The sequence below is a fragment of the Cariama cristata genome, unplaced genomic scaffold, assembly GCF_000690535.1.
Source record: "Cariama cristata isolate BGI_N322 unplaced genomic scaffold, ASM69053v1 scaffold18664, whole genome shotgun sequence".
Lineage (NCBI taxonomy): Eukaryota > Metazoa > Chordata > Aves > Cariamiformes > Cariamidae > Cariama > Cariama cristata.
The window spans coordinates 1-59,553 of record NW_009614893.1 but is presented as its reverse complement, the minus strand read 5'-3'; the positions used below and the strand labels follow the sequence as shown (position 1 = coordinate 59,553).

Here is a 59,553-nt window from a genome sequence, read left to right as displayed (position 1 = left end):
GCCTTCCGGTGTATCAGCCACTCCTCCCGCCTTTGTATCATCAGCAAAAACTTGCTAAGGGTACACTCCATCCCTTGAGCCAGGTCATTGATTAATAAGTTAAACAAGACCTGACCCCTGGGAAACACCACCACAGGTCTCCAACCAGACCCTGCACCACTGACCACGACCCTCTGAGCTCTGCCATCCAGCCAGTTCTCGATCCACCTCACTGTCCACTCATCCAGTCCACACCTTCTGAGCTTATCCTGTCAGGTTGTCATGGGAGACGGTGTCAAAAGCTTCAGCCTTCCTGAAGTCACGGTAGACAACACCCACTGCTCTCCCCTCATCTACCCAGCCAGTCATGCCATTGTAGAAGGCCATCAGATTGGTCAAGCATGACTTCCCCTTGCTGAATCCATATTGACTACTACTGATCATCTTGTCCTCCACACACTTAAGAGACAACATCCAGAATGAGTTGCTCCACCACTTTTCCAGGGATGGAGGCAAGGCTAACTGGCCTGTAGTTCCCTGGATCCTCCTTCTTGCCCTTTTTTAAGGCTGGAGTGACAATGGCTTTCCTCCAGTCCTCAGGCACCTCTCCTGTTCTCCATGACCTTTCAAAGATGATGGAGAGCCGTTCAGCACCTGCCAGCTTCCTCAGCACCAGTGGGTGCATCCCATCAGGGCCCATGGATTTGGGGGGGTCCAGTTTGCTTAAATGATCTCTAACCGAACCCTCCTTGACCAAGCGGAAGTCTCTCTCTCTCCAGGTTCCTTCTCTTATTTCCAGGGTCTGGGAACTAATGGATTATCTCACCAGGTTATATTGCAGCAGACACATCATTTCTGCCATCCTATCTACAAAAGCTCTCTTTGCTAGAGGAAAAATTCTGGAGGGAACGACAGAGACATCAGCAGGTAGGTATGGTATTGGTTACACGAACTCTTCTCCCCAGTAGAGTTCCATTTTTCCTATGCACATATGTTACCAGACTCTATGTCTTTGTCCCTCTCCAACAGAAACCAGTAAAGGCCTGTTTCACATCCATTTCTTATAAGGATGAAAAACACAAATGCACAGCTCTTCTAGCACTCTGCAAGGCAGAGAAAGAATGAGAGAAAGTAGAAAGGAAAAGAGGGAAAGAAAAAGAGGGTAAGTTACCAAGTAAGAATACTGCTGTCAGAAGCTCATGCCTGGTTTTAAATATTAATTAGTCAGCTTGAGATGAAAATAAATGGAAAAGATGGTATGCTTTCTCACTGTCAAGCAGAACCTTCCAACAGACAGAAAAAGGGCGACACATGCTTCAGTTTTCCTTAAGTGCTCTACCAATGCATTTTTGCATTTTTTTTTCCAAGTCAGTAATGATGAGAATGAAAATGGAAATCGAACACTTCACCAAGACACCCAATTCTTCCTCCCTGCCATTCAAAGGGAAACTCAGAATTGAGATCTTTGCCATTATCAGTACTCATTATACCTGTACACTCTGTTTACGCAGAAGCTTTTTCTTTTAGAGCTATGAAATGTGACTCTTCACTGAATTCCTTGAACTTTAACCAGAAAACTTCTAGTACAGAAATGTTCACATTCGGTTTAAAGAAAAAAGCTACTGGTTAAGAAAAATACTACCCAAAGAAAAATGCAGCTCCAGGAACAGATGAAACATGAGCAGAGAGCAGTAGATTTCTTTCTGTTTTCGAAACTAGCATTTCAGCATTGTCAGAAGACAATCTAAAGATTTTGAGGGAAAAGTGTTTTATTGCACAGCCTAAGCACACGGAATTGAAACTGAAACTTGAAAAATTCAAACTGAAAAGTCTCGATAGCTAAGTGGTAGGTTCTGCAATACATGCATATTAACAGTATTTTTGAGACAAACCACCACATCACTTGTTTATGTTTTCTGTTTGTTACCATTACCAGCTTGGAATTCAAATCCACCGATCTAGAGGGTGGATATGACCTTCCAGTTGGAGAAGGACCGACTACTTTTAAAAATAAAAAAGAAAAGAATTCTAAAAATCCACAGAGCAAAACATATTTTAATGACACATTCTGGAAATCTTACGTTAAACATAATTTCAAAGTGTTGGCTCTAATGAGAAAGATACGTAGGCATGGAGACCTTTAAAGGAAAAAAACCAAAGAAACAAAAAAATCACATTCTTTCAAAGAAATGGATGCCAAGGGGCTCTGTTTCCTCTGTTTCTCTGCCAAGCTCCCTGGGAACCACCCTATCCCACCTTTATTTCCTGGACTTTCTACAACTCTCCAGCTTACCTCATTCCAGGTACCACCTTCCATTTCCTCATCACCCGCCTTCTCCAAACACAGACTCATCCCTGACTTTATCCCACCCCTCATGCAGGGGTCCCCTCCCCCCTCTCTCATGTGCACCAATGTTCTTCACTTCACCCTTGAATATTCCCAACTCCTTCACCAACTGGGCAATGCTTTCCACCTCTGAAATCCCTTTCTGGTTCCAAGTCTCCAGTTTCTTGTTCAGTACTAATCTCTTTATTGTTCTGCTCTGAGCCCTTGACTCCGTTATTCCCCCCAAACAGACACACTCCATATTCACCCTGCTCTACCTGCTTCTGAAGCTGAGCCTTAATTCATTAACTAAGGAAAGTGCTTATCCACTACATAAGCTATTAAAGGCCAATTTGGAAATCAAGTGCATCAGCAAAACCTTACACACTATACTAAACTCAGAGCAATTCTGCTTAAAGGTGGACTAGACACAAAATTGTACGACTCTCAAAACCAGATAGTTTAGGACACCTGTGTAATGTATTAAATTAAGTTCTTTGTAAAGACATGGTAAGTTTTCTGCTGAATGAACACAAGATCAAAATTGCTACTACATCCCAACCAAGAAACACTGTTTTCCCAAGGTCCTGCCTCTTGCTAGCATTTATGCAACCCACCTGGGTACACCTGCTGCAATTTTCTGTTCAGAAACAGCAGCACCTCTGCAGAGGAGACACTGTCCTGCTAGCAGAGCTGTAGTGCTCACATCTTCTCTTCCCTCCCTCACCTTACCCCCTCATCAAACACACACTTACAAGCCAATCTGTAAAGTAGCCATAAGGGCTATCATGGAGCCCCGATTAGGCAACCGGCCTGTGGAAGCTCAGGTCTGCGCTATTGGAATTGTTGCTGCCAGTGCCACAGCAGCATCCTCTGCCTTTGCTCGATCCCTCCTCTTCAGACCATCGGTTCTGCTCCATCTCTCGGTTCCCAGCCACATAGCTTACTCCTCACAGCTCCTCCTCAAGCTGCCCAAGCTCCGTAGGTGGGCCTGAGCAGAAGTGTGTGCTCACTAGCCACACGTCTCTCCATTCCCATCCATCGGCTACCACCCGAGTACATACCCTTCCTGCTCCTGAAGTGACTAAAAGTGGTGAACAAAAGCTATGACCTCAGAGCCACATGTTAGAACCGGGAAAATTAAGGGGGAGAACCACTTGGATAAAAAAATCAGAGAAACAGTAATGCAAACAGAACCAACTCGCAGTCCTGCGCTCCAATCACAGGATGCCGCTGCCCCTGATCTCCTTCCAGAATTTACTGCTGAGCTAAACTTGTAGGGCCTTCGTTATAATTAGTTTCACAACAGAAATTTTAGCCTCATTTCATTCCATATACTGTTACAATAGACAAGAAGTCCTAGTGATAGCTGTAAGATTTGAGATATCAGTGATCTTGGTCACGCCAGGTCCTCATATCGAAAGGCACAAGTAGTCCTGAGATCTCCAAAACAAAAAAGACTGTCAAAGCAGTCTCTGAACAATTTTTCAGAATATGAAACCTTCCCCTTGCTACTGCTCACAAGAGTGAGGTGAGGAAGACTCTGGCAGTATTTTTATACTACATGCAGAACAGGCATATTGATGCTTAAATGCATTCACTCTACCAGAACTCCCAGTCTTCAAACACTGCCAGACCTGACACCCACACCGGGAATTACCAGTTACAAGCTAATTAGATCCAAGCCTTTTGTTCAGCTGCAAAGACATTTTGCACTTCCAAGCCACCAAATCACCACAGCTGCTGTTCAGATTTATGCTGTTCAGATCTAACGGACAAGTTTCTGGTTGTGATTGGTTTGGGAAGAATACTCAGTGGATCAAAGCTGCCTGCTACTTCTTGTAGGCATTTAAAGTCAAGAGTTTTCTGTTTGTATAATCACATCTGTGACAGTTAATTGCACAAAACTTACCTCTTTGGGCAAAGATGTTAATTTGTTTCTATCCGCATTCAAATTGTTCAGCTTCTGTAGTTTTCCAATGCTCTTCGGCAATGACTGTGCCAACAAAAACAAAATAATATGCAAGAAGAATTTGTAAATTCACAGAGTCAGAATAAAACTTCTCTCACTTTAAAAATGAATTAATAGACTGATGCATTTTCAGTGGAGTGTAGTTAACCCTCCTTACTACCAGGCTTTCCAAAGGAGACCCAAGGTTTTATCTTGCAAAAGAAATGTCCAGGAATGTCGTCTTCCAATACAAATTCACTCGTGAGTTATCTCTGCACTAAGATGATAGATGCACAACAGCTGTGTACAGAAGCATGTATGCAGAATGTCCATATTATCTAACTTTAGTCTTCCTAAACAGCTAATTGAGAGGCAAGCTTCTAACTTAGGTGCTATGAACTGACCTCTGGAGAGGCATCTTTCCAACAGGTGTAAGCTCCAAACTCAACCAAGCACCAACCTAACTTAGGAAATGCTCAAACCTAGATTTTTATAAATCTTTCTACTGTGTCAGAGTCATGTGAAGGCAGTTTCAAAATAATGGAAGGAAACACCTAACGGAAAGAAGTCTGAGATTTTATTTTAGTTGACCACATATCTTATCTAATACCTGGCTGGAGTAGATCAGCAGAGCAAGGAACAGTACAACAGCACCTCTGCAGTGCTCGAGGCTTCTATTCAGTTCCAGCAAGTCTGATCCAGATAACAAACAGCAAAAACTGGCAATAATGCAACAGCACAAACTCCGCATGAAAAACACAACAAGGCAAGTGATACCTGCATTCCACATGCTCTGATTCCCTTACTGGTCATGAAAGATTCAAGAGTGAATATGTAATTGCTTAAGCCTTTGGAAGGGTGGATTGTTACTACACACACCTTGATCTTCAGCATTCATTTAACAGCTAAGAAATAAGATGCATTTAAAGGAAGCTTGCTACTTAGTAGTAGCAAGGGTGAGTAACCTTACGAGCTAAGCGATTCAGCACTTAGCAGCAGGTCTTATTACGGCCAGCCATTTGAGCAGCCACCATCACGCTTACCTGCAGTTGGTTTTCTGTTAGAACTAGTTCAGTAAGGCTTTCGCAGTCTCCAATTGAATCTGTTAGTTGAATAAGTTTGTTCTGATCAACCTTCAAAATGGAGAGCCTCCTCAATTTTCCTGGACAGAAAGAACAACACATACGTTTAGTTTAGTATCTTCCAATACCCGATTTAATTACAGAAAATTTTACTGCTGCAAAACTTTTAGAAATCCTCTAACACAATGAATTTTTTTTTCAGGTAAAAAAAAAAAAAGAATTTAAGCATTGCTTCACTTGGTGCTTGCACTATTTTTGCAAGTTTATAACATCACTAAATTAATATTCAATATAAACATTCATATCCAATATCTAAGCATATTAAATTGTATTAAAGTTGCAATCTGAATGGTACCTCATGTAAATGTCAAGGACGTGTCTACCCAAAGGTCTATAAACAGGAGAAAATCATCTATTTTTTCCTCAATTATACAATGTTTATCAATAAAGAAGTGTTCAGAAGATGCCTACCCATGCCTACACCCATGCCTACTCAGCCACAGTAAGAAAGGCTTGCACTGAAGCGACAGCCCAAACCCAAACAGGATCAAGGTCTCTTTGTCCTAATATAGAACCCAATTAGTCAGACATGAAACCTAGGTTTATTCTTCAGACTAGAAATCAAACTTCTGTGAAGGTCTTCTCCCCAGGAAGGACAAAATACTATTTCAGAGCAGAAAGCTCACCTTGATCTGCTCCTTTGTACCAGAATGGTCTTTGGTGCAAAGCAGAGCTGATCCAGGCAGAGCCCGAGACAGAGAATTCAGGAGACATCACCAGCTGCTGACACCTCCCTACATGGTCCAAAATAGCTGTAACAGGCTGGCACATCAAATTTGCTGCTGATGCTAAATCATGAAGAGACGGCTGATACACAGAAAGATAGCCACCTAAACAGAAACTCGAGGTTCAGCAAGAATTGCAGAGCTCTGCACCTAGGCAGAATAAATCTGTGCACTGGCACAGGCTGGGAAGTCATGGGCTCTACAGGAGCCCTGCTGGAAAGGTCCTGGGGGCTATGGTGGGCACCAGGCTGAATACGAACTAGCAGTGAGCTCTCACCAGAAATCTTCACCCCCTGACTCCCCAGTTCAAGTGAGGTGCCAATGGAGGTCCAGCACAAAGCTATCAAGATGACCAGGGCACATGTGAGCTGAGGTTGAGGGAGCTGGCTTTGTTGACTCCCACCAAGAGGCAGCCAAGGATGTACCTAGGAACAGCCCACAACTACTTGAAGGGCAGTTACAGAGATGACAGAGCCAAAGTCTTTTCTGCAGTGGCAGGTGAGACAGCAATGGCCACAAATTGAAGCGTGGGGTGTCCCAGCTGGACTTTTGGAGAAGGTTCCTCACTGGGAGGCTGCGCAGCACTGACACAGGCTGCTGGGAGTGCTGGAGCCACCATCGCCAGGGCTTTAGAGACTTGGTGAGACACGGCCACAGCTGACCTGACCCACTGGTGCTGGTGACAGTCCTGTTTCAAGGGCTCTACAGGTCCACCAACCCAACCAACAATTTGGCAATCAGCTGAGCTCCTACCCGTAGCTCCCACAGAGACCAGCGAGGTTCACTTCAAGCACAATACCAGACTTTCTCTATTTTGCATAGTAAGTTCCAATAGTACACAAAAAGAGTAAGTCCTGTAGCCCTGCTCAATTTTCCAAATACAAGTAAGCTATTCTGTTCACAAAAGCAGCAATTTTATTTTTGCCTTTGTAACAAAATTACATTCACAAAAAGTTACAAAATGCACATGCAAACTAGGCCTGGCCTGAAATGGCCCAGTTCTTTGCAATCGCCTTATCCAGCAAAGGATCTCTATTTAACAGGATTCTCGAGAAGCAGCAGCTCCTCTTGTTCACAAGCTGGTGTTACAGACCAGCTCCCCTCCGGCAGGCTGCATGGGCTGTAGCCTTTCGGAAGGTACAGTTCGATTTCTGATGTACAACTATGCCGGCCAGCTCAGGTCATCAGAGAGGACTGCTACAACTCTCTACCAACCACACACTAGCCAACCGTAGGACCCACAGCAGTCACCCCAGTCCCCCAGGTTGAACTTTTAGAAAAACATTTCTTTTTTCTTAGGCTTGTATAGCATATGGAGGGAGGGAGAAGGTCTGTCCATTCTTTTGCACATTCCTGGTTAAAGCACATTCACCAGTCTTTCCCCTACACCTTTATTTTTGAGAAAGAAAAAAAAAATAATCCTGGCAAGAAGAAAGCATGCTTTCACAACACAAAACTCTCCAGACAAACAGCTGACGAGTAGTAGAGAAACAATGCCCCACTGACTACTCATCATAACTACTGCAGGGATGAAAACATTTACCTTAAAAAAGGCAATGATAATGCTTCAGAAAACACTCCTCAGTTATTAAACCTGTTTTCAGGGATCAGACACCAAAATGTTGTTGTTTGGATCCTCAATGGTGAGAAGTCATGGCCTGAAGCTGGACCAGCCTTCCACTGGGTTCAGTGTAGGATTAATCACATTGCTCAGCTGAAGATAGTCACACATCCCCACTAAAAAGGACGTATTTTTTGTAGTGATACTGTCAGTTAGTCTTATCAAGTGACTTACAGGCATGTTCCAAGCTGGAATTTTACAATGTTAGAGTTATGGTGGTGATGTAGAGACAGCAGGAACAGAGAGGATACATTAACTTTTATTTTGTTCAGACAGGTATCAAGTGAGACCAAAAAAGGATTACAAGGTAGTCATTATGCAGACAATTAAAATGCAAAATTAATAGAGCTATGCACTTCATACTAAGCAAAAAAAAAAAAAAAAAAAAAAGCTGAGACAAGCTCATCTCTTGCACAGAAAGACTTCAAAAGACTTGAAAACAAATGACTTCCAATTTCTGGTGGATTAAATGGTTCTGTGTGATAGCATTCACCATGTACTTACCAATGCCATCAGGTAAGACCTGAAGTAAATTCTGAGAAACAAGCAAGTCTGTTAAAGAAGTCAGACCACTAATTTCTTCAGGAAGGCATTCCAATTTATTTTCAGAAACATCCAGACAAAGCAGGTTTTTCAGGTTTCCTACTTCCTGCAATACAAGACAAAAAATTTAAGTCATGCCCAAACACGTAACAAAGCAATTTGAAAAATGTACTATCGCAATGAAACTCCAGAAAGAAAAACAATTCTCCATATGACCTCTAAACTGGTCATTCTTTGTATGACCTTTAAATGCAGAAAAAAAGTAAATAATTACATTTTACATACAATAAACTACAAAGTGATTCAGTCACAGTTTGTTATTCTAACTATTAAGACTGGCTTCAGTAGTCAGACAAGGTATGCTGAGCACACCCAAGCAAGCACCAGACAAAACTTGAGTTTTCCTCAAGTAAAGACTGCAAAGTTGTTTTTTCAGAACTACAGATTATCAACCTCAATGTAATTAAAGTTTGCCCCTCCCAATACCCTAGGCAAATTAGGATTAGTCTCTCCTGGCTGATACAGCAACATGCCATGACATCTAGGGATTTCGTATCTTTACATCTCCCAACTGCAACAAACGCAGAAATAGGAACTGGGAGTGTTGCTCTAGCAAGCATATTTGAATTGCCAAGTTATACTGCCATCATCTACAATTATTAATGATCACTTAATTTTTTTTACAATGGTAATCTGCCAATTATCTCAAAAGTCTGACAGAGAAATACCTTCGTCCCTATTAACCATCAGAGCACCCTCCCATTCCCCATGTATACAGACACCCCTACACACGCTGCAGATTAGTTCTCATTTTAGTCATCCAAATCATCTTTCAGAGAATAGAATGGCCGGAGCAGAAGTGTCCTTTACTTTTGACATACATGAAATTTTCCTACAGTGACAGCATTGACCCTAACTCATCAGAACAGTCTTTTTATTTTGGAAACATTTGCCTCTCAAGAGGATCTTTCATTAAACACACACCCCCTCTCCCTTTATCCTATAAGTTCATCTTTTGGACATTAGACAAAATACACAATAATGACCAGCTTCAATAGAAACAGCTGCTGAAGTCACACTTGACCTTTTATGAATGATTATCAGTATTTAACTACATCTGCTGAAAAAATTATTAGGCCAAGCCAACAAAAGGCAACAAAGCCCACTAAACTGTAACTAATTTCCAAGTTACACTGCTGACAATGAGATCAATACAGCAAATAACAGCAAACTGCACGAGGAACAGGAGAAAACAGGTTTCGATGGGGCTCTAAATGAAAAAGAGGGAAGAGAAACCATCCCACATGTTATCACAGTTCTTATGAAAGGGAATTTAAGAGTGCTGTAAGCCTTAAATGCTAAGGCCCCTCATCCCATGACTGATGTCAGATGGGGGATTTGCCTGCATAAATCAAAATTTCTATTTACGGCAACAGTTGTATTATTGTACTTCTCCCAAACACTGTATTTGAATGGAAGAAGATGATTGCAAAAAAAAAAAAAACCACACACGATGATTCATCCTCAAAATGTCAAAATTGCAATTTAGATAGATACGAAAGGTGAGGGTTAGCCCAGCCAACTAGTGGCTCCCTGATCATTGTGTCAGGACTGTAAACAGAGGATGCGTCATCCTATAAATTGAACAACGTGCCTATTAGGAAACAATTCCTTTGTCAAAATGTTTAAAAGAACATGTCTGACAACATATGATATCACATACAATCCCTTGCAGAGGAACTTGCTAAGAGAAAACCCTTACACATCCAAAACCAAACCCAGGAAAAGTGAACTGAGAAAACTATTTGATTTTAAATGACCTCCCTTTAGGTATGAATGAAAAAGTTTTCTTTTAAAGCATCTTCAAAATAGTATCAGTAGAGCTCATCTTTACCTGAGGTATTTCAGCTAACTGGTTTCCATCCAACCAGAGGTCTTTAAGATTGAAAAGTGCACCAATTGTTTCTGGCTATAACACAGAAAGTAATAATGTTAAGTAGCATAAGAGCTTCAAGTAAAAAACCGAATGGCCACCCCGTAATTACGGTCTGAGTAAACCAATCCTTACTCCAAGCACTATTTAGAGGTACCAGGGTTAAATGCAGCAAGGGTGACTGTAAGCATTTGGGAACTCCATCATATAAATTAATTGTTATAGCTTAACAAGCTACCACACTTTCCCTGACATGTACTAACAAACTGCATGCACACTGTTAATCTACTGCAAATCCAACATTTAATTGAGTCAGCTTAAGGGAGATGACAGATATCTTTTGGTAGATCTATCTGCCACAATGTCAGACACTGCAACCCTCAGTAGTTTGCCTCAGCCCTTTCCCAAAGATTCCTACTCCCACTCTGGAAAGAGCTGAGCCCAGCTCCCTACAGAAGCCCATGTGTTCATGGTAACCGCAAGGGCAGACAAAAGTTTATGCCCTTCCACTCCTTTTTCTTTCCATAGAAAAAGTCTGTGCAATGCTCTCATTCTCTAGAGATCAGCTGCAATTTTGGGGGTAAAGTAATATTGTACTGAACAAGACTAAGTAGATATGGAAAGCACTGACTCATTGCCAAAATTCATCTGTATGTATGAAAAGACTCTCCTTCCACATATTTTTCTTTCTTCAATTTTGGACATCCCATGACCTATTTAATCTAAATAATGTGTAAAACAAGACCAACATGCACTTTCAGTGCTATGTTCTCTTACCAAGAGATAAAGTTCATTGTTTCCTAAATCAAGTTCTTCTAGTCGCTGCAGCTGGGCAAGTGATCTGTGAGATGAGATAAGTCAAAACAAAACCACATCAGACTAAACCAACAGAAACTCCATGTATAATGAGCTCACTTTTCTGAAACTCATATTTCAAATTACAATGTATTATAGACAGACAGTTATTTTACTAGGCATAGGCTATTTGCAGTAATACCTTACTGAAAAAATAATTTGGTTTGTCAGTATAACTTGTATGCCCTTGAAACTTAAAACTTCAGTATAGGCAATCACATCATTATTCTTTTTTTAACCATCAGTCCCTCGGTTTGGACAACACCACAGTTTAGTATAGTTGGTTAGATTTATTTTTAGGGGGAATTTACAGTTACGCAACTGGATAAAAATTCCCCATAGTGATCACATGCAACAGTGTGACTCAAGACTCAATAAATCCATCATTTATGTTCTCAATATGATCTATCCATTCGTGAAGTATTTCAGGTTGGATTTGAGGATTCAAACAGAGGGGGGCCTAAAAGGATGTAAAAGAAGTTCTCCGGACATGAGTACACACAGGCGGTCATCCTTCTATATCAAAAGCAATCTTTGCAGAGCTCTTGTTTACCCTCCCCAAAGCCACGGTAGCACAAAAGCCAGTAAGACTCGTCAGCTACATTACTGACAGTCAGAATTTTCCAGGAGCAATAAAATTGTCAACATTTGGGATAGCTTCATTCTGACACCGCATGGCAAAACCTAGCTAGCAATTCATATCTTCTGACCACTGACATTTAAAGTGCCTTGTGGCTCACGGCTATAAACAGCCACAACAGAGGTACTGGTTAGATTGACAGGAAAAAAGGACCCCAAAGCGACTGGGGAAGAGATCGTGATTAAAATAGGTTAAATCTATTACAGTATCTATTAGATTATCTAAACAAGCAGAACAGGAGTCACCAAAACTCTTGCAAGAAGCAGTCAAGTAGTGAAGGAAGGAAACTCCTTCACGAGAGAAAGAAGAGGCTTCTTCCAAGCAGCCAAAAAGCATCTCCAAAATATAAGACACCCCATTAATCTTACAAAAGACCACCAATTCCTTTCCCACAATACAGATAGTATTAATCTAGATTTCTTTTTTTCCCCAAAATCATGGTAGGTGGAGTCAGACTTCAGACATCAGTCGGCCTAGTTGGTCACCAGGGCTTTCAACTCCAGGTTTTGGAAGTTTTTGGTTACTTAGCCCTGAACATGAACGCTTATTTAAATGCTATGAAGGTCTAGAGTGGAAACCTCTGAGATCCTATTACCCTGCTTTCACAGTTACGAAATTTTCAGCATGAGAACAACCCAAACCGCTGCTCCCGCTGCTGATGCACTAGTTCAAAGCGTGCAGGAAGAAACGTTTGGTGCTGCTGCATTTTATACAGAATATTTGTATAGAGTAAAACCAATCGACACAGACTGCAGGTTCCTGCTACTGACCAAGTACAACTAGAAGTAAGGGACGTAACTAGGTGTAGCCAAAACAAAACTGTATCTCATACACGTTGTCAGTCAGCACTGAATATTTTTTCTAGCTGTCATTCAGTTTCATATGTTAGCAGATTTTACAAATAAGAACATTTTATGTCAATATAATCAAATATATGAAATGTCACGTCACTTACTCAGGTAAATATGTCAGCAAATTTTCTCTAAGTTCCAGTGAAGCCAGGTTATAAAGACTAAAAAAAAATAATAAAGAAATAAACAAAAACCCACCACATTTTAATGCAATCTTACTTTTTATATTCCATACTTTCAGAAGAAGTGTGTTTACACAGTTTAAAACAAAACTGCTGTGAACCAATTTTTGTGTTATTTTAATTCAACCAGACCATCATGTGAAAGGCAGCATACAAAGACTGGAAGCTTTTGCTTGTTTCTCTGTGATATTTCAACACATTAAAGCTAGAAAGTAAGCAGACAAAACACAAATTTCCATTTGTTAAAAGGTCAGCAGTTGCAAGTTACTGAACAGAGCATATTCATACCAATTGTATTTACTTACTCGCTTCCAGAATCTGGCATGGGCTACCGCATTTACAGAGCATCAGGTAAACCCATCGCTGTTCTAACCACGGCATGCTCATTACTGTAAGGGACATTGTGCTTCTAAGCGGCTCACATACTCCATATCCCAGGCTTTTACTAACATCACCATAGCAACATTCAGATTTTTCAGGGGTTTATTTATGACTAAATGGAACACAAGGAGTCAGACATTATCCCAACACTATAATCTGCTCTAATCCTCCAGCGACACAGAGAAAAAATAAGATATAAAAAAAATAATCAGATATGGCGACTGCAAACAAGAGAGTATGTTCTGTCCTGGTGTGCAGGGAAGGGGGACAGTGCGCTAGGCTTTAAATAAAATCTAGATTAAAAAAGGAATTCCACTAAATTTGAAACACGTTAAATCTAAACCCAAAATGGTTTTGTTTGTACACCTTAGCAAAAAAAAACAACAACCAACCAAGCCCGTGTAGTCAGACCACATAAAATTGAAATATTTGTTTTCACTTCAAACAATACCAACATACTGAATTACAGGATCATTAGTTAGTCCCAGTAAAAAAGCAGCTGATAACCTGAACAAAACTAAAGAAAAACGTTCATATTGTGACTCCAATACAGCTATCTAAGCAGGGAAAGCAACACAACTGATGTAATGAGTTATTAAATGGGAAAGAAGATTTTTTTATGGATTGACTTTGGATGGTGTCTGAAAAACACATCCTTATTTCAAGCACCTATTTCGTCATGCATTCACAAAACAGTGAATGAAATCTCACAGGAGCTTTGACTATGGTCTCAGCAGTCCTCCCCAGCTTTTAAAATAAGCACTTTTTACCCAACGGGTTCTGTATTCCTCCAGAAGAAATACAGTTAAAACACACCATACAGGTGAAGATATTTTAGTAGAAGCCTATTACAAATTCAACTAAAAGATAAGCGAGAATAACTCAGCTACTGCCACTCCAAATCATTCGACAGAAACAGGGTAATAAGGAAGCCATCATTCCAGTAACACAAGAGAAAACTCTGACATAAAAATTTTCATACTGTAAAACACAAGTCAAGATGGGACACGGTACCCAACAACCTCACAGAAACCAAACCAGGGGAAGGGGAGAGGGAAGTGCTGACGGAGAACTGTTTCTCTCCGAGGAACGTGGGTCTGTTCTTACTCACTTTGCCACCCACAGACTGCCATTACATTTTTGTTTACAGGTTTTCTAGAAACCTATTCCAACCTTCCTTTGAATTTCACACTTTCTCTTCAAGCTCTTATTAGGTGAGGCCTGTGATTCACTTTTATCAAGAGAATACAAAAAGGATGCGCACACCACCAAACTGCCTTCTAATCCTGTGTTTACAGATCACCCCGCATCCACTTGTCTCCCTCCTCATCACATTGAAGTGTCAAGGTGTAAAATGGTGCAATCTCTTAATTTCTCTTCTTGTATCAGGTTAAGCAGAAATCTTTGTCAGCAAAACCATGTTCAACAGCAAGAACTTAGAAACCATCATCTTAATCAGCCTCACCGTATCATTAAACTGGGGCAGGCCAGTGAACCAGCTCAGGAAACTGATCCTGCTTAAAAATAACCTGGCAAAGAGAGTAACAGATCCCTAATCCAAGAGAGAATAAATCCCCTTAAACACCTGGGCCAGTACAACTGCCAAGGAGGCGGAGGGAAGGCATCTGCACTGCCCAAGCCAGCAGTGCCAGGGCTGTAGCTGTGCCCTCGGACACCCAGCAACAGCCCTCTTTGCACCCAGCCACGTACCATGTGTTTCGGAGACTGACTGTGGCCCATCGCAGTCCCAGCCTAGGTTCCGTTCTTACAGGAGTCAGCTATGTATGGGATTAATGTTTTCATCTCTAATGACACAGCTTTCTGGAGGAGAAATGCTTTGTTTACAGCTATTCTCACCCATAGCATGTTCACAAATGTAACTCTACCCTGGAACAAAACAAGGACACTGCCCACCACCCCTTTAATCTATCCTTTCTGCTTCTTTACTTCTTCCAAGGTCTGGAGTCCAAACCCAAAGTACGTGGACCCCAATAGGCAAAAGGAAGCTTCCCACCAAGTCATGTAAAATAGAGACTACGGCTATGAAGCTCATACCAGCAAAGCCGCCCCGTTAGACTGAAGTATTATGTTTAAGTTGGGTTCATCTAAAAGAGAGGCCAGAAAATGAGAGGAAATTTTTGACTTATTACTCTTAAATTTCAACTAATTACAGAAGCAGCTCCCAGCAAATTTATGTGCTGCGATTTAAAATGGGAAAATGTGACAGTTATCATATAAAATAGTATCACATAAAAGGTGTGCTGATGTACCAAAGTACCAATCTCCAACACATTACAGAGCAGAAGTATAGCTCTTCCTTAAATTTACCAACAGGTTCTTAACACATTCTATGTTCACTAACATTTTTCTGGTTTTAAGGTATGTTAACAAATGGTATTTTTAGTCGTTTACAAGAAAAATCCTACAGTTCTTGCTATTTTTCAAATATGTTTTCTGATTTAATAACACATTCTCTCCAGAAAGTGTAATTCTTCCTCTTCTCAACTACAAATAGAGCTTTTTCACAATGTACTAAATGAAATAATTTCTTCTTTCCTCTCTGCCCTTAATTATATGGGTGCACTGTTAGGCAAGAGTCTTTCTGAAGTCTCTGAAAGGAACTATAAGAAGCCACACTTTAATGATTTCAGAGTCTTTCCCTTTTTTTTTCTAATCTTCACCTAGGAGAGAAACCCTGCCATGGGCGGGTTATCAATCCATAAAACGCAAAGGCAACAGCAATCTAGTCTATTCAGACAGGAGAGAACAGTTCCATCAGCGGCTGTTCACCAAGTGCATTTAGAAGTACAAATGCACCGCACAGCACTGCAGGCTGCTCTCCAACACATACAAAAAAGTCCCTGCTCCCCGCAAAAAACCCCAACAGAAAACGTACAAGCAAAATGTCATCTACATTCTAAAGGACAAAGAAAAAAAACAAGAAAAAAAAATGCAAAAAACCTCTAAGTACTTTTCCAAGACTACTATGTTAAGAAGTTATTTCACACAAGCTTGTAAAAAGCATTCATATTGTAAGAACTCTCACCGCCAAAGATACCACACACACCTCCAACAGTGAGCGTGTGTGTGAAATTCCTGAGCGCAAGGCAACAGTCAAACCAGGTGGAAGATGCAGTAACTGAAATAATTACAAAGTTTTCCATCTCAGCATTCCAGATGATTTCTGCTGTAAGGGTGGAACCAAGTTGAATTTAAAGGTACAATATGGCTAAAAATGTCATTTTCAGTACAAACCAGATACACTTTAGGTACAGCACTGAATCAGTAACTGGATAATGGTATTCATCATGTGAGCTAGAAGAATGAAAAGAAGAATGTGAATCAATAATTGAGAACAAAACTAATAGCAACAAAGTAGTCCATAAATGCTGAAAGTGCCTTTCCTGAGCATTCCTGTAGGGATTTGAGACAGAAACTCACAATCCAACACCGTCTACAGCTAAGGAACACATCAAATACTCCTTCGTGTCAACTGCAGTGGTGTCCTCCAAAACAAACACAAGGTTAGAACCAGCCACCAAGATCGGAACCAAAGCATCATCATCGTCTTCTTCCAAAGCAAGTCAGTTTTTCTTTGGATTAATTACAGAGAGATTATCAGTAGCAACACGCCCTACAAAACAGCCATTTTACAAGCAAATGACTCTCCGGACAACAGCAATTCACCGCAATAGGTAAAACAACATCAACTGCAGTTAAAAAAGAAAGAGAGAGACAATGAGGTACGTTCCCTAGTTACCTTGGATGAAATTCCATTTTCAGCGTACCACATACGTCAAATACACTCTGTCTTGTAATGTTATAAAATACAAAGCTGAGATGAGTTATTCTACTGCTTTAACTCTATCAGGGACAGCTGCATCATTCTCCTATTCAAGTGGACAGAAAGTCAGCCTTAAGAGTGACAACAGACAACACTATATATCCCATTTTTATCCCAGTCCCTCCATCGGGACTGGGAGCACCCAAGCCCTTGGGGTACACCAGCAAAGGCTTCTGAAGAAAGCACTGGGAAGCACAGTAAGGCATACGCTATTTTCTTGTGAAAATGAAGTTAAAAATGCAAAGGTAGAAAGAGAAATGTGGAAAAAGCTAGGAGAAAATGAAGATAGATTATAAAAGGACTAACACAAAAGCTAAAGGTGCTTAGTCAATAAAAACTGGACAATAGTCTTCTCTTATTTGAGTAATAAAAGTCACATATTTTGACCTTATGTCAAAAGCACCACACAGCTGAGCATGCAAGACAAGAAGTCAGGTTTTGGGAAATAAGGAGGCTAGGTTGAAAGAGATGAAGATATAAAGCACCTGCAAAAATGCATGGTCCCATCTGCACCCTTTCCAGCAAGTTTCAGCTAATGGTTAGGGGAATGTAAAATCCCAAACGTAGTTTTGCCTCACATTTGTAAGACTGCAAAGAGAAGGGAAAGACAGGACAACAGGCATGGTCCCCATCTTTATACAGAACAAGGGAAGGTCCTACACAATAAGGATGGCTAAGGTGAAAACACAGTACAGATTCTGAATTTGGTCTGGTATTACATTCTCTACGCAGCAGTAGCGATGGCGACAGAACACAGTCCAAGGATGCAGCACACATATTTCCACCAGTTCCAAAGGACTTCAGCTCACTGGGCCAGCATCTGAAGATTACTGTTACTTTGGTAACGCCTGTCCCTTTATCTCTACGCGGCATGTTCACTTTGAAAATTCATCATGGCACTAGACTGGGAAGGAAAGGAGTTTAAACTAGGCAATTCATTTTCTTCTTTGTGCAGAAAAGGAACGTGTTGGTTTTTCAGCCTATCAAGGGTCTTCCAAGAGATGAGAAGGTAACTCTGGTACTCCGACAATAGCATATAAAATGCATGAAACTAGCCATATTTAAATATATTACAGCCCATCCCCACTGCCCAAATAAAACTACCAATAGCATGTATGACCCTGCCTCAGGACACACTAGTTAGGTGACCAGTCACTCATCTGACAGGATCCTATTAAGCTACTCTCCTCCCACAAGGCTTCTAGCTGCAGACAGACAATGCATTGAGAACCTGACATTTAGCAGCTTTTTTTCCCTTAAGGACATGACAGGGTTGATCAGTCACTAGCCAGCTCTCAAAATGCCACTTACTCAGCCCATAAACATTTGAATGTACAGCATGCACCTTTGGGATAGGCTCCTGTTCCAAGCCACTCCCAAAAGAAGCCTCTTTCACCCTCTCTTCCTTGACTGTATCATTGACTGCAGAAGGAGCCTGAAAAGACCAGTCTCCAAAGTCCAGCTCCTACACCAACCATACCCCGGGCTGCATCCCAAGCAGTGTGACCAGCAGGTCGAGGGACGGGATTCTGCCCCTCTGCTCCGCTCTGGTGAGACCCTCCCCTGCAGTCCTGCCTTCAGCTCTGGGGTCCTCAGCACAAGAAGGACATGGACCTGTTGGAGCGAGTCCAGAGGAGGCCACGAAGATGATCCGAGGGCTGGAGCACCTCTGCTGTGAGGACAGGCTGAGAGAGTTGGGGTTGTTCAGCCTGGAGAAGAGAAGGCTCCGGGCAGACCTTAGAGCAGCCTTCCAGTACCCAAAGGGGCCGATAAGAAAGCTGGGGAGGGACTTTTTACAAGGGCATGGAGTGATAGGACAAGGGGTAATGGCTTTAAACTGGAAGAGGGAAGATTCAGATGAGATATCAGGAAGAAATTCTTCCCGGTGAGGGTGGTGAGGCAGTGGCAGATGTTGCCCAGAGAAGCTGTGGCTGCCCCATCCCTGGAAGTGTTCCAAGGCCAGGTTGAATGGGGCTTTGAGCAACCAGATCTAACGAAAGATGTCTCTGCCGACAACAGGAAGGCTGAATTAGATGATCTTTGAAGGTCCCTTCCAACCCAAAGCACTCTATGATTCTATGAAATTAGGTGCTTAAACTTGGGCAGTTTCAAGACCTTCTGCAGCACGCACCCCTTTCCAGAGTTAACAACCACTTCAGTTCTTGCCTGAGTCCGCCTTGCTTCACCCATACACAGTTACTATACCTGCTAGCACCTCACCCTTCCCCAGGGCCTGAAGAACCAGCTCCATGCGGGATTTTGGTGTGATGATATTTCCAACACAACAAAAGCAGTATTAGCCTTATAGGGAAGATTATGCTTCCTGAATTTCCTACGGTTCTGTTAACATATAACCATGTAGTCCGTGGTCTATATGCTCCCAGTATGCATTTTGCCCTCCTTTCTAAAACGTTCAACACTATGTGCTTATTTTGCTTCCAACTACTGCTTAATGCTGGCATATAATTAGACAAAGTTACAATGAAAGAACCTTAAAATTCATATCCACTTCACAGTAACTTACAAATAGTACAGAATTGCAGCTAGTTTGCTTTTTTCAAGAAGATTAGTTCTTCAAAAAGACTAGTTTAAGCTTAAAGCTTGCTTCCCCCTCACCCCACCCCCCCAAATGTCAGCTTTAACCAGTCTCCTGCCCCTTTGCTTGGTTACCCTTCAGTTACGCAAACCTGTTTTACAGTGTGAATGATAAAGAGCAGCACTAATGAATTTTTGTAAGATTAATCCGATAGAATTTAGGATTCAATAGGAGAGTGCAATTTTTGCAAATTCTTAGCTACTGAATCCCAGAAATCCTTACGTGAGTCAGAAATTACAGGAAGTATTAATTTCCTAAATGAGGGCACTTAGCCATTTCAAAGCAAACTATCTTGACACACACGAAGTCCTACGGTTCTACCTCAGAATATAAGGGATGCTGTAAAAACAACTGCAAAGCAAGGTAATTAGACTTAGTTTCGACGAAATTGTTATGTCTCACCAGTATTGCTAAAGGCCATTCTTCCAGAAGTCATCTTCGAGAGCATTCCCCCTCCTCCTTTTTGGAGGCAAAGCAACTTCAAGCAATTTACATCCAAGTTAAACGTTATTCTTTCCTCTCAGGTTCAGGTGTATAGTGTGCAAGGGAAAGGCACATGAGGCGTTCCTCAACAGTCCACTTCTGAAGTTTGACAAACAGGACAGTATTCTAGTAAGCACAATTCTAGTAAGAAAATCTGAAAGTAAGGATTATGTTCCTAACACTTGCCATTTTCTACAGAGCTGAGAGAAGTGCACACAAATTATGGGGGGAAAATACTCCTTCCTTGGAAGACTGATTTTAAACAGGCACAAAAGAAAGTAAAGTTGATAATTTTGTCATCCTAGACTTAAACGGTAAAGACATCGAAAGCCAGAGGAAGAGCATTTGCATAGTCAAGTTACTCAAACTGAATTGTCAATACCATTAACTGGCTTGTAAAAAGCTACAGATTTTCCACAAGTGAAAACAGAAGGATAAAAAACATTAGTATCTTATTAGTCACTAACTGGAGGAAAGACTAAACAGCCAGTCAGTAGTACAAGACACATCCAAATTCTAAAAACAGAGGAAAGTTCTACAGTTTATGGCCAAGGAATTCCCTAAAGAGGTAACAGAGGTAGTCTAAGCTGCTAAATGAGACTAGTTTTCTACATAAGCTTGGTTTTCAAGTTGCTGAGATCAGTTCTACTCTCTCTCCCTCACACACAGGAACAAGCACGGTCCAAAAAAGGGACAGGAACACTGAACTCCCTATGACCTTCAAAAAGGATCATTAAGAAGAAGACAGAGATTCGCAATTACGGTTCAGCCTGTTCACTTTTGAATGTCTTAAATGAACATTCTCCAATTTGCTTATCAAGATTACTGAAACAGGTTGGGGAGGCTAAGCCACTTCATTATTACAACAATATTTCATTTTCAAAATACCTTCCATTCCACTCACGCAACATCAATCTTCAACAACTTAGATAAAAAATGGAATTACTTTATTTCAAAAAAATATTGCTAAATATATGTTAAATATTTCTTCCTTGTGTAACATACAAGATCCAAGATCTCTTACTTAAAGGCCAGATGGCATTGCATTCACTATTACATTGTTAAACAGCATTCCTGAAATAAACTTTCAAGTTCCTTAACATTCAGTTTTGCCATTTAGCAAACAGCTGTGATTAACACTGAACGCTCTACCTACTCAAACTCTGTAAATATTACTTGTCATGCTAAATTCAGATAAGCCAGAGTGAGAGCTTTTAATACTATTTATATCAGCCGAGCCAGACCACCTACAGTCTTCCTTCTACGTATTTGCAAGATAAGCCTCCCCATCACTTTTGTTGTATCATGTAAGACCATATTTTAATCAGACATTATTATGCTAAACCTTAAAACAGATTTACATTGTCTTGTTCCACACAATGTTAAGAACACTTTCCATTCTGTGTGATGCTACCAGATGTGTAATCTACACTTGAGGCATCCTAGCATACTCTAAGAAAAACACAGTCAAGGACTGGCCCAGGAATCCATTATCAGAATAAGCATGCCATTCCGATCTGCTTCTGGATCACCTGCATCGAGTGCATTGTTCTTGCCTTTGAAGACCTTTTATTCTCCAGCTACCCCTATTCAGATCAACATTACAGATTCTGAGTTCAGAAGTTGCTGGAAACTTCAAAACCCCTAGAATTAAACACACATATATAAAAAAACCACCACGCTCAGCGACTTTGTTTCTTTAACATGAAATCTCTGGATATTTGTGGTACCACGCCTCTTGAAAAGCATGCCTATAATAAATCCTTCTATAAAACAATGCTCCTAAGTGCAGTAACATTTGCTCTATTCTTTTCATTATGTTCACTGTCATAATGAAATGCCTATTTCAGCATTCTACCTGCTAGCTGCCAACATTAAGAGGAAAATTTCTCCGCTTACCTGGTAATTCCCTTTCAGTAGTAAGGTCCACAGATCCATTCAGCCTGCTTGCAGCTTGGGGGTAAACCAGACTCATCAGTCATCGGTATCAGAAGAGTATCCTCCCCATCTAAAGAAATTCACCCTCCACAAATCAAAAGTTTCTAAAGCTAAAATAAAGCTATTCTGCTTTCTTGCACCACAGGCTGTGCAGTTCTTGGAAAAAAAGGGTAGGGAGGGAGGCTGTGAATGATGGGAATTCTACAAATCATGATATTATTATGATTTTTTGTTGAATCCTTAGGATTTGGAGATCATGTCCAAGTAGGAGACCATCTGTACATTTTAGAGTGGGGAAAAAAAGAAAAGTAAAGATTGCGTATGGCAGAGGAAAATCTTCTTTTACTTGCCATGTTAAGAGTTCAGGCAGGGAACTTACAAAACACTCTACCTGCCAGTCAGTACTAATCTCATAATTTAAACAGTAGCATCCAAAAAAAAAAAAAAAAAGCGCAAAGTAATCTTTATCTTTTCCAGGCATAGACAAAACTGCTGAAAAAAATAGTGGAAGCTAAAAACTGGATATGAGTTAGACGTTTGGTGTGCTGATGGGCAGCAGGCCTTAAATTATAATTTAAAGCACAGTAGCGAAGCTGTGCACTTTGGTTCAGCTGTTAAAGAAACTTGTTGATTTTGTTGTCCCCACAGAGTTTAACTGTCTTTCAAATAATAAGCATTTCATGCCGAAAGGACTGGTTTTTTGGCTAGGGCCAATTCCTTGTGAAGCACCCATCTGAGAGTCCACTGCTAGAGTAAACATCACAGCCGCACATAAAAGGCTTTCCAAAGAAGGTACCTGGCCTTTGTTCAAGCCTAAGAACCACAAATAAACATATAAAGCTGACACAATCTCTCTTTTCTTTCTAGATATTAAGCCATGAGAGCGCTATATGGATCTTTAAGTTCACAAATCTTTGCTGGTAAAAAGCCCACATCCCAGTGGGCTGGGGCAGCACAGGGCTTGGGGGGGGGAACTAACCCTGGAGCCAACACTACGGAATGAACACACACGGACAGGCAGACATCAGATCATTCATGCTACTGTGAGGTATGCCCTAGGAAGCCTTACAAACACCTTGATTTACCCAAATACCCTTTCATTCAAAGACTCTGATTTTTGAATTTCAGGAAAAAGTCACGCCCCCTGTTTTGAGTGTTACACGAATAAGGAAGTATTGAAGAAAAATCCTGGAAGCAAGTGGAAAGTCCTAAATGCTACCCACGCTAGGAGGAACAGGTTACGCTTGCTCGTTGGGCAGCTCTACAGACACACACGGTCCTGCAGAAGAGGCGAGGAAATTAGACTTTCTCTCTTTAGAGTGAGTAAGGCTGTAAAAGACGCTCCCACTCACAGCTGAAATTGTACAACCTGTTTCTCCAAATGGTTCAACTAGCCAACAGGACAACTCCTGCTCCAAGCTGCACCCACCTAATTATTAGCTAAAATCTCTCACATGAATTAGCATTCCCTGTTTTACTCCCAATAGCAATGACACTATGAGTTAAGAGAACACAAATCACGGTGAAACAAAAAAATAGCCCTGGTAATATTAAGGCATCTAGTTTGTTATCAACTCCTAAGGCAGTGTGTCACACATCTTTCCAATATGCCCCAAAACAACACATGAGCTGAAAAGAGGAATGCTTCATCTAACAAAGGCAAACTTTCAGCACCTATACAGGCACTGGATAAGCAGACTGATTTGGTCACACAGAAGAAGAAAAGTTGATGTACATTGAGCATGGCTATGCACAAGCTGGAAGAAAGACAAAAAGTTGAAGGGAGGTCTTGCTTATGTTCTTCAAATATCCAGTTAGGACCCTCAAAAATACTCCTTTTGGCAACACAAAGGAAAAGAAAAATATAAAAGGTGTATGCAGAAAAATTCTTAATGGCACAGTAAAAATATTAACAGCAACTCTACGTATCAATGGCTTGAACAAGTTCAGACACTGGCCTGGGACAGTAAAGCTGAGCATTGGCATTCATCTTACACCTAGACCATATGAAAAATGGACTGAATATCTGAATTCATGAGGAAGACACACTTCCACTAATGGTTCACCACAAGGCAATTCAAGACTATTATCTGCCATTAGGAAGAACTTCCTAACTAATCTTCAAAGTATTGCTGTTTGGAAAATACTTGCCATTACTTTTGTTGCTTTCCCCATTTAAGACAGTAGGGCAAATTTGCAGTTCCACAAGATTGTAAGTAGGTAGCTTAAAAAAAAAAAAGAGAGAGAAAAAAAGACCGAAACACTAAGTACATACTGATCACTGTACTACCTGAAGATGAATTAGAGATTTCACTGGTTGTATTGGGCATAAGACCATAAGAATTTAGGACACATTTCCCTGTTTCCACATACTCTAGTGGCCAGAAGACCGGCATCAAGCGCAGAGATTTCAAGTTTTCCCCAAAACAAGCCCAACTGCAGTAGAATAATCACCAGTATACATTTGTTTGCTTACTATTTCACATATCTCATACAAAGCACATAGGTCCAGTCTATTCCATCAAATAACACCATGGATTATTATCCAAAGCACAGAGAAACTCCAGTAAGGCATCTGCAAACACATCCAAACCCCTTTTAAAGCCTTACTTAGTCTCTTAAGCCAGAAAGACAAGATTAGTACTACTTACTTTCTAATTAGTACCATTTTTTGGGTCCCAGAAAGTGCAGATGGAAAAGAACAGAGAAGGAAAAGAAGAGCACAAGCAGGTAACCTTTAGAGAAGCCACAGAGCATTTCACTGTTTTTACCAAACACAAGGCGGTGAGCTGCACCATCAAATTCACTAGCAATAAATGATGACAATTTTGTGAACTAAAAAAGGAAAGCTGCACTTGTTGGTGGCCAGACTCAAAAAAAATTACTTATAGATCTAATGCTAAAAATTTGATAAAATTCACTCTCAGAGGTTAAGTGACCCATAAGGACCTCAGGTTGAAGTTCTAATTGGCTACAAACAAGACCTCTCAATAATTTCCAACTGGAACCAGACAGGATCCCTTTCTCTCTGTCGCCAAGACATTCCCCAACAGACTTCAGGAACAGGTACATTTTGGATGGACATCCCATGAGTTTCCCCTCATGTTACATTAGTATTCTTCTGAGTTGGAAAGCATGCATCTTTAGCCCAAGCTTACCGTCCACTTCCCAACTGCCATATTCCCACCTATCGTGAACACCTGATGAGCCAAAGACAACAGCCCCACACATTTGTGTCTGCTTCTTTAAGCATAAATCTAAGAGCAGAAATTTCTACTAATGAGATTAAAGTGTTTTTCTAAAAATATAATATTCATATTCTAGATAGCTAACCTGGGAGTACTTCCCAGAACAACGCATGCCTGTCAGACTTGAACAAAAGTCCAGCCCTCCAAGAGAACTCACCAAGCCCACCAGGACAAGCATATGGTTCTTTCCTAGAGCAAGTGAAGACCCCTGGATTTTAGCTTCAATATCTGGAATCAGATACAGACTTTGAGGGAGGACAGGTCATCCTGCTCTGTTCTGCAACAGCTCACCTAAGGCTGAAATCGCATCACAGCACTTCCTTGGACTGCTTAGGATCAATAGTAGGCAAATTTTTACCTTTATTCTTGCACAGCTGCACACATTGACATCTCTACAAAATGTTAGGTATCCCCATTTTAACCGAAGTTGTTTCATTTGCTCTAAAACAGAGGCTGTCACCACTCACACTCCCAAACGACAGGCAAAAGACAAGCAAGAAGGCAGAGCCACCGCAACCAGTGACCTCCCAGGGAAGCCAGCAACCTTTCTCTAGCTACTGTCTGCAAAGCAGCAGTCCACCTCATGCTTTGGGAATCGTTTCAGCTTGTCATGTTTCTTGTATTCATTTTCAGAATCAGGCAGGATCCCAAATTTTTGGCCTTGGTTTTCAGTAACCGCAAAGTCTGAACAAGCCTGTTCTGAGCTGTCAGTGCTGTGAGAAACTGTATGAAAAGTTTTGTGAACTTTTACAGAAAAGGAAGAATGCCACAAAAGCCCCGGCCCATGCAATTTTGGGGTAAGATTTTGCCACAGCAATTGGGCGCACATTAGCTGTACCTGTTAGTGCTTGTGGAAGGTTTCAAAAGACATTTTCCGCTTCTGTTGCCGCTGGAGCAGTGCCAGCTGACAGCTTCTGTACCCATGGGAAGTGGCTAAAGCAATGCCGGTCTGAACTTGACTACATTGCAGGAGCTCTTAAAAATAAGATCCCTTCTGGAGGACTCCTCTGTTTACAAACACTTGAGTTTTACTGTTAGGGACCATGCTGACACCCCAAAGAATCCATGTTAGAAATATTCAACTCTGTGAAAGGATGTTCAAGATTTATAGGCCTCTACTGATACTCATGACTCAACACCAGAGTTACCGTATCTTTCTGAAGAAAGATGGAAGTGATTCAGTACACGGCAACTTACTTAGAACAACAGTATGGGAAAGGTAACCACAAAGGCAGGTGCAGATTAACAATCCAAAAAAAAAAAGGAGGGGGGGGGAGTTGGGGCAAGGAAAAAAAAGATCAAGAACAATCAGGGGCTGCAAGAAATTTCCAGTTCTCTAAAATGGTATGTTTCCCAGCAAAGGTAACAAACTGTAACTTTTCTGAGTTAAAGCACAGATATCTTAAGTTGTGTGAAGACTATTCCTGAAGCTGGAATAGCAAGTTAGACTCTTCAGCCTGGAAAAAAGCACCTGGGGATACGGTAGAAAACTACAAAGACATCAACAGCAGACCAAGCACATAGGGATCAGCTGCTCACTACCTCTCCCAATACCAGGGATCACAAGGAAGGTAGGTAGAGCCAGGCTCAAAAAAACCCGACAATAAACCCATGCAATGGGTACTAAACGCGTGCAGCTATTCCCCAGGGGAGAATACTAAAGACGTCTACATGAGCTCAAGGAGAAACTGGACCAGTACAGGGAAGAGAGATTCATTATAGGCTACCAGTTAGACAAACCAAAATCCAAAGCTCAGGAAATCCTCTGAACCAGAAACAGTGAGGGGATGGAAAGAGGAACAGTCAAACACACACTTTTCTTCTTAATCCTCACAAGGCATCTACTTACTGCAACTGCAGTAGGAAGCCGGGCCTGATGAGCCTTTGATCTGAACCAGCACAGGCATTCTCACATATTCAGGTGAGGAGAAATGGAATTACCTCTTCTCCTTCAAACTGGAGGAGATACCCTTCTCTCCACTAAGAGGAGAGACACCTCCTCTCTGCAAGCATGGATGTTCATTTCAGTCGAAATGAGACAGATAAACAACGTTCACTTTACTTTCCACATGTCTCCGCTTTGGAAGTCTGTCCTTGCAACTCTGCTCTATTTTCCAGAGTTAATAAACATATCTTAAAAGCTTATCAAATTTCATCTTAAGAGCTGTTCCGTGAGTTTTCATCTCCACAACTCCCACTGGAGGTTTATTTTTTTTTCACAACCAGACTGCTCTTATAGTTAGGAACCTTCTAATTTCCATCCTGATCACAGCCAGTTTTGACCTAACCGTTCTTGTGCCAACAATTGTCTGGTTTTGGGCTAAGCTGCAAGCCATCTCACATGTTCACCTGTCTGCTACAATGAAAGAAAGCAAAAGGTCAGATCTGCATCACAAAACACCTATTTAATTTTTTACCTAAAATTCCCAGTTACTCCAAATCTGGGAGAACAGAGTCAAAACATGCACACATATGCTTAAGATTCTGCATTAGTCTGCTAATGCCAAGTGAAAACACAAAGGGTTTTTTCTTAAACAGACCCCTCAGACTGGAAAGAATATAAAAAAAATAAGTGCAGACCTGTAAATAACTTCATATTACATACAATCATGCAAGTCATTTATACAATAGGCATAACAATAAAGAGAATATAAATTAAGATAGTAATAAAGTACAAAAAACTTACTTCCCAATGTTTTCAGGTAGTGCTTGCAGAGAGATGTCATTTACTGAAAGACACGTTAGATTCTGTAATTCAGGAAAACTTTCGGGCAACCTATGGAGATATTAATTCAAATCAAGGACTGCCAGCAGAAGTATTCACATTCATGTAATACATACTGGAAAAGAGAACATGTAGTGGAAAACAAGAGTCTATTTAGCAAATACACACAGAGGAAGGCATGTGCAGACTCCAGCATGACTCTCAGAAAATTCTAACGATCACAGTAAGACAAAAAAAAAAAAAACAAAACCCAAAAAAACCCACAAAAACAACAACAACAAAAAAACCAAACCCAAAACATGACTTAGAGACTTAAAATTTTCTTCTGTGTCAAAGAACAGGTAACATCCCTGTCTCCTAGGCCCTCTCTTCCCTGCCCCTAATTTGCAACTTTAAAAAGCTATAGGGCTTGAGAACATTTTAAGCATTTTAAGAAATCTAAAAAAAAAATCAAACATATTAAAAAAAAACCAAAAACCAACAAAACCCCAAAAACTATTATTTTCCTGTATCACCTAGATGGTAAAATCATTAAACAAATTATTTTATTTCAGGCTTCTGTTGCATACATGCTTACAGCATGGCCATTCCATATTAGCGACTAGGCTGCTCTTCAATTGCTGCTTTTTGAAGAAACAGCCTATTCATTATGAAGACAACGTTCCCCTGTTACAGCATTTCACGTGTACTGGGTCACAACACAACAGCATGTAATCCCTCCCTTCTTACACTATAAAATGCAGCCATATGGAAAACACTCCCAAAATTCCCAAAGCCTTTGGGTCCATCACCCAGCCAGTCTTCCGCAAGGCTTCGCTTCCCCTTCCCTCATACGGGTGGATTCCTGTACCAGGTTGCACCAAGCAGCTCAGTTGGTAGTTGCACCGGAGACAGGGTGGGATAAAATAGGCAATGAGGTAGAGGAGGAGAAGCCCCTGGTTCAGCCACCTGACTTCTGCTCAGCATGCAATCTAAGTTCAAGCTGTAGCTTTTGGTTTGGTTCCTGCTCTCCCCATCTCCCAGCTCAAGGCACGTGGTATGACCTGCAGGCAAGTAGCCAAAAGGAGACTCACACCTACAGAAAAATATGACTGTGCACGATGGGGAAAGGGAAAAAGTCAAATTACAATGGGGAGAAGGGGGAGCTTTTCGTGTGCTCAACTCTACACTGCTCTGTCATTTTCTGGACCTTATTAACGGAACATGCTCAATATCTCTAAAATGTGCACTGCACTGTTAACTAATCATTACCATTTAGGCTCTAACAGGTTTAAAACTGGAGTTAAATGGTCTGATTATATTTTGGTAAGCCCTGAAGTGGACAGGTAATTGGACTAGATGATTGTTGTAGGTCCCTTCCAACTAGAACTATTCTATCCTATCTAGAGCATATAGTGGACTTCCAGGTTACGCTACAATAAATGTGCCTGCTTTTTATTAATATAAACCTGAAATAATCTGAAAACACCTGGAAAAATGGTCTGCCAGCCACTTTTAATGCTGCAGGTTCATCAATGATTAAGTTTGACAATGAGGCAACATACTGTATATTAGCGGTTGGACACTGATTGGGAAGATCTCCGACTGGCTTTTAAGCTTAGAGGAAATAAGGACAAGAATCAATGGCTGAAAAAAGTTCCAAGCTATCACACAGAAAAGGATATCACTACTAGACTTTCCCACTCTGCCTGAGCAAACCAGTGTCAAAACCTACATGCTGTTACACAGGCAAAACTGAAATTCTGGATCTCATCACAGAAAATACCTGGCAATCGTGTGCAAACAGCTTCTAGTATCTGCGTTTTCTAATTTAGTAAACTGCTTGGAGTGATGTTTTCCAGGACACACATACACTTTGGAGTCATGTTATCAAGAATTTTTAAAATTCCCTTAAACTGTCAACAAAGAGTTATGAGATCTACTTCAATCCGCCTTTCAACTCTTTTGTTAACTTCACTCAGCTGTAGCTGTGCGTTACAACTACTACATCTAACTACTACATGTTACTTGGGCCCCAGACCTTATTCAGCACACTACTACAGATAATTTTGATTTCAACACCACGAGATGCAGCTCTGAGCTTTCTGTACTGGACACTGATGCCTGGGAAAAAGCTGTTCGGTGACCCTCACCACTTGCGTATCTAAACATCAGTTCAGCCTCAGTTTGCTCTACTGGATTTTTGTGGTATTATTATCCTCGCTGTATAAATGGGCTACAGAGGCACATGGATTAAGATCACAAGTGTCCCTTTAATGCTCAGAGATTTGACTTTCCAGAGAACTTAGGACGCACTATGGGCAATATGCAAAGAGCACTTCTGAAGAATCTCAGCTGCACACGTGGGAGAAGCTGTCTTGCAAAACCACTGGGGCGGCTTAAGATATTACAGACACTCTCCTGTTTGTCAGCACTCCTGCACCCCAGCCAGCCAGCTAATCGTGTAAGTATTCCCAGCCCATCTCCATGTAAAGCAAAGCAGGTCGGTGAGCGCCCACCATGAATACTCTGGCTTATGTGACTTGCACAGCATCACAAAGGAGCTCTGTAGTACAGGCTGGTTTAGGAAACAGTTCTCCAAATAGTATTCAAAGCCCTTAACTAGCCGATCATCTCTTCCTTGCTATCTCCAGCCTCATTTCACTAGATAAATTCCAAATTCTTCAGCAAACGGAACAGAGAAATGTAAACAAAACTCCTCTTCTATACTAAAAGTGCGCGTAATCCCCAAAGCCCAGCTCACCAGAACGCAGACTGGGAGCAGCCGTAGCAGCCACTGACATACGCAGTGCATTTTTGCTACGTGTTACTGCATGTCACTGTGTCCCAATTGATGGGAGGGTGATGAAACGCTAGTCCAAGCTTTAATCATTAGTAAAAGCCATTATCTGCAGCAGCTGACCTAAAGTCTATTCCAAATCGTCAGGCACCTGGGTTTGTGCCAATGCATTTGTGCTAACCACTGCCTTATCTCTCCCAAGTATGAGGAGGGTTTTCCTATGCATTTAAGAAGAGGAATGAAAATTACTTAAGAGACAATCAGATTTACATTTTTCCTGGTTGGCTAACAAATTTCATCCCCTCCCAGGAAAGATGCACATCGCTTTTTAAATTTGAACTTTTGCCGCAGTCCCTGCCGGAGACAGACACTGTTGGCAAGATTTCATAGAGATCCTAGATCACAATTTTTAAGGGCTTATTTAAAATTGTTATTGTTACAGCAAGATTGTAATTCTGGAATGGCAAGTACTATGAAGAAGGTGGAAGTTACCTAGTCAGTGGATTCCCACTGAAATCTGCTACCTGTAGTGCTCTGCAGAATGAGATGCTTTCTGGTATTTCAGGAATATCTGCAGAAGAAAAAAAAAAAAAAAGGGAAAAAAAAAATTGTCAACAACTGTACTGCATCTACGCTGAAATTATTGCCTCATTACATTCAGTAACTTGCTACTGCAAGGAGTTATCTTGGTATCTTTCAAGACATTTCAACACGCAAGACTGCATCACATCCAAATACATGGCTATCGTGGCACATCCATCTTGTGCTTTTTCACATCCCATTTCCCCCTCCTGCTCCACACTCGTCTTCTTGATCCTAGATCACTCACCTGTCCTTGGACTGATCTTTATCAGCCTCTGCCCATCAAAACCAGATTCTCTGTGTGCTAGAACTGTCCTAAAGAAACAATTAAAATCTGAAGCTTTTGTAATTTGATCAATACACACCTACAGTCTGTGCTGGCAGAAAGTACATGGGGAGGGAAAATAAGAGAAGGAGGAAGAGAATGTGCAAGTCTCTCCACCTATAACATACACCCATGGGAGCAGAACCAGCCTTCCTCACACTAAAGCCAGGTGATTTGAAAACATTATTCAGATTGACAGGTCCCAACTAAGTGCTAGTACACCATTTCAGATTGCCAAAAAGTAATTTGAGATATTGGTATGTGAAAACAGTTTTTGTTTTCAAGTATCTTCAACATAACACATTTACCTAGTGAAGTTAAGCATGCTGTCTTAAAAATAAAATTGTCTTCTCGCCCTCTTACATCAAGTTGTATGTGCGTGAACAAGCTGTGGGTCCTCTGTGTACAGCCTTGTTTACTGTCATTGCAATCCAGCAAAAATGGAACAAACATGTTTGGTTTCCTTGTTCAACAACTTAGATTTTTATGACTCTGTTTGAAAAGAATTCAAAAAGAAAAAAGGCAAATCTTATAAAAATCAGACTTCTGTTTCCACATTTTTTCCAAGCTGATGGTTTTACGCATTCCATGATTGAATGCTGCCTGTACAAGACTGAATTTTTACTACAGGATTATTGACGACAGAGGCCCCACATGCACTCAAATTACTTCTACCTTGCATTACAGCAACGACAAACACTGACATTGAGCTCAGCTAACCAGCAGCAAGTAAAAAAATGTGTCATCCAACATCTCATTGTCATACCATCCTTCCCTGGATAACTAGCTGGAAAAGTCCTGAAAGAGACATCACTATTTCAAATCTTCTGAGGACTCAAAATAACTCATTTCTTTGCAACCAAGCCAGTGTCCACAACTTTTATACATGCATATATGTACACACACAACCCTTTCATATACAGATACACACTTTTCTTTCTGAATCATTCTCCCAGATAATTAAAAAAAACCCAAAAAGCAAAAAAACAAACCCCACCACACCAGTAAAAATCAAAGCTCAAGTAGAAGTAACTAGCCTAATTGGTTGGGGGGGTGAGGGGTGGGGGAATATATATATATATACACACACACACAAAAATGAAACATATAAAGCAGAAGAAAAACTTAAATCCTGATAGCAATGTTTCTGAAACTAATCATGCTACTGATTTCCTCCACCAATGTGTGGTTTCATGGCCATACTGCAAATAATTTCTCTTCTACTTCTGTACTATGGAGTGTGAAAACCAGAAGATATGCCCTCTCAGTAAAACTATTTTGATAAGCTTTTTCTGTTACAAGTCTTAGGTATCATCTGTAAAAGCCAACAAGTATCTGAGTTAAGTAAAAATGACTCCAATAAAAGATACTACCTGAAATAAGACAGAATAGGCACTGCTTATAGTTCGGACGCATTTGCAAACAACTAAATCTGGTTTGAAAATGAAATGTGCTTTCCCAGCCTAGGTATTTCAGATTATGAAGTCACTACATGAGCAAAAATCTTCAGTAACAAATGGTAACAGACACGAGTAAAGGAAGGGAAATCCCATTTCTATGGGGTTTTTGCACGTAAAGTGCATTTCCCTCTCCCCATTGATACTTTCACTATTCATTTTTCTCCCCCACCTAACTGAACATAGGACAGACAAAAATTCAGTGCCACTCTCTCAACTGAGGATCATTACACATTTAGTAAGTGCAACAAGGTTGAAATATAACTAGTTTTAATTGCAAGGCATCTTAAAAAGATTTCTCAGGCAAAACACAACCAAGTTATGAGAAGACACTTTTATCACTACAGGTGAAGACTACTGTAACATTGCATTGAATGAATCAACTTCGAAGAGAAAAGGCAAGGAGCATTTCAGCATACGACAAAAAAACTGCAGTGTTAATTACAGTAGAGAAGATGATGGTCTGTAATAGAAGCGCTGACATAATCAACTGAAATGCAACAGAGGATGTTAAAATTATAAAGAAGTCCTTTTGTCTCTTGATGGATTAAGCATCTTCCACCACTACTGTTGACTCCTCAATTTCATTACAGACATGACCATGTACATCTCGGCCCATAGCAGCAGCAGGAAGGTTGAACGCTTTTCTTGCCGCTGCTGGATAACCAGCTCAAATCCTACTTAAATATCTAGGATTCTTCTAATGCTACACACTGACGAATGCTCTACATTTACAGGGTGCCCCAGATGTTCTGGAACACAGATTGTGCAGCATTGCTAATAATAAAGCCATAAACCAAGCATAAGCCCTGTGACGTCTGACAATGCAAATACACTGCCAGCAAAAAGAAGTCGTGCCAGCTGAAGTGGATGAAAATCACGCTTGGCAGTCATGTATGTAAGAGGGCATATTTCCCCCTCCTCCGCTTCAAAATACCTCTTCAGATGTTTATTGTTCTAGTTTGCACAAGAATTTGCTAACGATCTAGCAAGCCCGGTACAAGTGACTTAAGAGGTAAGTTTGACACAAGGGAATTCTGTACTGTCTGAATGAGAAAATTACGTCTAAAAATCCTTTTGTTCGGTGCCAATCTTTTTAAAGATTTTTACAACAGCTACATCTCTCAATCCCCATTCCCCCATTTTCCTTCTTCTGATGGCTGGGAGGGCAGGGGGAGAAGACAATCTTCTTTTTAAACTGATAAAATCTTTTCTATGGTACAGTTTTATAGCATTTTATACTGAATTTCAAGAACTGATAATATTTCTTTTTCATATCCAACGGCTACACGGCCAGCACCCTTTATGCATTCTGCAATAGTGAATACAATTTCCAATACCTACTGAATATCAAGACAGCAAAGCCCAGGAAGATCCTAGGCTGTGACAGGGACACCAGACCAGAGCTACTCAAACAGTGAACTCTAGCTCAAAGTAAAAAGTATTTTCAGAATTTTACAGAAGTCTCAGACATGAGAGATGCACCCCATTCCTGAAGGAGAGTTTACAACATCCAAGAGCCTTTCAGGGCCCAACTACCATGAAGGCGACATGGAGCACTGGAGTTGGCACACCGCACACAGCCCAGCAAAAGTCAACTGAAAAGCCCTGATCTAGATGGTCACAGCGGAAGGTCCACACCAGGTATATACAACACAGGCAAACACCTTAACTGCTCAGTGATTAGTAATTCATAAATGTTTTCAGTGGTTGATTAGTTTACACCAAATGTATACCCAGGAAGCCCATTCCAGACTCAAGGACTATAAATCCATGCAGCTTTGTCCCTCAGGAGAGGGACAACCAGGAGTGAACCAGATCTCATCCATCCAACTCAACACACAGAAGACTTTTTCCCCCCACCTCTTCTCACATACATAATATACACTATCCGCTACAGTATATCAACATACGCACAAAAGGTCCATTGAAGCATTAAGCACTGCAGTGCTCCAGTGAATCAGGAGCCTAAAGGTTCTCTTCACACTTCCACGGAGGTTCCTCTGTGCCACCCACCACCTCACAAGGCTCTCTGAGGAGCCTGCCCTTGGGAAAGCTCTCCAGCCTTGCTCTCCACCTACTCCACCTTCCAAACACTCAGTCAAACACCTTGCAAGAAGGAATTTGTGCCGCAAATATTGGTTTGTCTTTGCGAAGGGGCTCTCCCACTGGAGAGCCCACTCGAGTAGGCCATGGTCTCGCAGACGCTGCCACCACCACATCCCTCCACCCTCCCCAAAGCAGCCAACTGCAGCTCCCAGAAGTTCTGTCTCTGCAGGGGGAAGGGATGCAGGAATGTTGCTCATCCTCTCCCTCCATTTCCACATGAAGATCATGACACATACAATGATCTGCCAGGTTTCTTTTTTTCTAAAAAACAGAAGGTTTTGCTACTAGCCCCTGAAGGCTGAAGTCATCAATTACCTATTTAGGTAAAGCACTACAATTTCTGGGGCACAATGTGACAGGAGTCACGCGCCTCTTGCCAAGTCTATTGAGATAAAGCAGCTCTTGTACAGGTTGTAATATTTTCCTCTTCACAGTGTGAGGCTGAGGATATACAAAATACAAGAGAGAGGGCTCTTTTAAGACCTGTCTTTGCAGCTTTAAGGAAAATTCACAAACAGGTTCAGGCTGGGGTTTCTCAACTAAATCCCTTACTGTATAATTAACCAGAAACTGAAGCGAGGTAAGCATCTCATTCCTCCTCGTTGCTTCCGGATACAGGAGCAGAGAAAAAAGATACTCACAAAACTGCATTTCATGGATACATAGCTATTACACACGTTACTTGAAATAAAACTGTGCAGGAACATAAAAACAAGCTGGGTTTTGAATGCATAACATGTGGACAATTAACAGCTTGTCCTCCTCAGCTGCAGGACGATGGAGTAATAGAGAATCAGGAGTCGTAAACTGAAATTTTTGGCGTAGGGCGGTGGCAGGAAGCTGAACGATCAGATCACAAGGAAACAATAGTTCCTGGTGAATTAAGTGGAAGAGTCCGAGTTCAACACAAGGAATTTAGGTCTTCTACCTTTTCAATGATATATGCCAATGAAGAGTTAACCAAGGCTAGGAGACATTTTTGTAAGGATTTCCATCTTGGACCTCAAGGCTAGCAGGAATTAAATACTTTTAGTCTGAGAAGCCAGAAAAAAACCAAACGTAAAAAATAGTATTCTACCTATGAAGCCGTGGATTGCAGAAAGTGTATTAAGTATCTTAACAGAAAAGTTACAGATTTATTGGATTAATTTTTCAGTAACTTCATAGTCATGACATCTAACCTTCTTAACAAAAGAGAAACCAAACCCCAAGCAACTCTGTGGATACAAGAACTAACAACGCCTGTTTGCAGATTGCCATTTTATGATCTCTAATCTAGGTTATCCAGGGAATGAAGTATTTCTTTTATGTCACTCCCATACGGATTGCCTGATGTTTAACACTTTAGCTGATACTTCAGCGGGCCAAAGGTTTCTGTCTCCAACTTGTCCTCCTGCTTTTAAAAAAAAAAAAAAACAACAACAAAAAACCCCCAAAAAACTCACTAAAAGAAAACAAAAAACCAAACAAAACCACTCCCCCAAAAAACATAAACAAAGAACACCTTCAAAATCCATTGCCTTCTCTTGAATTTGGATGAAGCCAGATACTGCCACTGGATGTGCACGTAAGTACATTAGCAAAATTTCCTTAGAAGAAATAGTTAAATCTGGCAGAATATACCATGATGAAAAAATCCACTTTTCTGTAATCCATTTTAAAACAACATCTTCTAAATTTCTCTACTTAGATTATTCCATCACAATATTTCACTTATCTTCTCTTTCCCAACCACAGTCAGCACTTGCTGCTTCTTCCTTCCCCTCCCTGATGTGCCCTGCTCAGCCATGAGGTCCAGGCTTTTCTCTCTCACCTTACTTCTCCCGCTGCATACAAAGTTCTCCTCCTCCTCCAACTTATCAACATCAAATTCATTTTAGTAACACAGATTCACCAATTCCAACTTTTACATCACTTCTTCAAAATGAGCAAGAATTTCAACCTCTGTGGGATTCTGCAGGGCTCCAGAATCTAAAAGCAATCTGCAGCATGTGTTTTTTTCTTCCCCAGTACACTGCTTTGTACATCGATCCCTGAACTTCATGTGTAAGACATGAAGATGACAATGTTTTTTAAGCATAGGTTTTAAACGAACCCTAAGGGAGGGATGGGAGATAATATAAAGAAAATATGTCACTAGAAATTAGATGTGTCAGAAAAACAAACAAAAAAATATACCCCAACCACCCAACACAGCTGCTAGCAAACAACCATTTAAAGGAGTGAAAAATTCTGTTATCTCCAAGTCTGCAACAAGGGAGCTTTGCTTTCATTAGCACAAAAAAAAACCAACACGCCCTCCCCCCCCCCCCCCCAAAAAAAAAAAACAACACCCTAAAACTAAAAACCAGTCACTGGCCTGACTCAGGCTAAAGCTTAAGATCATCTCTTAAGTGGTGATCTACCACCAGACAAACCACAGTAGTCTCTGGTGGGACGTCCCACAGCTTTCAGGTGTTCACAACCAGGTCGCAGTGAGAGCATTCACAGGATGCTTTCCTGCACCAGGTAAGAGGTGTCCACGCAGGAGTAGAAGAGCAATTCTTATTTGTCCATAAGTGCTCACCTGGACACAAATCAGTTCAGAAGGCAACCAACCAACCTCCAGCAGTTGCATATGTTAACAAAAAAGATGCATTTGCCAACTATGCTGCCTCACAGCACAGCTTGCTGGCTTCTTTTATTTTTTCCCTCATCCACTGAGGAAAAAAGTGTCAATTCACATTTATTTCTCAGCATTCTGGGTTTTGCACTTTACCACCAGACTTGTACCAGCACATTTGTGTCAGGGCAGCCGGTGGCAGGCAGAGAAGAGGAGGACCTCAGAGAGCAGGTCTCTGCTCAGCTGCTCTGTGGAAGTGAAGCAGAGGTGGACAGCAAGAGCTAAGGTGGGAGCACAGGGCAAAAGGCAGCAGCTGTCAGATGAGAGAGCAGAGCTCGTGTGGGGCCGCAGGACAGGATCAGAAGACTTAGAGCACTTCTGTGCAGTTCGCTTATGTCCTCACTGTAAAACAGCCGGGTCACCAGCCCAGGCTGAACTGAAACTGTCTTCAGCTCTGGGGCCCCCAACACAAGAAGGACACGGACCTGTTGGAGCGAGTCCAGAGGAGGCCACAGAGATGATCCGAGGGCTGGAGCACCTCTGCTGTGAGGACAGGCTGAGAGAGTTGGGGTTGTTCAGCCTGGAGAAGAGAAGGCTCTGGGCAGACCTTAGAGCAGCCTTCCAGTACCTAAAGGGGCCGACAAGAAAGCTGGGGAGGGACTTTTTACAAGGGCATGGAGTGACAGGACAAGGGGCAATGGCTTTAAACTGGAAGAGGGAAGATTCAGATGAGCTATGAGGAAGAAATTCTTCCTGGTGAGGGTGGTGAGGCAGTGGCAGAGGTTGCCCAGAGAAGCTGTGGCTGCCCCATCCCTGGGAGTGTTCAAGGCCAGGTTGGATGGGGCTGTGAGCAACCTGGTCTGGTGGGAGGTGTCCCTGCCCACGGCAGGGGGGTTGGAGCTGGATGGGCTTTAAGGTCCTTTCTAACCCAAACCTTTTAATGATTCTATGAAACAAGTGTTCAAGCTTTTCCTCTGTCAGTATTTCTAGTTTGAAAACACTGTTTATCCTGCTTTCTGTGGGGGAGAGGAAAAGGAGAACACTTACCCACTTTGCGGGCAGAAGGGAGTAATCCTACAGTTCGGATGACAGGTATGTCTGGAGGAGCAGATCGCTCAATTAAAAAGGGAAAGCATTGGTGTGCATGCACTGATACAAACAAGTGAGCTGAAGACCCCCAGAGTGAAGCAAAGACCACACACCACTTGTCACTGGCACGGACTGATGTTCTGCAGGTCAGCTGCCGCGTGCTCTCCCGGCCTTCTAAGGAAGCTTTATATGACTTGTTGAATAAAATGTACCTATCACGCAATACACAATGAATGCAGTGTCCTGAGGATGACTAAGATCTCTAAAGAGACTTTTAACTAGGTTGTAAAGCAGCTAAAGAGAATAAACACTTCAAACAAAGCAGTAATATCAAACTGCCTGCAACTGAAAGTAGAATAGTTAAATACTCCTGCTGTTGATTTCCGGAAGTACCCTGGTAACTGAAGACAAAACAAAATAAAAGTTTCTAAATCTGCAACCATAATCCATTTTGGAAGCAAGGAAAAGGCAAAAATAAGGGTCATGGAGCTTTTGGGACACTGGCCTACAGCTGCCAAAGACTGACCTCCAAAATCTTGGACCCTGCTCAGACAGTCAGCCTTGCACAGCAGCAGCTCTCTCCCTACTCTGAGGAGTAAGTTCTGAGGAACCACCTCTGCTGTTAGGGTAATCCCGAAGTAGCATATTTATCTTTTGCGAAATCTGTAATTATTTTTGCATAAATGATAGCATATTTGCTGTAACATGGCAACTGTGTTGTCAGAGGATTTTGGAATGAGAACATCCTGATGTCATGAGACTTGTGTCCAGAACAACTTTACTACCAATACAGTCATAAGCTCAGTTTAACCAGAAACTACAGAAACGGGTAGCAAATAATATATCTTGTAGCCAGAATCCACCTCTACGATAGTACACATTAAACAAAGAATATTATTCTTATTGGATACCAAAGTAAAGAACCACGTTACGATTTTGGTACCAAGCATCACGCAGAGTCAAACACGGCTTAACAAGATCTGCCCACACACAGATTTCCTCAGTAGACACCACAGCAAAATCGCTCCTCAGTTCACAAAGTAATGGATCTCTCACAGAGAGACGGTAACATGCAGGCCGACACAGAAGTACAAGAGTCTCGTCTCCTACATAAATAAGCAAGAGGGTTAGTCTTCATCCAAGAATGGGGTGGACAGGGGGGATAGTTGGTATGGGTAGGAAAGCCACCCCAGTATCTAATACCCAGAAGCCACTGTCCAGTGGTGCAAGTTCATTGTGATTTTCTTCTTATCCTAAAAGAACAGAATGAAACGAGCTGCTGACAATCTGTCAAAGGTTGGAAAAGGTATAGGACATTGAACAAAACAAAAAAAATCCAGACTTCCACACCACATTTGTTAAGAGTGGGGGGGGGCTGTACCAATGTTTTTAAAATAAAAATACTACAATTAAATTAACACCTTCAGTGTATTTTAAGGAGCATGCAATATCATGACAAAAACGTATCAGTAGAATCTGGAGGATTTAATACTTGTCAAAGGCAAACAAAAAACCCTCCTCTCAGATAAGAGGGATCCTAGACAGGAATGCTCCACATCTGCAAGAACACAGCATACATACATAGCATACATATGTAACATACATAATCCCAAATATCAGCATGCGTTAAATTAAGTACAGAAACTTTATGCATTACCCCTCCTGTCTGGAAGAAGCTACAGAACAAGAAAAGTCATCAACATTTTAGTGAATCTGGGATGGCAGGGCCCTAAGCTCTAAGACTTTAGCCTCCAGGGGTTGCACAGAAGACAAATGGAGGAAACTGGAGGAAACCTCTGTGGGGTGAGCAGCGCAGGCAGCGGCCTGCCTCAATTCCCAGGAATCTCGAACGAGCTGCACGGACTCTGGGAGAGAGGGAAGCGTACAGAAGTGCCAGCCAAGGCACAAGGAAAAAAATGTAGAAATTTGAGTGCGTCTTTCTTCCTTTGGAGATTGCACTTCTTTTCTGAAGCGTGGGGCCTTTTAAGAGTTGTCCCAGAGAGTGCTCCAAGTGCTGTGGGAAAACAAATGGCACATGTGTGCTTCTGATTGTGCCTAGAGCAGAATCTCTCCTCTACCATGTACAGCAAAGACTTGCGCTGAACCTCAACGCAAAGCACAGGAGCCCTACCCAAACTTCAAGGGCAACAAGCAAGGACACTTCAGTGACCCAGTGTCCTTGCAGAATTCACCAGTCATGTGCAAATCCCAAGATTTACCCAAGCTGGGGGAGTCTGAAGGAACCAGCGGTAGTTTCAGACAGACAGCAGTTGAGTACCTGTCTCAGAAGATACTATAGGGAACACTCCAAGGCTCAGACGCACTTTGCCAGCAACTCAAAAGCTCAGGCATCCACTGTTGAAATCTCACGAGTCTGTTTTCTTTAGCCTCAGAACTAGTACATCAGCTTTTTGAACGACCTAAGACCAAGGGGTAGAGATAAACTGCATTGCCAAATAACCTTCAAAGGTTATTTCATCAGGTTCACCATCACTACGCTGTTTTCTTAGCATAGCTTCCCTGCCCTCTGATATTCCCATCCTTGATTCATCCATTCAACCTTTGCTCAAATAACCGCCTCAGTCAGACTAGAAAAGCACGGTGGGGATTCTTCCCAGGAAATCTGCATGAATACATGGGCTTGCAGAGGAATAAGAAATATCATCAACATGCAAATAAGCCAGGAAAAGTTTAAGATTATATGTCTCCTAGCCTTCCTCAAATCCTTCTCCTTCTACACCACCAAGGCTCTCACCTTACCCTCCCCAGACTTCTCCCACATACACCCAAGATCACAGGAGCATCAAGTTTACATCTGCTGAAGATTTTTGCGTTTTACTTAGAAGGATTTTCGTAGTTCTAGATTCACTTATTAACCAAAAACTGCTTAAAGGATTAATAATGCAGCACATTTTTAACATATACTAGCATGTCTCGGGCATTTTAAAACACCTGGGAATTTAAGAAAGCCACACTTAATAGTTTCCCTGTCCACTTTTCCTGAGTGCCTATGAACTAGGGCTACTCACGCAGCATGTAACACCACTTTGCACGGGCATCCAGAGCTACCTCCGAAGAACTGGGAAGGAGCCCACCTCCAGATGCAAAACTTCATCACTGTACAAAACGCGGCTGGCCGCCACAGCCTGGAAACGCATCCACGTCCAGCCGCACGATATACCCACCACCTCATGGAGCTTTAAAGATCATACGCTGACCAAAGGATTAGAAAGTATGAGAAAGCAAGACATGTTACCATTTTATTACCAGGGAAATAGAAGTACTTTGTTTATTCAAAACCCTTTCCTACTCCTCCTCCTGTGAGGAGAGGTTAAAATATAAAGGGCTACTCCTGTACACAGAACATTAAATGAATTTATATTTGCGTTTTTAAGGTCTTGAGGAAACAGAAAGGCCAGAACTGAAAGCAATCAGTGCACTGAACCAGACAGCTAAAACAACAAAAACCACAGAACAATGAACTCTTATTTCCCAAGTTTAGATGTCACCATTACACTTTCCTATTCATGCAGCATACTGCGTTTTGAAAAGCTAGACTGTTTTTCTCTGCCTGAAAGGAATACAAAGAGTTCCTATTTTTTTTTCTAACTACTTTGGTAGTTAGGAAAACAAAAACTGATGGAGTGCAAACCACTGAACAGGAGAAACCTTTGGCAGGTTGAGAATCTGACATATTGGAAGGTGGGTTCAAAATACAAAGCTAAGAAATGAAAATACTGTACATCTCCAAAATCTTATGTGAGAATTCCCCCTGCAGCATCCCAGATGGTGTGTGTTTTTTGCCTTTTAATTTGAAGAGCTGTGAGACAACCATAACACAACCAAACAGTGGAAAGTAACATCAGTCATCTTCTGCCATGGCCCCCCCTGCATCACCTCGCACGGCGCGTTTTTCATTTGAAGAGTTAAATCATGCGATAACTGCGACATGATTAAGCAGAGGGAAGCAGTATCAGTCACCTTCTGCAATGAACCACAGAGAAGAGAAAGTAATGCAATAAAATGGGCTATTAACACTGAACATTGGATATATGGAAGCAACTGCTCCTTGCCACCTGCGTTAGTCCAACCCATCACTAGAGAAAACACTTCCCTGTGCACTAACTTCTAATGACACACATGCATCTACCCAACCATAAATGTTCACACCATCTGTTCTCGTCACAGTTGAGCTCTCAAGCCAACTTCCAAGTCAGGCTGACCAGAGTTCACATGGCTCTGATCCACCAGCTCTTTTGCAGCTCGTTATTCATTTGCAAAGAGAATTACTAAGCCAACAGAGTGGTTCCTTTCGGATAAGGTCTGCCACAGACAGGACCCAACTCAGTACCCAAAATATTTTGTCAATTAATGCTCATGTATTTCTAAAATGTTTTAACTAATGTGTTTCTTCTGTCTCTCAGATGTTTGGGGTTTTCTTCTGGTTTTCTCCTCTTACAAGCTTTTGCAAATGTGCATAAAATTATATGGTTCACAGAAATTTTTCAGCAACTGCCTGGAGACTCATTATGCTTCATCAATTATATTACCATATAAATATGGCACTAAAAGCACCAAACAAATAAAGGAAAGATGCAAATTTCAGATAGTTACAGGAAGGTGAAGTGGCCACTGAATATTCTTTAGTGGCAAAGGGTCAATGTGAAGTTAAATCATCAAGAAAAAAAAGGCTCCCCGTTATGCTATTTCTTCTCTTGAATATTCAGTTACATCCTTCACTTATTTACAAGGTTATGCAACCTTGCTGTCTCCCACCCCATCCATCACACCTCAGAGAGCATTTTGTGCATATCCACTGCATATAAAGAGGCAAAAATAGCTGACAGTTGCCCTAATTCAGTAACATGGATTCGTTGTTTCTAGATCACTGGGTCGTAAGGTTGCTTAAAGGTGACCCACCAGCCCCTGAACTTCTTTCCTGCAGAACTGGTAAGTTCACCAGGTCATCAAAAAAAAAAAAAAAAAAAAGGTTTTCACTCTCTCACAGTTCAGGACAGTATAAGCAGCAAACATTACAAATGAATGATAAACCCACGGGGTTTCCAAAAACACATTTTACAAGACAGTTTCTCCTAGCATCCTTTTCTGATTTTCTCTCTGCAGATGCCAGAGTCATTCTTCTTCCAGAAGTACAACTAGAAATACCAGCACTCTGCCTCTTGCTAATCACAGGTAAAGGGAAGAGCAGAGATAAAGAATTGGACTTCTAACCCATAGGCAGCCTTTTTTGGACAGAAAGGAGCTTTTTTTCTTTCAACCTCTTTTTTTTTCCCCTTCTTAAATGCTAGGCATTTCAGAGAGCTTCGGGAAAGAAATCAACATTGCGACAGATACGTGTATAAAAATAGGATGTAAAGCATCCTTTAAACTGGAAAATAAAGCAGGCTTTCAGAAAGGCAGAACTACAAGTCAAGCATTTTATTACTGTATTTCCACCACCTGCTCTCCTGTGCTCTTTCCCGCCTCCCCACCTAGAACTACAGACAAGTCCATGAATTAGGCAGGAAAGTGTTCTGCAGGACATAGATAGCAACTACAGAACCAGAATAACCCTACTAACCCAGTTTTATAGACCATGTCATCGGGCAGTATAGATCAAGCAGATTAACATTCGGAGCTTACCATTTCGAGACAAATCAAGTTCCACCAGCTGCATGAAATTCGCTATTTCTGGAGGGAGCCGCTGGATTTCATTATCACTAAGTCCAAGCTTCCGTAACTTCACAAGTTGGAAGAAAGGCTGAAAGAAAGAAAAAATTTCATGTCAGAAAATATTCATATAACTCAAATAAAAGCATGGTAAATGATAAGCAATAACTGAAAGCAGCTTTCAAAATTTGAGCTAATTAAAGTTATTGCTTAAAATCCGATATGCAGACCTCTTTCATACTTGCATCAGAATGGGCATTTTGCTTTAATTTTCACATGCGAACAGAATATAATCTGTGTTCTACCTAAAATGAAAATTTATTTTAAGAATAAAAAAAAAAACATTCGTAAAGCTTGCTATTAAAGATCACAGCAGACAGAGACTAGTGAAATCCAGAGTGCCTGCTTCAAAATCATTAACGGGGTGAGGTTACCCCGCAGCATAATTAAAAGCATCCTAATTACACACCGGGGCTCATTAGGAAGTTAATGCAGAGGGACACTTCTAAAGGACGATCCAGAAAACCCACAGAGAGGGGCTGCCAAGGTCTTCTTCACCGGCAAGCACCATAACCATCTAGGTTACCGAGCCAGCCTCCCATGGGAAGACTTTCTTTCCAGCCTCATGCACCTCCTGCTCCGTGGCCCAGTTTCAGAAGGACTAATGAAAGTTGGGCAGCATACGCACAATTCCAGGTCTTCCCAGTTTGAGTAGGAACCCAAGCCAGCCCTGTCTCTACGCTGAGGTTGTGGACACGCAATGCAGGCAGGACACTAACTTTCCTGGACTCCCAGCTCTGGGCTCAGAGGGTCTGGCAGACCCCAAGGCAAAACAACCGTCAAAGGAGACAGGCCAACCTACAAGTCAGGTCAACCCCAGGCCCTGGGAGCAGTTGGCGACGAGAAGACAAAATGGCCATTAAAACCCTACCGAGACGTAGGCATCCCTAGGAAAGTTGGAGAGCTCTTATCACACCTTTCCTCTCTTCCAGGCAGGCCTTTGAATGACAATGACTGCAGATGGTGAAGATTTGTACAGAATTAAATGACTTGATATATAAGTCATCTTGACCATAACTGACCAGACTCCTCAAATTTTGAGTGAGTTTTGTGCCCCTTGAGCGCACAGGCATTTTTGCCCAACAGTTAGAACCTGTGCATCTCACCCACCATGGTACCCTCGTGGGTTTTGCCCCTTAGGGTAACCAGAAGGTGCTATTAAGATTGGGATATCTGCTTACATTTAACCACCTGCAATCCTTTCTTGGAAATTAGCACCTATTATTATTATTATTATTTTATTTATGTGCTATAGTGCATGCTCTGAATGTCACTCATTTCTATCTTAGATTGACAGGAAAAGGGGCAGTAAGATAGGCATCTTACTAGGACACAAGGTAACAGCACAGTCTTGAAAACCTATATCATAATACAGATTTTCAATCTTAGTTTGAGTGTCTTATAACCAAGATCATAAATCAGGTTTTAAGCGCAAGGTTTTTACAGCTTCAGCACCAGTCTTTCAATATACATTGTTGTTCCTCATCACATAAAAATAAAACACAACTGAAATCAATGTGGTTTGCCTCAAAACCATGGGTTCCTTTTAGGGAATAAAAAGGATAGAGCTTTAAAAAGTTTAGAAACACTCAGCAGTCAAAAGATGCGCCATATTCAAATGCGAGAAGTCCAAAGGTATTTTCTGAGTCAAAATGGCACTACTTCTTGCCCAAGTATCAAATGCCTTTGGTAACAGAGTTGAAATTGTAAGAGGAAAATAAAAAGAAAACTTTACAATTCTATATTTCTAGCTCCCTAAAAACATATATGGCAATTAAAATAGCCGCAAATGGTTTTTTTAAATCTTTCTTTGTCCTCACAAGATCCATAACTGAATTTTCATATAATTAATTTTTTTATCTTCTAAAAAAAATGCATCCCTTTTCCTAAATATTTATTAATATGACTAAACCAAGAATCCATCAGAAGCTTAGAAAAGTACTTAAAGATACTTCTGTGAAAACACAGCAGGAGTACACTCCACAGAAGAGATCCCAATCTGTCCTAACACTGTCTAAAATCAATACTTGCCAAAAAGCGTTCCTCAGCCAGTGTGTAGCTGCTAAACTGTATGACAGCTACAAATATTGATGTTCTACTACAAATCTTCTCATAAGCAACAATTGTCCTTGCCAGAGATGCTCTACAATGGCAAGTGAGAAAAGGCAGAAGGAAGACGGTTAAAAGGCAGAAGGAAGACGGTTAAAAGGCAGAAGGAAGATCAAAAAACTATTAAGAGCTAGGCATCCCTAGGAAGGTTTGAAGGCCCTCACCACACTCCACGTGTCAGTGTTGTATGTCGTTATTAAATGTGCAGAGCACATGTGTGCAACAAACAAAATCACACAATATTTAAAGGCTTTTCCTGTTTCTTTAACTGACTACTTAAAAGAAAAATGAACTGGGAGCTCGCTTTCCAGTTTGCATAACAATTTTTAATGAATGACACCATCTCCTAGATAAAATCAGAAACTTCAGTTATGTGAATGGCATTTCTTTGAACTTCTTGTTTGTTTTTTTCCTTTAAACTACAGAACTCAAGCAGTCTTGCATGTTTAGTACATCCTACTCTCATGTCAGTAACTATTCTTCCTTTATCCAAGGCACATCATTAGTGCTCTAAAGCACTGCTGGAGGGGCAAGCACCTCCTTTTTGCCATATTTCTTTTACCTATCAAAAAGACCACAGGGAAGACAGAGAATTAAGAGCTCACTGAAGAGAGTTCAACACATATAAACATATATATACATATATGTGTGTGTATATATATAAAAATATCTGCAATTTCTTAAATATATGCCAACCAGAAACACGTTCCTAATTCAATATATCACAGTTCAGTCACTATTTGAAAAGCTGTAACACGAATCAAAGGGCAATGGGGTTGCACATCCACCCAGCACGCTGTAATAGCAGGTTTTGATTGCAGACCCGACGTCTCTACGAATATCTTGGCAACACTTTTAACACTGCTTAGTTTAGTCAGCCTAATTAATAGTGCTTCAATGAGACAAATCATTCCATGAGCATCAGCACTAAAGAAGCCTACAACTTTCTATTCAGCGGCAATTGCCAACCTTCAGTTGAAGCTTTTCCTGCTATCAAAGAATTTATAGAGGTTTCTCTTAGATGGATTTTCTAAAAGCACACATCTTGAATTGAGCCCTTCTCACACTGGAAGACTAACGAAGTCTCTCTCAGCCACATATTATTTAAAAAACTTCCTTCTGACAAAATTGGGTTGATGTCAGCCAACGGAAGAAAAAAAATAAGAGATAAGTGCGTGACTCACTGAAAAGTATAAACAGACGGTGTGATCCCACAGTCCTCATTTTTCATACTTTTTTTTAAAAGGATACCACTACAACTGGCACTCAATTCTAGAGTTAACAGAATTAAGCCAAACTAGTAGGATTGATAAAACTCAAGATTTTCTCCTGTGCAAGCAGCCAAAACAACCCATGTCTCTGGCTTTCTTTCAATGGTTCACTCCTGCAACAACAAACATTCATGCCCAAGAATCTTGCCTGAATGTTTCAGCACCTTTTTGGGGGGGGGGGGAAGGAAATGGATTAAAACAATAGGCAATTGAAATAAAAAAGACAGGAGGGCACAAAGACCTACTTGCAGTTAACGCTGTTTAAGGGAAGGAGCAACATCTCCCTGCTACAGCCTTTCCAGTGCTAGAGACGTGTCAGGCTCCGAACTCATTTGGCATAGACAGCATAACTAAATGCTTACTGTCTTAAGCAAAATGTTTCCATAAAAAGGCTACTACTAGCAGCAAAGAGATTTAAAATTAGAACCTTTATGAAATCCACTGCCTAATTTTCAAGATTGGGCCAGCAGCAGCAGTAGAAATTAGAACGAGAGGGCCAGGAGGAAGAAAACTGCAAATTAACTCCAGTCTCAGGGTTATATTCACACAGGATAGAAAGAGGTTTTTTGGTTTTGGGGTTTTTTTTGGTGCAGGCACTTGAGCTGTTGCTGACAAGCTTAAAAATTTGTGAGTACTTACTCTTATGTCAAGTTTCCCTTAGACACCAATATGGATTTTCAACATACACATGCTGCCTCAGCTTTTAAGGCTTTTTCAGGAAATTACAGTGTTATATTCAAACAGGAATGAACGAAACCACCAAGACACAGTACATTACTAGGTCTTGCTTCTTAAACACCATTTATATTTATTTCACCCATTTTCCAAACCTATAACTGACCAGCTAAAGGATATCTGAATTTTAGAATTAAAAAGCAACATATGGTAACTTAAATGTAATTTAACTCCTAATTGCATTTCTGCTTCAAATCTTATTTCAGGCTCCATTTTCTTGCTTACAACGTAAGACAAAAATTAATGGGAGAAGCCTTCACCTTATTTGTTCACTTCCACTCACCAGCTACGTGTCCTCCTTCACTCACCGGATAAAGGGAATTGCAATCAATCCTTCCCCCCGCCCCTCTTTATACTGCCTCGGAAAGACCTCGGAAAAAGGTCTTTCTTCAGGCAAACACAAGCAGAAGTTGCAATTTGATTTTGCTAAGCAAAGCGGTAAAAGAGATAAAGCATCAAATCCATGAAACAACCTCCCAGTACGGCTGACACAAAGCTCTCCAGCTCCCTCGTCACTTGCTTTTGGCCACTAGAAGTTATTTTTTTTTGCCTGCACCGTTCCACAGCTTCACCAAGAGAGCAGGGGAAGTCCAACCTTTATTCAGACAAACACACTGCCTGGTGGTCAGGACACTACGAGGAGAACAAAGATTAAATCAGGTAAGGCAGAAGCAGCACGGAATTCCAGTGTTCTGCTTCCTAGGAATGTGTTTAATAACCAGGCTCTGGTACAGGCATACGTACAAACATATTCCCTCATCTGTCCAAAGGGCAAAGGCCAAGAGGGAAGGGCGAGAAGGGTGAAGGCCAAGAGGGAAGGGCGAGAAGGGCCAAGAGGAAAGGGTGAGCTTTTCTTCGTTCCTCCCCGACTCTACCGTTGTAGAAGTCATCAACAGTCAACTCTTTGAAAGAGCAGCCATAGGGGACACTCAGTGCTAAGGATTCCAAGAGGACAGGACACCCTATGCCCTACACTAACCAACTGGTGGGATTTCAGACGTTCCTTCTACTCCAAAGTCTGCCAGCGGACATCCTGGCCCAGAGGGAACGAGAACCATGGCCACACTTACAGCAAGCCATAACACACCCCGTCCTCCAGTCAAGCCTCAAGGCAGCCCCAGGCAAAAGCCGCAACAACTTGTAAGCAAAAAACTCTTTCCAGGATGCAATCCTGTACATCACCGTCTCAAATCCATCCCAGAGACTCCCGCCGGTGGCACGAGCAGGAGAGCTGAGGAAAACCAGCCAGAGGAGAGCAAACAGACACCTTCCCCTAGAAGCACACCCTAAGTAGTTGCACAATGAAACGCTGAGGAAGCTGGGTCCTACTCCAGATTCATGAAGTGTGTAATGAGCTCCCAGCAGACCCCAGTGAAGTCTGGTATGGGCACTATCAGCTTAGCATCTCCCCCAGAGTCTGCTATCAACATCAAGATCCCTCAAGTCTCTCATCTGCGAGCAGGGACAGCTGGGGAGGGCAAGAGAGTATCACAAATACAGATCTCACGTCATCCTTTGGGCCAAACACACTTTAATTTTTAAATCAAGTACTAAGTGAGATACCGAAATGATTTCTGAGGGCAAGGACTAATTCACAGTGCAGCACAGCACAGCCGTCACACAGCTGATGTCTCTGTATCAAGGCGTGACTGGAAGCAGCAAACGGTTTTCCTCTGAAGGCATGAGGAGGTGCAGCAGCAGCTAGTGATGGACCACGGCACGCAGACCTCTGCCCACTCGCCAGGTGGCAAGTCGGCAATGGACAACTGCTCCGCGAAGCTGAGGGCTCTAATTCTGTCTCCACACATTCCATGGCAAAGCCAGAACTGCTACCAGCAGGGTGAAAGATTGTTTCACATGCCCAGACCATGGTTGTAGAATACACTGAAGATGTACTTTGGTCTTGCAGCATCCTAGCACCAACTCTGTCATCATGAATATTAATGGCAGATGGGCAGACATTCAACCAGGAATCCATACAAAACATTAATAAAATTACTAGATTTCACAACAAGAGAAAGTATTAATGAATTAATTGCAGATCCTACTCTCAGTTGTTGCCATTCATTTCTAAAAAAACAAACAAGGGACGATCTACTCTCAAAAAGCAGCACACTGCAGCACTGAATCAAAATGCTGCTCTACCGAGCGATGCATTGAACAGGTTGTCTCATACTGTTTCCAGGCAAGTAAGGATTTACTTTCTCTTTTATGTCGATTAAGCAGAGGAAACGAAGGTTAAAGAGCACTTGATGCCATAGCCGTTAGGGTACAGAGGTGGGAGGGACGACCTCTGCCTTTAAGAGAGGCCAAAAAACATCTGCCACAATGAAATATGGATTCATTGCAGTTAAATGCATTTGCCATTTGGAGAAACAAACAAATAAACAAAACCAAACCAAAACAAAACAAAAAACACAAACCAAACATATTTAATCTCACTAATGAATTCACAGTATGCATTTTTCCAGTATACAAGATTGTCGGCAGGAGGTAACATCTTTTTTTAGAGCAACTGATACAATTAGAAAAAAAACTCTATGTATAATCATCAAATGTATTTTAGAGCTACAGAGGCATAATCTCTGTATAATCTTATCTGTGCCCATCACACAGAGAAAGGGATGCTATCAATTTACTACAAGAATACAGCCCTTACAGGAAAAAAAGTTGAAAGTATTGAAACATAACCACCTAATTACTTTCTTCTGACTGAGGTCAAAAATCAGGAGAATTCAGCTGTTACTGCAAAAAAACTGCTGTTAGAAAATATTTCAAGCAGACTTCAAAATCTCCTGAACAATCTCAGGGACATTAACAGGGAAGTCAGAGTTTGCAGGAGACACTAGACTAAGTTCTCCCTCTGCTCCCATCAGACCATGGCCTTTCAAATTTGAAGGCATAGTATTTTCTTCAAGTCTTAAGCAGAAGAATCTAGAAGCTTACAGAAAAACTAGAGATATTTATCTGGTAATAAACTTACTTGGAGTCTTCAACACAGTGTTCTGTGTTTAGAGGGATGCTAATGTAAGGATCCAATGTTGCTTCTCTGCAAACTCTTATTTATGTTAATAATTCAAGCATGCGTTGCACACTAGTACTAATTGATGATGCTCACAAAAGCTTTTTACGAAAGGTTAAGTATTCTCAAGACACTGAAGTTGTAAAGTTGCAGGTGTTCTTAGAAAGTATTTTACATAGCATTTGTCATACTGAAGAAAAATTCCTAAACTTTCAGTAAAACTACCTTTACTGTGTGCATACAATTTACTTCAGTTTCACACTGTGGCATAGCTCTCTCTCCAATATTAGCTGGAAGTACACGCTTGTTCAAATCGTACAGTGGTATTTCTTCAAGGATTTACAGCAAGGATTCAAGGATTTGGTGCAAAAACACCACGACACTACCAATGTTAAAAGTAAAACACAATTAAACATTTGAGGGTGAATAAACAGTGAAAACCACGATGATTCTATTTGTATCATTAAAAACAAGAAAGCCAAAGACAGGTAAAACCTTTGATATGCCCTCTACAGAATCATGTAACAGTTGAGGTTGGAAGGGACCTCTGGAGACCATCTAGTCCATCCAAAGCCCCTGCTCAAAGCACGGGTCACCTAAAGCAGGTCACCCAGGACCATGTCCAGCCAGATTTTGAGCATCTCCAGAGACAAAGACTCCACAATCTCTTTGGGCAACCTTCAACCACGCTCAAGTAACAAAAGTGTCTTCTTCTTTCAGACAAAATTTCCTGTGTTTCAGTCTGTGCTCATTGCCTCTTATCATTATAATGTCACGGGACACCTCTGAGAAGAGTTGTGCTCTGTCTTCTTTACACCCTCTCATCAGGTATTTATATACACCAGTAAGATCCCGTGAGCCTTTTTCTTCTCAAGGTTATGAACTATCCCACCTCTTTCCGTCTCTTCTCACGGCAGATACTCCAAACCCTTAAATAGTCTTCTGTGGCCCTTTGCAGCATGGACCCAGTCCAGTACACCCATGACTCCCTTCTTCTGGGAAGCCCAGCACAATGCTGGCCAGAGAAGCATCACCTGCTGGCAACGCTTTCCCCAACGCAGCCCAGGATACCGTTGGCCTTCTTTGCCATGAGGGAGCGTTGATGGCTCACGGTCAACTTGTCCACCAGGCCATCCAGGGCCTTTTTCTGAAAAGCTGCTTTCCAGCTGTCTGGCCCCCAGTCTGTACTGGAGCATGGGGTTATTCCTCCCCAGGTGCAGGACTTTTTTCTTTACTGAGCTTCACGAGATTCCTCTCTGCCCATTTCTCCAGCCTGTCCAGGTCCCTCTGAATGGCAGCATAAAAATCTTTCTTATCAATCACCTCCAAGCAGACCCCTGAACATGCCAAAGTCTGTTTCCTGAAGCCCAGGGTTGTGATGCTGTTTTTTGCCCCGTACCCTTCTCTCAGGATCCTGAAGCCCACCATCTCATGGTCACTACAGCCAAGGTGACCATGGTCACTACAGCCATAGCAACCCTGACCTTCACATCTCAATCTGTACTTCCTCGTTTAGAAGTATGAGGTCTAACAGAGCACCTCTGTCCATTGACTCCTTGATCAGTCATCAAGACTGACAGAAGTCATCAGTGCCCTCCAGAAAACTCCTGGATTGCTTATGTCCCGCTGTGTCGTCCGTGCGGCAGGTGTCAGGGTAGTTCAAGACCCGTGTGATAAGACCTGGGCCTGCAATCGTGAGGCTTCTTCCACTTATCTGAAGAAGGCATCACCTACTACTTCTTCCTGATCAGGCAGTCTACAGCAGGCACCCAAAACGACGTCACCCACTAATCCCAACTTGCTCTTAACTGGCCCATCATCCATCCCAAGGCAAAGCTTCACATATCCCTGCTGCTCTCTCACATGAAGGGTAACTCCCCGTCCTTGCCTTCCTGGCCTGTCCCTCTTAAAGAGCCTGCGGTCATCCATTGCAGTACTCCAGCCATCTGAGAAATCCCACCACATCTCCGTGATCCCAATGAGATCTATAAATCCGAAAAAAGGAAATCAAGCTTCTAGATGTTTACATCTTAAGAAGGGACAGTTACAACCCGTAAGCACAAATTCAAAGAGAGGTACAGTACGATACCATCTCTTTCCACAGCAGATTACTGGCCACCGACCAAGCAAGCGTCTTTCAGGCTTATGGTTGCATACTGGGAGAAACTATGGTAGAACAGTGACATTTCATCTAAAAAGGGTTCCCCCCCAACCCTACCCCAAGAAAGAGGTGTGGTATGGGAAGAAGAGAGGGACTTTTTCTTAAGGAGCTTTCACAAGATTTTGGTATGATAACAGCACCCTGAATTTCAACACCACACATAAGAAAGAGATACAGACACCGCCGGAGCCGAACGCCGAGCAGCAGCACACCATCGGCTTCTCTAACACAGAAAGTGGGGCACGGGAGGAGGCCAGGGTTTAACCAGGTCTCTTGGGGAAGGGGTCTCGCATCAATCAACTTGACAGAGAAGCTTTGGCATCTAACACCAAGAAGAAATCTGTAAGCTCAGACAGAGCAGTGAAATGACTCAGAGTTGTATCAGATTAGGTTTACAAACACCATATAAAAATCATTCCCAGAAGAAGAAAGTGCATACATAAAATTCTGATTTATTTTTTTTGCCATTGGAGTTTTCACATAAACATCATCTGTAAAAAGTCTCACGGGAAAGTGGCCTTTATCCTTTGAGTACAACAACTGAGCAGCAGCAAGACAAAACAGAAGCAAAACAAGAGTTAGAAGCTATTTCCACCACCCACCAATGCAAAGAATGCCAGTGATTTAATATAAAAGCCAAAACATAATACTGCATTCAAAGGTTCATAAGATATTTCTATTTTTTTACCAGTGAGAAAAAAAAAATACGCAGAGATCCAGTTTTGTACTTCAAATTCCATGGACAGAGAAATTAAGTCGACAGGATGTACTGGCCCCTAAAGTACAGGGATAGGAAACAACACTGCATCAACTACAGACTGGTCTATAGAACGGAAAGCATTTTATTTTTATATGATGCCTTTCATTAGAGAAGCTATTGAAATGCATCACGCAGAACGTGTTATTTTCTTCTATCAAAGCAATTTGCCAGAAAGCCTACTCTTTGGTGAAGTATAGGTTTTGACGTGTAGCAAATGATACACTACACATTACAGCTTGAGTTGAAAAAGCCTTCAAGTGTTCACTCCTAAGGAGAATAAAAATGGTCGAGGTTTAGAAAAAAAACCCACAAACTACATTTTTAAGTCACTCTATGGACACTGGTGACCACATACTATGTTTTTTTCCAATCAAATCAGACAGACTAAATATTCAACAGAAGGCACTTAGGATCCAACACAGGAGAAGGAATTATTTAAGCAAGTCAAGAGCCACACTCTACCACCAGCCTTACACAAAGCCCTTCCTTTTGAGACTGAAGGTTGCAGCTTTTTAACTTGTCTTGTAGAGCACAAGTGGCGAGAAGCACGCTGACAGATCGAAATTGCTGTTCTGTGGGAAAACAGCCACATCTGCCAAGAAAGGCTACAGAGATCTCAATATTGTGGAAAACCACCAGGAGCTTAATAGTACACAGCCTGCTCCTCCAGCACATCCCACCAGGCTGGCTCATCCCGCAGGAAGGGCAAGAGCAGAAGGAGGAATCTGGGAGACAACAGAAAGGAAAGAGATCGAGCAGAGTGCAAAGAAAAGAAAAAAAAAAAAAAGGTTGGAAAGGCAGCTGAGAATCTGGCACAGAGGGACAGGAGAGGAAGCAAAGAATCAGAAAGACAAAGCAGAGCGAGCTGTTTAGGTCGGAGGAAGCAAGCAAGATGCTGGGACATCAAGGACGGGGGAGGATGGGAAAGTAGGAACACGCAGGGCAAGGAGTCCAAAACTCCAGGGGTAAGGACAGAGAAAGGTCGCCGTCAATGTAAGTACAAGTTCTCCATCACGTACCTGGGGAAGGGAGGGAAGAAGGGATCCAGCAGAGCAGTTAAGGAGACCTGGGGAAAGAATCAGTGTACTGCCATGGGAAAGCAACAGGATCCTCACGCAGCAGCAAAACGATATAAAAAAATTTCTACGTTACTGTACAAATATAAATTATTAACTTGTATTCCTGAGAATCTGGTAGGTATAGCTTAAGAAAAAAAAAAAAAAAAAAAAAAAAAAGGTGAAGAGTGGAAATAATAGGGGCAAAGACATCTCCCTCTGCTTCCAGAACATTTCTTTTCCAGATGAACCCTTCCCACCCCCCTCCTCTTAGAAAGAGATGAAGAACTGTACCATACATTTTGGTCAGCCAACACTACAAAAATAAAACCAACAAAGTAATTATTTCAAAAGAATTCAATGGTATTTCTTGTTTCTCCTCGGGATACTTCAGATGACTCTCGTAATGTACAACACAGCAATATGGCTGGGTCTTTCTCTTAGTCCTTTCCCATCAAGACACTACAGCAATTCTTTAACTTGTCTTTTGAGGGGATTTTCGCGTGTGTTTGTTCTGTTAGGGTTTTTTTGGTAACATCCTAACATACACCATGCTCTATTGTCCTCCAGAATAATCGAGGTTTTAAATATGCTAGCAAAGACTGCAGATTAAACAAAGCCTAAGACTACTTCTGTACCTCAAAATGGAGGTTTCAGGGTATTATTAGAGTGTATTCTTTTACCGGTATATTGGAGCAAGCCAACCAAAGAACTTTTCGTTGCTACTTAATAGAAAGGGGGGCAGGGAGAAGCAGGGAAGGAGAAGGGGGGAAGCACGTGCATCCAACACAAATTGCCCCATCAACTTGGGAGAAACACAGCAAGTCCATGTATTCCAACATCAGCCTCCGAAACCTTTACGTTTGAAGGGACCAAAAAAAGAAATTGTGCAAGTGGAAGGAAAGCAGATGTCTAGAGATCAAGCCATTATCACTGTCTGAAGACTTGCCACACGGCAAAGCTGGGAAAAGAACTCACCAGCATCTACCTGGTTTCAGAGAAGTATTACAAGACCTCCCGCCTGCTGTAAGAGCCGTTTCAGCCCAGACCTGCCCACGCTGGGAAGATGAGGTCTGAACCACCGGCATGTAGAATGAAGAGCAGGGCAGCAGAGTTGGGTTTTGCCTGGTCCATCCAGGTACGGCAACGTCTGCTGCAAGTCACAGGGTCAACAGGGCAATTCTTCTTCACTGTTTCAAGGTCGGCCTTTACAGCGGCAGTTTCCTAAGGAGGATCACAACCATCTTGGTGACACGAACACCTTATCGGCGTTATGGGATATATTACGGCGTCAGCACAGCCCACGGATGATTCACCAGGAATTGGCACAAATCACTGTGAACTTCAGGACCTCATCAAGTACAGGAAAACATCTAACCAGGCACTGAGAGTTAAACAAGTCTCCTGACTTGCTTAGGCCCGAACTGTGCCCAAAACCAGCTTGATTTTGTGTTATTGCCTTTATGCACATAGGGAAGAAACTTAATGGAGGTAAGGTAAAACTAACGTGATGCATTACATGAGATGAAGGGCATAACGACCACTAAGATCTACGCTGATCTAACAGTTTGTTAATTATACGCTCTAATGATTTCCCTGGTGTTTTCTCTGCAAGAGGTACGGTGTACCCCAGCTTTTTGTGCTTATTTCCAACTCCGTACCTGTACTTTGCATCGACGCTACCCTTTTAATACAAAGGGGAATGAACAGCGTACCCTGTAACTACCTTCCACAGAGAGATCTTCCACTGTTCTCCAGAACCAGATCCCTATAGTAGAACTTCTAAAACTCTTTGCCGAGAGAAATGTTAAACGGGGCTCTTCCCATCCATTTCCACCTTCAATAGATTAGTTTCACATCCAGGACGGCAGCGGTATTTTTGCACCCGAAAATCCTAGAGAGTCAACACTTACCTGAGATGATGGCACTATGTTCCATCTATCAGAAAACATTAAGAAGGAAAGTTCATAGGTCCATGCGGGAAGCCCTAATAAAAATGCCTTCCTGCATTGCTGACAAGGCACAAAGTACTCGGGACAGATACTACAAGTATATTTCCGCGGTTGTATTTCATCGGATTCCTCCTAGTCCAGCTAAAAACCCACAAACGTCTTCCCACAGTATATTTAGGCACTCCTGTAACCTGATCCATGCGCATTAAAAAAAAAAAAAAAAATCTTCTTTCTAACTCCAATTTTCACTTGATTCCACTGCAATGCCAAGGAGCCTAGGTTGCTTATTTTTTTTTACCCCCTCAGCTATTTTTTACATGTATGGGATTTAATATGTACCCACACGTACATATGGGAAGAAGTGGTCTTTTTAGTGATCACAGGACAAAAAATTTCATCTATTATGGCTCAAGGAAGAGGAGAAACAATGAATAGTTGCACTCTATTTACAGAAATAAATACCATATAGTACCATGAACAACAGACACCATCGTTTACATTTGCACACAGCAACCAGCTTGTGGGGCATTTATTATTTTCAAAAACAAAACCAGAGAGCCGTAGGTCTCAATGGGATTTCGGTCTCGAGCACACTCAATACCCCCGCAATCAGAAGCATACAAGCCTGAAAGCCAACACTAAGAAGAAAAGTCGAGTACAAAAAGGGACTCGCAAGTCTCGTCTGTGCACAAAGGCAGCAGTAACTGCTGGAAGTAAAAATAGCACCCACATGAAGGCTATGTAAACCAGTTTTGCTCCACTTCAGAAGGATAAAGAGCTCAGTCACAAGAAGATGCAAACCCGCACCTAGGTTTTTCAAAAGAAAAAGCCAAATTTAATATGTCAGTTCAACTGAACATCTTTACTACTGTCTATAGGAAAACTTCTGCACTGCGATTACTCTTACCACCTAGAGTGAAAAAACAAGTTTATGTGAGTGAGTCGAGTTTAAAAACAGAAAAGTAAGATTGTTTAAGTTTTGGTATGAACAGTCCAACTTTGATTCAGTCGGAAACAAAGGGGCTTTTTAAAATTCTTCTGGCTAGTGAGTTCAGTTCTTGGATTCCAAGTTAGCAAGAGTTCACACTCTTTTACGGTGCAGCTCCCAGATAACACTTCCCATCCGGTCTCAGACTCTACCAACCACAACTCACAAAGGCTTTGGAAGTGACCAAAGTTTAAAGAGGAAACGCTGGAAAATGCCCTTGATTCACCAAGTCAAAAGTCGAGCACGCCTCCCACTCGCTCTGTACCCGTGGAGTTGAACAGTGCCTCCGTCACTGGAACTCCATCGGAGTGATGGAGTTGTGATGGAGTTCCTTCTGCAAAATCAGCAAGTGCCAACCGGCGAGGCATGCCAGCGGGTACCATCTCCACGTCTTAAAACCCCAATGAACTGAAAGTGAATTCACCTTTGACAATGCTACCAAAAGACTATTACATACAAAAATCTGGCTACGTCCTTCAGGCAAGAAGCAAAATACTGGCAACTGCACGGGACTTACACCGAGAAAAAGAAAAAGCTTATTTGCCTCTCGCATTTCGCGTGACGAAGTTTCCAGGAGTGGAAGGCAGAAAGGGGAACGCTGTCACCTGCTAGAGGGTTTTGTTTTTCCCGTGTACAGAGCAGACAGCATCTATCGAAAGGGGGGAAAAAAGGGGGAGGGTTTAATACCCTCCAAGGTCTCGTAATTCCGATGACGTGAATGTTAATCACAACATATATGCGCATCCTGTGACCCCGGCCCTAACCCCTCCGCCCTCCCGACAGCGCTTCTCCTCCCGCAAGGCGCAGATCCCCAGTTTTCGCTCCCGAAAGCTCCCCTGCCATCCAACTCCTGTGAAACGCCGC

General features: G+C 41.7%; 1 protein-coding gene across 1 annotated transcript; it reads right to left on the bottom strand.

Annotated features, from left to right (window-relative positions):
- Window positions 1–4,217: 4,217 nt before the first annotated feature.
- LOC104156165 (leucine-rich repeat-containing protein 1-like) lies at window positions 4,218–59,072 on the bottom strand (the record flags this gene model as incomplete). The annotated part of the gene is made up of 12 exons (XM_009699603.1): window positions 58,955–59,072; window positions 58,200–58,326; window positions 57,663–57,687; window positions 44,550–44,667; window positions 31,235–31,313; window positions 27,925–28,014; window positions 12,671–12,727; window positions 10,998–11,061; window positions 10,182–10,256; window positions 8,249–8,393; window positions 5,300–5,418; window positions 4,218–4,301 (listed from the first exon to the last, which is right to left on the bottom strand). Coding segments are annotated over exons 1-12 (1,101 nt in total), but the record flags the coding sequence as incomplete, so codon positions are not given.
- Window positions 59,073–59,553: the final 481 nt, after the last annotated feature.